Consider the following 72,089-nt stretch of genomic DNA (forward strand, 5'->3'; position numbering starts at 1 on the left):
ACAGGTCAATTGTTTCTAAGAGTTTTTAATAGAGTTTTTAGGTTTCTCTAGATATAGTATCATATCATCTGCGAATAGTGAGAGCTTGATTTCTTCCTTTCCTATCTGAATCCCCTTAATATCTTTTTCTTGCCTAATGGCTATTGCTAATACTTCCAGTACTATATTAAAGAGAAGTGGTGAGAGTGGGCATCCTTGTCTTGTCCCTGATCTTAGAGGAAAGGCCCTTAGTTTTTCCCCATTGATGATAAAGCTTGCCATAGGTTCGTGGTAGATGGCTTTGACTACCTTGAGGAAAGTTCCTCCAAAACCCATTTTGGTGAGAGTTTTTATCATGAACGGATGTTGGATCTTGTCAAATGCTTTCTCTGCATCTATTGATATGATCATATGGTTTTTATCTTTACTTTTGTTGATATGATGGATTATGTTGATTGATTTCCAAATGTTAAACCATCCTTGCATCCCCGGGATGAATCCCACTTGGTCGTGGTGTATGATCTTTTTGATGAGTTGTTGGATTCTAGTTGCTAGTATTTTGTTGAGGATCTTCACATCGGTGTTCATCAGGGATATTGGTCTATAGTTTTCTTTGTTAGTGGTGTCTTTGTTTGCTTTTGGTATTAGGGAGATATGTGCCTCATAGAAACTGTTCGGGAGGATTCCTGTCTTTTCAATTTCCTGGAAAAGCTTGAGGAGAACTGGCAACAAGTCTCCTTTAAATGTTTGGAAGAATTCGCCAGTGAATCCGTCTGGACCTGGGCTTTTGTTTTTGGGGAGACTTTTGATTACAGTTTCAATTTCCCTGATATTTATGGGCCTATTCAGGTATTTCAAGTCTTCTTGGTTCAGTCTTGTAGGAATCAAGGAATTCATCCATTTCTTTTAGGTTCTCTTGTTTTGTGGCATACAGACTTTCAAAGTAGTCTCTGATGATCTTTTGAATCTCCTTGGTTTCTGTTGTGATGTCCCCCTTTTCATTTTTGATTCGGTTTATTAGGGTTTTCTCTCTCTCTTTCTTTGTGAGTCTTGCTAGCGGTTTATCAATCTTATTTATTTTCTCGAAGAACCAGCTCTTGGTTTCATTGATCTTTCAGATTGTTTTTCGGGTTTCCATATTATTAATTTCTGCTCTAAGTTTTATTATTTCTTTCCTTCGATCTGGTTTGGGTTCCTTTTGCTGGTCCTCTTCTAAGATCTTGAGCTGTGAATGAAGTCAAGCTATCTATATAGGGCCTTTCTTCCTTTCTGAGGAATGCTTGGAGAGCTATAAATTTTACCTTCAACACAGCTTTAGCTGCGTCCCATAGGTTCTGGTAACTTGTGTCTTCATTCTCATTTGTTTCGAGGTATTTTTTTTTATTTATTCCTTGATTTCCTTCGTGACCCACTCATTGTTTAATAGTGAGTTGTTTAATTTCCAAGTGTTTGATTTGGTTCTCCGCATCTGTGTGTGATTAACTTCCATCTTCAGTGCATCATGGTCTGAGAAGATAGTTGATACAATTTCTATCTTCCTGATTCTATTAAGGTACAATTTGTGACCCAGAACGTGGTCTATTTTGGAAAATGTTCCATGGGCGCTGGAAAAGAATGTGTATTCTTTTTTTTGGGGGTGTATAGCTCTGTACAGGTCTATTAGCCCTGTCTCCTCCATTTCTTCCTTCAGAGCCATTGTTTCCTTGCTGAGTGTTGTTCTTGTCAATCTATCCAGAGTATATAAGGCAGTGTTGTCCTGTTGGGTCTTTATGGCTATAAGAACAGTTGCTCTCACAGGAGTCATGGGCCATGACAATTAGATTAAGAATAGATTGTTCCACCCAAGATTGCTGGAAAACAGCGTGCAGCTGGGAGGACACAGGAGGGATTAATCATTTCACTACAGGCTTCAGAAGAAAGCAGGTCTTGCCAATACTTTTATTTCATATTTCTAGGAGGTGAGATAAGTAATTTTTGCTGTTGTAAGCTACCTAGTTTATGGTGCTTTGCTATCATAGCGCTAGCAAACTAACATATTCTCTTGAGTTAGTTCTCAAACAGTTCCTAAACTGCTCATTTATTTTGTAAGCAGAAATCCTCCAGACTTCAGTATAAGCATGTTTTCTCTGCAAGGAAAAGCCTGGGAAGATCTTTTATGTCAGCCCCATAGATTTGATTTTATTATATCCAGCAAGATTATGCCTCTTATTCTCTTGTTTTTCTGCAGAAGGTTTTAAAATTTACTATTGCCCACGCACATTTATATATGAGCCTACAGCCTTGCATTCATCTGCTGAATACCTAATTTGTATTATTGCTCTAAATAATAGAGATAGCATTTTTTCCCTTTTTGGGTCACACCCGGCGATGCACAGAGGTTACTCCTGAGTCTGCACTCAGGAATTACTCCTGGTGGTGCTTGGGCACCATATGGGATGCTGGGAATCAAACTTGGGTTTGTTGCATGTAAGTCAAATGCTCTACCTGCTGTGCTATGGCTCCAGTTCCAATAGAGATAGAGTTTTAAGAATAATTCTGATTTTGAGGACTTGTAGAGACCCAGTAATGAGAGCTCCTCATTCAATTACTCATTCAATTTGTGCTCATTGAGTATCTTTGTGCCTAGGCTTTATGTGAAGGGGAAGAACAACACATGGAACAGACATGGGGCCTATTCTCATGAGGGTCACAGTTTATTCAATGAGACAGATAGGCACAAGGTGTTCAGGAAGCACATAAATAAGATTGGGAGTCAGGAAGGAAGAGGTAGTTGAGACAGAAGGTTTCCTCGAAGGAGGTAACATCTGGGTGAATTTTGAAGAATAAGAGGTGTCCATGCATAGACCAGTAAAAAAGAAGGCATTTCAGGCTGAATGAGGCTAACGGAAGCAGAGCAGCTTTGAAAATCTCAAAATCATTCATTTCATGTTCAAAACTAGGAAGAAAAATGGAATAAGACTAACTTAAATCTTAGGAAAAAAAGAAAGAATAGATTGTTCCGGGGCTGGAGTGATAGCACAGCGGGTAGGGCGTTTGCCTTGCACGAGGCCGACCTGGGTTCAATTCCCAGCATCCCATATGGTCCCCTGGGCACCACCAGGGGTGATTCCTGAGTGCATGAGCCAGGAGTGACCCCAGTGCATTGCTGGGTGTGACCCAAAAATAATAATAATACTAAAAAAAGAATAGATTGTTCCTGGGAGCTATAGTACAGTGGGAACGGTGTTTGCCTTGCAAATGGCCAACCTGGGTTTGATCCCTGACATCCCCTATATGGTCCCCTGAAGCCCAGCAGATTAATTCCTGAGCCCAGAGCCAGGAATAACCCCAAGCATCACAGGGTGCGGTCCAAAACCAAAAAAGTATAGACCGTTCCCTGGGAGAAGATAGAATAGCAAATAGGGCATTTGCCTTGCATGCAGCCATCTCAGGCTCAATCCCTGTCACTACATATGTTCCCCCACCCACACACCCCAATAGGATTTATCCCTGAGCACAGAGGCAGAAGTAATCCCTGAGTATCGCCAAATGTGGCCATAAACAGACAAACAAACAAAAAGATTGTTTCAGCAAGAAAATGCCTACAAACCAAAGAATCTCAATAATAATTCATGCTGAAAGTAGGTAAAGGAACAAACTCCATAACCTCTCAGTGTCTGTATTGCAAACCATAGTGCAGAAGGAAAGTGCCTGCCATAGAGGGAGTGGGTGGGGTAGGGTGGGTGGTGGGAGGGAAACGGGACATTGGTGGGGTGAGGGTGTTGGAACATTGTATGACTGAAACCCGATCATGAACAGCCTTTTAATCTCATAGTGATTAAACAAACAAACAAACAATCTCCAATATAAAGACTTCTCTTCTAAAGACTATGATAAATTGCAATCCCTTTCTCTTTCATCTCTCTCACCCTCTGTCCTGTCTGAACGGATTCCGGCATGCCCTCTCTCTCACCGTCAGATATGTGATTGAAGAGGGTACACTCTCTAACTGCTCATTCTGCCCAACAAACCAAGGGACAGTTCTTGAGATTCCCCTCTTAACTCTTTTCTTGATCATTGAAACCTTGTTGGTCAAGGGAACGAGAGTGATGAAAAGGGTGTCCCCCCTGGCTGGGCTTGCTAGGGACATAGTCCACTGGAGCTAATGCACTTGTCTTACTGGTGGGTTTGTGGGGATGGTGGTCTCCTACGTGGTTCCTGATGTTACATGCAACTACCCCAATGGTCTCTCTCTTTCTCTCACCCCTTCTCTCTTTCCCTCCCTCTTTCCCTCCCTCCCTCCCTCCCTCCTTCCCTCCCTGTATCCCTGCACAGAACAGGGTAGCCTGCCCACCCAATTCAGCATAAGCAGAGACCTGAGGCCACCTTTCTGTGGCTTGCCTGGGGGTGGGGGGTGAAGACTGGCCAACTCTGGAGAGAAGGAACTCCATGAAGGAGTCCTCACCTGCAGAGGGTTTCGTCCTGAATAAGGGATAAGGGGGTTCTTCCAGGGAGTCCCCGTAGAGAAAGCAAGAGTTAATGAGTGGGGTGAAAATGACTTGTCAAGGCAGTCTAGAAGGTCATAAATCAGTCTTCAAGAGCCCAGAATGGGGAATCTGAGCACTGACCCACCGAATGTGATGGGCATCAGAAGCAGGAGATGAGAATCAATTTTGGCCTAAGTCTTAGCCACCAAGAAAGAGAGATGAAAAGAAAATGCCAGCATACCAGAACTGTTGTGTTCTGCCTGCCTCCACAGCGTTAGAAGGGCAGCAGAGCGGAGGCTGGATTGCTGGACCGCCCGAGAGCCCGAGGGGCAGCTGTGCAGGAGATAAGCAATAAGGCTGGCATTGCCAGCTAGTTTCCATGGAAACCCCCTGTTCCCACTGCCATGGTTGCTGGTGTCTGGTGTGGCGCTGCTGGTTGCCAAGGAGACTGTTTAGTTCCCCCATATGCATGGCTACCATGGCAGTTGGGCCTCAGAGATGGCTGCTTTCCTGGGTACTGAGGTGGCCGCGGTGCTGGGCGCCCAGCTGTAGAGCCCGGTGGGGAGATGCTGCATCCCTGCATCCTCTGCCTGGGACCCCAGCAGATGCCAACAGTGCAGGGGGCGTAGACACTGATGCCCCCATTCCCTCCTTCCCAAGGACAGGTGCAGGTGCCTGTAGCCATCCTGGTGGTCCTGGAGAGCGGGTGGGCTCAGGGGAGGGACTCCCAGAGGGTGCTGAGGTGGGTGGGACTATCGACAGGGGCAGGGCTGCTTCTCTGTCTCCGCATGGTAGAGCAGTGAAAGCAGAGGGGGAGAGGGCCAGCACGTCCAGGAGGGCAGGAGGCCTTGCCTCCCTGAGCAACATGCCTGCCTGTCGCCTGTGCTTCTGGGCTTGCCCAGGAGTCAGCTGTGCCAAGCCTGAGTCAGACGACCCAGCGCTCCAGTGCAGGACCTACGGCTCTTACACAGCGGTCAGATGATGGGTGTTCTCGGGGGAAGGTCCCCAGTTATGCCACACGGAGTGCCATGCCATGGGGAAGGAGTGGAGAGGATATAGCAGTGTGGCAAGCAGGAGGAAGAGACAGACAGAGGGAACCAGAGCTCTGAGAATGCACCATGCGTGAACACATATTCTAATGGGGAGTACTACCGGGAATGGGAAAAGTGAGTGCTTATGACCTTGTTCCTTGCTGTCGAAGTTTTACGTGCTTCTAGTATAACCAAGGAAGGTCTATCTGTGGCTTACCTTCGGGTGGTCCTTACACTGCCTTCTGGGGGGGTGGGGGTAGGAGGGGGGTAGAGAGAGAGAAAAGAGAGAGAGAAGAGAGAGAGATGGGGAGACATAAAGGGAGGGAGAGAGAGAAGGAGAGAGAGAGGGAGAGAGAAAGGGAGAGAGAGAGATGGAGGGATAGAGATGGAGGGAGAGACAGAGGGAAGAGAGACAGAGATCTTTATCCCGCTGCTTCATCCAGCTGGGTTGTAGGTTTCTCATGAGTTGCTGCCAAGGTATTTTCAAAAAGTCTTGAGAAATGCCCCAAGCCCTCATCAGTTGTTTCCTGGGAACCTTCATTTTACTCTTCGAGACTCAGGAAACACATAAACAGAGTGGACACAGGGGCCAGAGACGAAGACAATCTAGGAAAGCAGAAGAAGATCAGTAAGTCAAACAATGGAGGAAGAAAAGCTCCTCTGTTCCTTGGGGGGGAGGGAAGTGAGTTGAAGGAGACCAAGAGGCCGAGAGGGAGAGGCAGAGATCGGGTCTCACCACCTCACCTTGCTGATGAAGACACTCGTGGCTGGTGTTCGCTAAGTAGATATGACCAAGTCCTGGTCACTGACGATAGGAAGCAAGAGATGATACAAAAACAGGCAAGCTCAAGCAGACTTACTGAGAGAAAAGGAAAATTCCCGTGCCAGAGGGAACCCTCCCGAGTGGGTTGCACTAGCCCACCTCCCCCTGCCGCCTTATGCTTTTGTAACCAGAAAGGTGAGCAGGCATGCTTTCTCTTGTTACGGCAATGGCATGCAGGATGTGAAAAAAGGACAAGCAGGATATTTAAGATGGCTATCACACTGGCTGTTTATCAGGTCTGGCTCTGTAACATTTCATTTACTTTCACTTTAGGAGGAATTTTTTTTCTTCCTATTTTGTCCTTACCTAGCTCGCCAGTCCCTATTTATTCCCTGTATCAGGATCATAGACCCTGTCCCATGCCTCAGGGTACCTCCTCTTTGATATTTGATATACTAGGGCTCGCTCGTGGTTAAATTTTATTCAAAAAAAGTCTCCAATACTTTTTTTTTACCCCCCCCCCCAAAAATCTTTACCACCCTGGGCCCTGACTTCAGAATAAATGACCATTAAAATGTGCTTCCGGTGGGGGAGGGGCACTCACGGTCCTCCCTGTTAGCTCCTTCAGAGCCTGCAATTGGGGGTTGGTCCCAGGCGGGAGGCTCTGAACAGAGAAACTCATGGGACTTCAGGAATGCTCATATGCTGCAGACTTTTGAGGTCTGCTCTGACACTCTTTTTGAGGGGCCCAGAGGTATCGGGGACTGAGCTATGACCCACTATCAGATTGTTAAAGTGTGGATCGAGAAGTTTCCAAAGATCCATGCAGAGAAATGGGTGCTTCCCTGAGGTATGAGGGGATTGGGTGGGCAGTGGGGTGGTGGGGAGGGCAGGAATATGAGGCTGAGCTCCCCTCCCCCCACCCCTGCAAACATATATTCCTTAAATTTTTTTTTTTTATTGAACCACCATGAGACGCACAGTCACAAAGTTGTTCATGCTTGGGTTTCAGACATACAGTGTTCCAACACCCGTCCCTCCGCCAGTATATACTTCCCACCACCAGTGTCCCCACAACCATGTGTTTCAGTGTAGCTCACTGGGGTTGATACTCAGAAAGGAAAGAACCCAACAGAGCAAGTCTCTCTGGTGTGCAGACATTGGGCGTTGAGTGGTGTTAGACACCTTCCCTCTTCTGCAGCCCCCCCTGACTCCTGAAGACTTCCGTCACAACATTCAAGTTGCTCTGGACATTCTCCATGCTGAGGTAAGAAAATTGGGCAGTGTTTCTGGGTCAAACAGAGAGCCCGAGGAAGTTGTGGCTTCTTGCTGAGACTCATCTACCAGGTCCTGGCAGCAGAAGGAGGGAGGCAGGAGAACTAAAGGCACTGCTTGGCCAGACAAAAGAAACCTAGGAGGGATGGAGTGGGGGTAGGGAATCAACTCTCTTGCCTCACGTGAGAGCTGTCGAGTATTGAACGTCTTGGCAACATCTCTTCCTTTGCTCAGGTTCCCAGGATGTTTGTGAATATGGTGTTACCACTGGATATCACCGGCCTGAGGGATGTGGGCACGAGGAGGACAACCAAGCCCTGTCCCTTACTCTACCAAAAGTGAGACCGAAACTCCTTCTTTTCCCCCCAAGTTGCTTGGGTCCCTTCACAGAAAGTGTCTGTGATTGGTTAAAAAGCTCAGGGGAAGAAGGATGAGTGCTTCTGAGATCACCCTATTTAGAACCGCGACAAGGCTGATGGGAGGAGAGTTCCGAGGGTTTTCTTGACTCCAGTGCAAAACTCAGTTGTCCTTGGAATCTGTATTTTATAGCCCAACTCTGCTTCTGTTGACGTGGAGGTTCGGGTCACCCCTTAGTACTTTAGAGGGAAAGGATTAACTCCCAAGGAATAGTTGGGCCAGCGTGGGCTGGGCTGTCACCGGGCTGCTGCTATGCCCAGTGTAACCTGGATTTCCTGCACTCATAGCCCCGACAGAGGGACCCTCATGCTTGCATCAGGTGCTCCCAACTGGGCGTTCACAAATGGTGGCCAATACCACGTGTGGGAGGGGAGAAGTGGCAGCGGGTGTGTGGTCAAATTTGAATCCCTGTGGGCCTAATGGGCAGAATCGGGGTTCTGGGAAAGCTTCTTCATTCTCTGCCTCCAGTGCCACCCAGAGGCGGCTCCCTCTAGCGGCTTCCCGTTCAGGACCCTCAGGAATAAGGTGCTCTTGTGACTCAAGCAACTTTCCCCCACAGCTGCCTTCCTGCAAGGCCTTCTCCTTACAGTTAGCCCTGTCCCAGTGGCTGTACCCTTATGCCCTACCTCCAGCTCTTTAGCGCCGTGCAGACCCCGCCACATTTCCCTGACCTCGTCACCCAGGAGTTCCTCATGGGTCTCTTCCCCAGAGGCCTGTGCTGCCCGCGTCACTAAAGGCGCAGTGTGGCTCAGCAGGGCTCACTGGAGGGCTGAATGGATATTTCATAAGAGGTAGATTTGCTCTTGAAAATTAAGGAGTCTTTTGATTGCTCTCCTACACCTCACGAGAGGCGGGGAGTCCTTCAGGTCTCATGAGAAGGTCCTGACGTTGCTAGTGACGCGTGGATGACACTTGTCTTTTATCGTGCCATGTTCAGTGATGCTGATTCTATCCCAGACTCCCACTCTCTCCAGTCACTGGATCTCCTGGGTGGGGGTGGGGCCAGCTAGCTATCGCTCCTTTCATTCTAAGGTGGCCCATTCAAAAGTCTCTTAATACTATAAGAGTCTTAATTCAAAAGTCTCTCTATTTTTTTCTGCTTTTGGGTCATACCCAGCAATGCTCAGGGGTTACTCCTGGCTCTGCACTCTGGAATTACTTCTGGCAGTGCCCGGGGACCATACGGGATGCCGGGGATCGAACCTGGGTCAACTGCATGCAAGGCAAATGCCTACCCACTGGACTATCGCTCCGGCCCTCAAAAGTCTCTTAATGCTGCATAATGCAGGGTTTGTAGGCAGGGAAAGGAAGGATTCACACCAGACATTTTCCAGGGCCATTCCTGATTTAAAATGGCCAAGTCGCTGACAGTAGGATAAAGGAGACTCAGGGTTCCCTTGTTCTCTCCCTTCTACACTGCTCAGACTCCCAGATTCTTTCCTACTTTGGCTTAATAGTTGTGCCTTCCTTGGGGATGCCAAATCTACAAGGAACCATTCCTGTTATGCTCACAACCCATAGACTGAAAACCTAGATTTTCAAGCTGCCCAGAGAGCTGAGAGCTGCAGACTGGACAGAATTTATTTTCGCAGGCATTCAGAGCTGAGATTTATTTATTTATTTATTTATTTATTTATTTATTTATTTATTTATTTATTTAATTGAATCACCTTGAGATGCAGTTACAAAGCTTTTGTGATTGATTTTTAGTCATTCAATGTTCCAGCACCCATCTCTCCACCAGTATACATTTTCCACCACGAATATTCCTTTATTCCTTCTGCCATTCCCCCCTCCACCCCGCCTGCCTCTGTTTCAGGCAGCTCTCTCTCTCCCTCTCTCTCTCTCTCTCTCTCTCTCTCTCTCTCTCTCTCTCCCCCTCCCTCCCTCCCTCCCTCCGCTTATGAGCATTATGGTTTGCAATACAGATACTGAGAGACCATCATGTTTGTTCTTTCACCCACTTTCAGCACACATTTCCCCCAGAGTAATCCCTCCAACCATCGTCGTTATTATAATGGTCTCCTCTCTATCCCAGCTGCCCTCTCCCTCAGTCCTTGATGCAGGTTTTCAACCATGGACCATTCATCTTGGCCTTTGTTTCTACTGTCCTTGGTGTACGTCTCATACTACATTTAAACATTTTTTTATTTTTCATATCTCACAAATGAGTACAATCATTCTATATATGTCTTCCTTCTGACTTATTTCACTCAGCCACTCAGCATGATACTCTCCATGTCCATCTACTTATAAGCAAATTTCATGAATTTGGAGCTAAAATGTAGGCCAGGGAAGTCCAGTCCTGGCTCCTTCTCTTAGTAGGTGAACCACCTGGACCCATACAGAGTATGTAAAGTGGGGAAAATTATAACACAACTTCTAGACTCAATGAGGACTAAACAGATGAATAACACTAAAACTTTTGCCCCAGTAAGCATTCTGTATATGTCCATTGTCATTTGTTGCTACTACAATTATGATTTAAAAGGAGGTGCCCCTCCCTAAGTTGCACTTTCCTTGGTTATCAGGTAATTAAGTTCCCTGAAAGTTACTCCTACAGATATCAAAAGCAGCTTCTATTGTGTTTTCATGTGTAAAGGCAGGTCTGGGAGATATTCTTTAGCTTCATCTGGTTCAGACAATACGTGCATCAACCAGATCCCTCAGCCTGGTTTCTAACACCTCCAAGTTAGGTGCATTCTGATTTTCTCTTTTTTCTTTTTTATTTTATTGAATCACCAAGACAAAAGTTACAAAGCTTTCAGGTTTAAGTCTCAGTCATATAATGATCAAACCCCCATCCCTTCATCAGTGCTCCTGTTTCCCCACCAACAATCCCAATATACCCCCCTCCCACCCCCCACACCCCCCGCACCTGAGTGGCCAATGATCTTCACTTTATTCTCTCTATACTTTGGATGCATTCAATATTTCAACAGAGAACTGATTATTATTATTATTATTTTGAATTTTCCCCCAACAATCAAACCTGCTGAAAAGGAATCATTTGATAGTTTGTTTTCCATTGCTGAGAATGAAGATTATAGGAGCTCAGTTTTGGATTTCTGTTGTTTTAGCTCAGTTTACAGTCTAGATGCATTTCTATAAGTCTCTGGGTACCAAAATGGGTTAGTAGACCTCCCAGATCATAGTCTTTAAGAAGCAGAGGGGCCGTGTCGTGTGTGGCTGCTCCGGATCTCATCTGGGCAGAGGGCATGCCGGTAACACCCCATCCTATGATTTCTTGTGCACCACATCACAGCAAGCTAGTACCACTGGGTTGTGAGTCTTAGAAAATGGCGGACACCACGTGGGTGCTGCTGCTGCTGCCGCTGCTATCTTCTCCGTAGAAAGAAAGCATTGGGAGAGAAAATCCTTCCCCTTCCCCGGGCAGCATGGGGTCGTAGCTCAGCTCACAGTCTAGAAGTGCATTCTGATTTACAAGTTGTGCATGTAACGGATGTTGGTGGACTGAGGACATCATTTGGTTTGGCCTGCAGGAAGACATGTCCCTGTGTCTTTCAAGTTGAGGAAGATTCGGAAGAATTTGGTCAAGTTGTTACAGAAAATAAGAAGTATCAAGTAAGTGGTGAAAGGGTCCCTTCTCCAAATCAGTCCTCCTAGAGGACAGTGGTAGTAGCCTTCTCTCCTTCTATAGTGAACCATAAACAGTATTCAGGCTAATTCTCTCGTTCAAGTTCATGGACTCCTTAGACTAGACACATCCCCCTACAGGCCCTTTTGAGTAGAATTGGCACCTGTAAAGGGTATAAGGTTTGGGGGAATGAACCTCTATTTATTATCCCTGGTTCCATCACCCAACCCTCTGGGTCCTCCCAAATGGTCATCAGGTCCGTGTGTCTTGGTGGCCCATAGCAGGAGAGGGAGGGGAGCTGAGGGGTTGAGCCTGGTAGCAGCCCTGAAACAAACAGCTCTACTTCATTTCTGCAAGATTCACAGTTTAAACAGAACGTCTGGAAGAGCTAGAGGGCAGGGGTTATAGGGTAAGGTGGTGACCCATCCATCAACATCAAAATCAAATCCAAGAGCTAGTCCAGTGGAGACGTCACAGAAACCAGAGTCATGTGTCTTCCAGGTTTCGGTTTCCACCTTACCAGGATAGAGTCTGTGCTATTCCTCCCTCTTTCTAACACTGCTTTCCAACCAAAACCCTGAGGCAGGAGCTTGGATAGACAGTGTGGGCAGGTGGCTAGACCTGAACTAGGAGGAACATTGCGAAAGCAAGCTTCTATCTTGTACACCTTCAGTGGGAGGCAGATTGCTCTTCAGAATGTGGAGTTCTTCAGACATAGGAATACTTCAGGTACTAGGTGACCCCAAAGAAGGAGAGTTACTGGTTGCAATTGCCTTCACTACCTCTCTGGAGCGATAGCACAGCGGGACGGGTGTTTGCCTTGCACGCGGCCAACCCAGGTTTGATTTCTCCGGCCCTCTCGGAGAGCTCGGCAAGATACAGACAGTATTATGCCGGCATGGCAGAGTCGGGCAAGCTACCTGTGTTGTATTCGATATGCTAAAAACAGTAACAACAAGTCTTAAAATGAAGACGTTACTGATGCCTGCTCGAGCAAATCGATGAAGAACAGGATGACAGTGCAACAGTGCTACTCTCTGGAGTGGCCAGCTATTCCCTGATGTGATCTTGGCTTACCAGAGCTCTGACCTAGCATCCTGGAGGTGCTCATAGGCTGGCTTTATGGAGCCTGCTGCCCTCTCCAGGAAAACTCCTACTTCCTACCGAGAGGATTACAAGTTGCAACTATCAAACTACACAGAGATGATCATACTTTTACCCACCATGTGCCAGGCACAATCCACACCATCTTCCCATGTCTCAAAAAGTGCCTATTCTGTGATCCCAGATAAGGGAGTAGCATTGGAATGAATTTTCAGGTTGGTCTAGACACTGCTGAACACCCTTCTTTACAGATGAAGAAACAGGGTCTGGGGAGAAGAACCAGTTTACTAAAAAACACTCATTGTGGTATCAGAACAAGCTCCCCTCTATTAAGAGGCCATTCACCACTGCTTCCTTGCTGCCTCAATTTTCCACAACAAGATTTCCCGAGAGGTTGAAGGTGACAGGTTTTCAGCATAGGGACTCACTCTCTGGCATTACCTCCAACCCAGGGTTGATTTGATTACACCCTAACAAGTGGTGAAATGACAGTCTGAAATGTGGAGCCAGAACTGAGGTTACTCCTCTGGCCACTTAGTCCAAGTGGTAGCTGAGGGAATAACAGCTCCATGACCCTGCAAGCTGGCTCTGTGACTCTTGCAGATGCACATACCACACACAAATGACTGAAGGAGGTGTTCACACCATTGCTCACTCACTTCAATTTTCTGAAGAACAGTGGGGTCAGAAGTAAATATCAGCATTATCCAGGGAAAAGTCATTGTATGATGTTTGCTTATCATTCTACCCCACCTCAGATCAGAATAATTTCTTCACAGTGGGTTTGCTGCCAGAATATGGGTGTCAAGAAAACGACAGCAAAACTTAAGCCAAAATGGGAGAGTAAAGGACTCAAGTCAACATCATTGGGATTTGGCTTGTCAATTCCTGCAAGTCTACCACTGCTGGTCATTTGATTTACAAATGTGGTAGGCTTGGCATAAGAATCATCCAGAAATTTGAGGAGGAGGATGCTGAGATGGGGAAAGGCTACTTCAATGACATCTGTATCTTGGGAAAACTAAAAAAAATGTGAGCATTATATCACTTATTTTGATAACTCCCTGTGGAAGTTTTAGGCCAGCAAGTACTAAGTGACTATCATTGATCTCTCAGAGAGACTTTTATAAAAATGTGGCACATCTAAGGCTTACCGTGATGTTCTGCTTGTTATGGATGGTGGAGTGAATTTAAAGCAGGTATATTCAAGAATGGAATGACCTTTGAGCATGTCCTTTTGGCTTACACCGTGGACATGAGACCACTAATTGTTGGTGTTGACAAAATATATCCCACTGAGTCACCTTACAGCCAGAAGAGATACAAGGATGTTATTTAGGAAGTCAGCACCTACATTAAGAAAGTTGGCTACAACCCTGACCTCTAGTAGCTTTTGTGCCAATTTCTGGTTGGAATTGGGACAATAGTCTGAAGTCAGGTGCTCACATGCCATTATCCAAGCAATGGAAAGTTACCTGTAATGATGGTTGTATCCCTAGAACACACTGATTTGAGTTCTGAATTACCTTCTGCCACCAATTTGTCCTAGTGACAAGTTCCCATGTTGTTGGTGCTGGTACTGTCCCAAAGGTCTGAGTTAAGACTGGCTGCTCTCAACTGACCTTGCTAAATGTTACTAGAGTAACACTTCTCTAGTCAATGTTGTACTGAACATTAAAGTCTTGTGAAATGAACCTGAAGTTCTGAGAGAAGATCTTTCTGGGAAAAATTGTGGGCTTCAGCGTTAAGAACATGTCTATCAGTAGTTTGTGTCATGGTAACATATATGGTAAATACAAAATTGATCCTCTAATTGGAGAAGCAGACTTCATAGCCCAGGAAATTATTCTGAACCACCTAGGCTGAATCAGTGCTGAGTGCTGGATTAGCACACCGTCCACACAGCTTGTAAGTTTTCTGAGCTAAAGAAGATTGGACATCACTCTGGGGAAAAAAAAGCTGGAAGATGAGCCCATATCCTTGAAATCTGAAAATGCTGCCATTGTTGATAACAATTCAAGGAAAGGCTATGAATGTGGAGAGTTCTTTGGGTGCCCTCCTCTGGGTTGTTTTGATGTTGACGGACATAAGGCAGAGTACTGATGTGGATGTCAGCAGTGGAGTGGACAAGAAGGCAGTTGGAGCTGCATCCTGGTCTTAATCAGTGGTCTCAGAATTGTTGGTTTCAATTTCTCATTCAAGCTTCATAGTAGAAGACTGGTTAATGATCCCAGTGCATGATAAACCTCCAGAGGGAAAGGAAAATGTTTTGTGGACTGTGTGTGTGTGGGGGGGGGGGAAGTGGGGGCATGTGCGTACACACATGCGCACACACACAACAGTTTTAAGTTATTAGTTTTAAGAATTAGCACTTTTTTATGGGAACTGACTAAAAATGATCCAGAATTTTGAGAACCATTAAAACATAGTTTAATGAAAAAATAAAACACAACTAGAATGATTTTAAAAGGGAATCCAAATCGTTTCACCTGGGTTTCCCTTCTATTCGGTCAGACCAAGTAGCTGAGGCTAGGATGAGAGTTGAGGTAGAGGTGAATCTAAAAGATGGCTGATTCCTGAGGAGCTAAAATTCTCTACAAATGAATTTTAGTTCAAGCTCAGACTGTTGAGTGGATTCTGAGGAAGAGATCACCCAGATGAGCAGAGATGGCTACCTTTCCCTGTGCATTTTCCTCCTGCAGGAGTTGATCAAAGAGTTGCTGGAAACCGGGCGCTACGACACGAGGGAAGACTTCACTGTGGTCCTGCAACCGTTCTTGGAGCGACTGCGAGTGCCGCTGGTTAGGGTAAAGAGAACCAAGGTCTTGGGTACATGTGAGTAACTTCCATGTCCTCTGGCATTTCCAACACAGTATTTCTCACTGTCTGTGCCCAGCCAGGGTTCATTGACGTAAGTTACCTTGCTCCTGACTGCTTCCTCTTCAGTTTGAAGAGTCATGGCCAAGCAGCCAGCGCCCTTTGGAGAAACATGGTAAGATGACAGGGCAAGGAATGGTAAGATGATGACTTGGGATTTTATTTTTCTTTTTGGGTCACACCTGGCGATGCACAGGGGTTACTCCTGGCTTTGCACTCAGGAATTACTCCTGGCAGTGCTCGGGACCATATGGGATGTTGGGAATCGAACCTGGGTCAGCTTCGTGCAATGCACATGCCCTACCCACTGTACTATCACTCCAGCCTGATGGGAAAGTTTGCAGGTGCCTTAGAGGTCCTTCACTCAGCTGAGATTGCCTGTCCAGCCATGATAAAAAACCTCCATGTCTTCTTTCTTTCATCCTTTCTCTAACCCTGACCTGCATCCAGACTATTTCTTTCCAACACCTTCTCACTCCCTGTCTTTAATTCTTCTTATTCAAGCTGGAACCTGTAGGCCAGAAGACAAAACAACATAGATTTGCACGCAAGATTGTTTATGCATGTCCCACCAAGGTAGGTTGAACAAATTCTTGCCAGAATTCCAGTGAAAGCTCCTCTTCCTGCCTTTGAAAGCCTCTCATTGAGGGTTTTGCATTCATATCTCCCTAAGTTCTCATTATTTCTCTGTCTGCTCAACTTCTGGACATTCCAGATTCAGGTTAGCCTCCCTAATATCTTGTCTGGTTGCACTTTGAGGCATGGCAGCTCCCTGTGACTAGGAAGTCTTAGGATATTTCAGCAATGTTTCATACCTCCCATCCCATCATAGTAAGTCCAACACAGACATGAGCTACACACGGCTCTTGGAAAGCAAGATGGGGGAAATGACTGCATACTCCAGCTCTCACTTGGAAGGCTAGTGATTGGGTAGAATGTCCAGGGTGGGAGGGACAGGGGGATGCCCTATCCTTTTGAAGACACTGCCCTCATGGCTTAACGTCTGCCAGGAATGGAAATGGGCATGATGTGATCACTACAAGCTGGAGCTGAGATGTTCATGAGAAAAGTGAAGGAAAATGAACCACATTCCATGTTTACTCTCAAATTATGAGAAAGACGGGGTCAGAGAAACAGTTCTGTGGGAAGGCACATGGTTTGCATGTTCAAAGCCCTGGCTTGGGTGTCTGAGAAAAAAGTTGTTGGAAAGATGCTCAGTGCCCTGCAGTGGTCTCCTAACATCTGTGAATCTCTTCTCTTCTCAGAGAGACCCTGGGTCAGAGAATCTCTGAGCTGGGCTGACTGAGGCAAGACTTTCAATTGCTGACTTGCTGCCTGGGAAGAAATAAACCCTGGTGTTGGAGGGCGGGCATGGCATGGGTGTTCAGCTGACTGAGGGAACAGGGCTCTTTATACCCTATTGGGAGTTCTGAGCAGAAAGAGGTCTTAGAGCCACTCTAGTCTTCTGGAGGGGAGACAGAAAACAGAAATGGTCATTCTTGAGACCCATGAGGGTTTATTCAGATTCTCCCTTTAAGTGACCCTGCAAGTTCTCAAGGGTTGGCTAAGGAGGGTGGTAGAGGAAACTCTGGAGATGATTGTTCAAGATCCTCTTCCTTCTTCCAGCTCCAACCTTTCCTGTCCACCAGTAAGAACAGCATAAAGGTACTTGGTTCTTGCTATTTTGGGGCTTGTTCGTTAATGCAGTAAGCAAACAGAGCAGGGGGCAGGGAAGCTGGGCAAGAGTCCCCACTGGGAATTGGTTGGGATTTACGCTGTTATAAATTCCACCCACATGCACTGTAGAGAGGACAGAGGAGGGGAAGCTCCATCAGGAACATCTAACAAGAGGGCAGGCTGTCAAACCCCAATCTCAATAGAGCCATATTAAAGATCAGATAGAGGTGGGTGGAGAGGGCCTCATTTTGTCTAAAACTCCAGTTCTTGCTTTGTACCATGGAGAAGTCTGAACTAAGTACTAGATCCCAGTCTGGCAGATTTTCCTGACTACCAGAAAGCCTTTTCACATGCTTCTCTTTGCTCTTCCTTGGGGTGGGGCCCAGAGATTTGTGCTGGTGTAAACTTTGGTGAGTCCAACCCCCTTCAATCCTGAGATCCTATTATAATTTCTCCACTATTAGAATTATGGGAGCACTATAACGTGTAAAGATATCGCTCCTTCATTCTTTACACCTAATACAGGTAAGCCCCAAGGTAAGCCCCAAGACTTACCAATATCGGGACATCCATAGTGAAGGGATCTCATAACACTTGTCAAGCTCTAACCAAGTGACGCATGCTTGCTTTTGTCTTGCTGGTCATTTAGATGGGTCGCTGTATTGTCCCCACTCCCCTGTGGTGATCTCCTTCTGCCCAGCAGATTTTGGGGTGGCCAGGAGAGAATCTGGGATATTTAAGGGAGCCCTACCTATTTAGAATATTTAAGGAGACTCAAGTGGAGAGTCCCTGTATTTTTCATGTCTGGGCTGGTTAAAGGCCTGGGGAAGGGCTGTCCCACAGGAGTCAGCTCCCCAGGCCCTGGGAGATGGTCCAGGCTCTGGAACCTCTGGCTTCTACCACTGAACTCGACTAAAGAGCTCCTTGAACTTCTCCGAAGAGAGTGGCCTGGCATGAGGATTCTTGCCCGAGATCCAGACTTGCCTGGAAAGGGCCACACATCAGGTCCTGCCCCTTACCTCCAGGGAGTCGTGCCCATCTGGTCACACACTCAAAGCACAGCTGCCATCCTACCTGACTGCTGGCACGACCGGGGTGAGATCCACTCTGCCCTCCCTCCAGCCCACCCATCCTCTTTCCCGCTCAGCACCTCTCCCCCAGAGGGCCAACATTTGTTTCTCTGCCTTTCAGAGGGAGACACTGACCTCCTATAAACTCTGCCTCTGTGAAGCACGGGCTCCTGTTCTGCCTGGCTCATCACATATCCAGGGCTTGTTCTGTCCCCCTAAGGCAAACAAAAACAATAGACTAACTGCAACTTCCTTTCCTCAGACTCAAGTGTACCTCTCTGTCTTTCCAGTGTACTCTCTGAAACCTGCAGACATCCAAGTTGTGGCTTCTTTGGGGGATTTCGTAATTGTAAGAATTCTTGGGCCCAGGGGTGAGGCGGGAAGGGTAGAGGATAAGCTCTGGGCCCCCACCCTTCTAACTTCAGGGTCTGCACTCCTGCGTCCCATTCTGCCCTGTCTCACTGCTCTGAGTATTGTGAGCATGGTAAAGGGGGAATTTTGCAGCTAAATTAATTACGGAAGAGAAATCTTTTCCAGGAAAGCACTAAATTAGTGCAGGGGGTGGAGATTTTGAAAACCTAAAGATACTTTTTTTTTTTTTTGCCTTTTGGGTCATACCCGGCAATGCACAGGGGTTAACTCCTGGCTCTGCACTGAGGAATAACTCCTGGCAGTGCTCGGGGGACCATGTGGGATGCTGGGAATCGAACCCGGGTCGGCCACATGCAAGGCAAACGCCCTACCCGTTGTGTTATCACTCAAGCCTCTAAAGACACTTTTTTTTTTTTTTTTGCTTTTTGGGTCATACCTGGCGATGCACAGGGGTTACTCCTGGCTCTCTACTCAGGAATTACTCCTGGCAGTGCTCAGGGGACCATATGAGATGCTGGGGATTGAACCCGGGTCGGCCGTGTGCAAGGCAAACGCCCTACCCGCTGTGCTATCGCTCCAGCCCCTAAAGACACTTTTTGACATATCATTTTCACTCAAGAACTCTGCTCCCTCCCTGAGTGTCCTTTCCCCTTGGGTTTAACGCTTTTATGAGCAGCCCAGACCTGCATACCTGTTTCCTTTTGGCTTCAGCATAGATGAGATGAAGACTCTCTATTGAGACTCATGATTCCTTCTTACTCCCATGTCTCAGAAATAGGGCTGGTTTATCTCCGCTTCCTGACAGCACTTCTGAGGCTGTGAGAGGGCCTCACACATGTTCCCCAGGGAAGGGGGAGGAATAGGAAAATGATAAGTCTGTCCAGGAAAGTGCCCTCAACTCCCTGGCTCTTCATGCTCAAAGGCAGTGATTTCAACCTTCTTACACCTGCGGGCCAAGGTGAACACCACACTTCTTCAGGTTATGTGTGTTTAGAAGCATCACTTGAACCAGTGTTTCATAGCCTTTTATTGACCATGACCTCATTTGCCTTTGTTTCTATCTTATGGTCCCCTGTCCTTATCAATTGATCTCCTAATCTTTTGCCATGGCCAACTCTCTTTTTTAAGTTTTCACTTGTGGCCACTTTGGAATATCTTGGGGAGTCCCCTAGGGGGTCATATGGCCCCTTATTGGGAAACACCTGTCTAAAGATTACAGCAGTGTCTCACATTTGTGAAACACTTTATGTATTTCTGAAAAATTTTCTTCTATCATCCATTTGGCCATTAATCCCCTGAGATGGCCAGGACACGGGTTTTGTTCAATGAGGAGTTAAGATTCAAGGAATTTGTGTCACAGAACACAAGCAGGACCTGTGACTTTCAGGCAAGCGCTCTGCTCAGACCACCGTGAGTTTGCTGGGAACTAGAAACTATTCACAGTCCCTGTTTTCTCTGATTTGCTGATTGACCTGTGGATTTTGGTATTTCTCAAAGGCTGGCACTGGAATTGGCGATGAACCAGGCAAAGTTCATAATCTCACCACAGAATATCGGGGACTGTCATTTAGGTAATGCTAACCCTCGACCTCCCTTACGTGCTGTGTAACTCTTGAAAGTTCATACATGGAGCAAAGACCACATCTGACAGGGGTTTTTAAGAGGAATATATACTTTTGTAAAATGTGATAACTTGGTGAATGAAGCATATATTTCACTGTGGATAACCTATTTGTGTCTAATAATGCAGGCATGATTCCATGTCTGAATCGTGACTCTGGGGATAGGAAATGTCACTGAAGTAGAAATCCCCAGGTGTCAAAATAGATGAGATATGAGATCTCATACATGAGCTCATGTGCACATCTCATATACATGAGCTCATGGATTTCTATTTACTGGCATTTACCCATGTCCTCCTGTGGTCCAACCTCTACCCTGCCATGCGTGAGCTGGTCTCAGCAGCGCACTTCAGAAGCACTTGGCAAGGCAGCCCCAAGCCCAGACACTGCTGAGCCCTGTCTGCACATTAGTAGTAAGGAGACTTGGAGGTGAGGGGGTGAATGAGAAGCACCAGCAAATGTTTGTGCTCCATGGGCAGAGGCTCCGTGAAATGAAAGTGAACGGAGTGCTACAGGAATCTAGAACGGGATAGCAGGCAGCAGGGGACAGAAGCCATCATGGAGAAGGTGCTGCCCTGTCATGGCTTGAGGGATCAGCAATTAGGTCGAGAGATTGATGCCTATCCGAGGGGTCCTGGTGGCTTATGCGGAGTGGGGAGGAGGGGGGCGGCAGCCCAGAGAGAGGAATCTGTTGGTTGGTCTTTTTTCCCCCTCTACCCACCTTGTTACCTGGGGACTGGGTGGGAAAATCTAGGACTGGTAAGAGTGTGTTGTGAGCCTGGTTCCTTGCAGGAAAGGAAAGTCAGCCCTAGACCTTACCTCGGCTTTTGGGTCCTTTGTCTTTTCCTTACAGAAAAAGAATTTTCAGTAGGAGACAAGCAGTGAAGTAAAAACAAGTTCTATTTGGAAGTTCTGGAGAGGGAGGAAGGGAGATGGGAAAGAAGGGAGGGAGGGAGAGAGAGAGAGAGATACAGAGACAGAGAAACAGAGACAGAGAGAGACAGAGAGGAGAGACAGAGAGAGAAGGAGAGATGGAGAGAGAGACAGAGACAGAGACAGAGGAGAGACAGAGAGAGAGAGAGACAGAGAGACAGAGACAGAGAGACACAGAGAGAGACACAGACAGAGACAGAGAAGAGAGACAGAGAGAGAGGGAGAGAGACACAGAGACAGAGAGACAGACGGAGAGGAGAGACAGAGAGAGAGGGAGAGAGAGAGAGGGAGAGGGAGGAAGAGAGAAAGGTGCTTAAGAGAGAACGCAGGCTTCCCCAAAGTGGGGAGTCCCAGTGCACATTCCATGTTTATGTTTGAAGGTACGAAAGTGCCCATCTCGAGAGGGACCATGTGGGTGACACATATTCTTTGGCAGCATATGTGCGTAGCAGCCACACATGGGCTTTCTACCTGGGCGAGAGTCTGTTAGGGTGGCTGCTAGGGAGAGGGGTTGGAGCAGTTGATGGGCTTCTTTGATGTTCCTTTCCTGGCCTTTGTTCCTGCTGTGGATTCCTTCTCTCAGAGGAGATGGGTCCAGCCTTCTCTGGGTCTGTTAGTCTCATCAGACCTTAATTCCTGTGTCCACAAGGTGGGGCTAGTTGGTTTTGTTAATTTCCAAGAATTCATTGTGTGTGTGTGTGTGTGTGTGTGTGTGTGTGTGTGTGTGTGTGCGCATGTGTGTACGTGCACGCGTGTGTTGTACACTAGTCTGTGCGTGTGCGTGTATGTATGTGCATGCGTGCGTGTGCGTGTGTGTGTGTGTGTGTGTGTGTGTGTGTGTGTGTTGGGGGGTGGGGGGGAATGGCCCCTTTTCCCTGTCTGCTCGCCTGCCTGCTTCAAGAGCACCCCAGCATGGGCGGTAGATGAGCTCCTGTGGTGACAGTTTCAGTTTCTCTCTTTCCTGACAGGCTGTCTGTCTCTCATGCTTCACCCAAACTGTGTTTCAAACTCAGAATTTGTTTTGGGGAAACCACAAGCATAAAGTCAGCCACGAGGGGGCGGTGTGTTAATGCCCAAGACTATTTCCTCCACTGGGGAAGTCAAAAATTTCTTCTGAGAAAGTGAGATTGCAGAGAGAACAGAGGAAAAGGATTAAGACTTGACCTTTCTTTCCCGCATCCTGAGGAAGAGAACCAGGGAGCATAAATTTGGAGTTAGAAGAGAGGGCCAGCTTCACTGGGGTGTAAGCCTGAGAGATGCAGAGATGAAGACATGGCTCAGCGTGTCACAGCACCCCCAGGCCTGGGGTGCTGCCTCCTGGCTCCACAAGGACCTCGAGGATCTCACCTCAGTTCAGAGGTGTCTCTGCCAAGCTGCCTGTCCTCAACACAGCCTGGCCTCCTGACCCTCCTGCCCTCTCCTCCTCTGGTTCTGAGAAAAAGAAAGATAGGGGCGGGGGGCTTGTGGGGGAGGGGGCAGGAGGAACAGGCTTGTGGTCCCTGTTCTCGGGCCCTGTTGAAACTTGTAGAAATTAGACTTATCAGGCAACAGATGTTAGGGAAGACACCCCTGATGATTTAGGTTGGGAGGAGAGGCAATGGTCCCATGGTGACACAGTATCAGCGGCACAATAGCTGATATTTACATACAACTGGGCAATGTTCTACAGAATGTTTCTTCACTACCACTGTCTCCCCCCACCCACCACCATCCCCCTGCAAGGTGTGGTGGGGAAGGTCAGATATTACTCTGTATCTTCGGAAAAGTGAGGCCAGTGAGGCTTAGAAAGAGCTGATGTTCTAATCTTCTGGCTCTAATGGCAAAGCCCCGATTCTTCAATGCCTCCTGTCCCTTTAGACCTGTTACCTGCTCTAGTTCAAACATCCATGCAAGACAGGCCTGTTATCAGGAAGGAAGCTCTGGGTCAGTCTGACAGCTAACACTGGTTAGATGGCACGGGGTAAAGGTGTCCAAGAGTACTCCGCCATGTTACCACGCAGAGTAGGAGGAATGAAGAACTTTCTGACAAATGATAGTTAAAGAAGTTCATTGCCATTGAGAAATACCTAAGGGGCTTCTATAAAAGAGAAATCTCACTTTGAAATAGTAAGATACCAAAGAGCATAAAATGTGGGAGAGAAGAATAATGGAGATTCTTTACCTTCAAGTTGACTGATTTATTCCTTCTCTCCATGTTACAAAGTTTAGAGAATTTAAAAAATTGAATACTGTAATTTTAATTCTATAATTTATAATTGGTAATTTTCAAATAGGTATTATTTCTCTGTTGAAAAAAAGCATTTTATACTGTCCAGGTCATCTATTTTATATTTGCAATGTTGAGTAACTTTTAGTTTTTAAGGAATAGGTCTACTTTATCTATATTTAAATTAATGTTCATAGTATTCCTTATGATCCTTTTAATATTTGGAGGATCCTATAGTGACAGATTCCATTTCATTTCTATATGAATGACTTGTCTCATTCTGTTGGTCTTTGTAGAGGTTTGTCAATTCCATTAACCATTCATTCAAGAACTCTTAGTTTTATTGATCCTACCAGTTTTCAGTTTTATTGTATTTAAATTTCCTATTTTGACTTTGTGCTTATATAGGGTATAAACCCTGTTGTGAACTTCCTTTTCTAAATTATTGAAGTGAAAACTTAGATTACTGAGTTGATGATGTCTTTTATAATTTTTATTAAGGCCCCATGATTTAAAATGTTATTCATAGTTGAGTTTCAGGAATCCAATATTTTAGCAACAATCTTACCACCAACGTCAACTTTCCTTCACTAATGCCCACAGGTTCCCGTCCACTTCCCATCCTGCCTCCTTGAAAGGCACATTTTTTTAATTTGGTTGTTATTATTTGATCTCCAGCTTTCACTGTTGCTGATCCTGTGGTTTAGATATATATGGTTAGGCCACAAGCCATGGACCTGCCTCCTGTCCCTGTTACTTCCTACCCCCTCTTCTCACTTCACCAGTTACTTTCTTTACTTACTGTCCTCATTCCCCTACACTAGGACCAAGGGTAACCCAAACTACCCGTCTCCCACTTGATTTCTTGTATTCCCTCATCTTGTTATTCTATATACTACGGATAAGTGAGATCATCCTGAGTTTGTCTTTCTTTTGACTTCACTTAACATTATATCCTCCAGTTCCATCCAAGTTGTGGTGACTGGTATTATTTCAATTGTTCCTTGACACTGTATAATATTCCATTGAGTATATGTACTACTCCTTCCCAAGCTCCTCATCTTTTGTTGGACCCCTATTTGATTCCATAGCCAGCTATTGTGCCGAGTGCTGCAGTAAATAACGGTGCACATAGGTCCTTATGAATAGTGTTTTTGTGTCCTGGAGGCAAATACATACAAGTGGTATTGCTGGGTCAATTCTCAAGTTTCTGAGAAATCTCCATACTGTTTTCCACAGCTGTTGAATCAGAAAACACGCCCACCATCAGTGAATAAGAATTCATTGTTTTGTTTTGTTTTGTTTTTCCACATCTTTGCCAACACAGATTGTTCCTAGGTTTTGTGGTTGTTGTTGTTTTGGTATGTACCATTCTCAGTGTTCTGAGATAATATCTCATTGTTACCTTTATTTGGATTTCTCTCATAATAAGTGATGATGAGCACTTTGTCCTGTGTCTATTGGTCATGAATGCGTCTTCAGAAAAGTATCTGTTCACCTCCTCTCCACAGTTTTGTATAGTATTTTTGATTTATTTTTTTTCTTTTTGGGTCACACCTGACAATGCATAGGGGTTACTCCTGGCTCTGCACTCAGGAATCATCCCTGGTGGTGCTCAGGGGACCATATGGGATGCTGGGGATTGAACCTGGGCCGGCTTCGTGCAAGGCAAATACCCTACTCACTGTGCTATTGCTCCAGCCCCTATTTTTGAATTTTTGATTGAACTTTGTGAGTACTTTATATATTTTATATATAAACCATTTACTTTATGTGTTAAGTGCAAATATTTTCTCCCACTCAACTGAGTGTCTTTTGAGAATCCACTTTTAAAAAATATATAGGCATTTCACTGTCACTGTCATCCTGTTGCTCATCGATTTGTTCGAGCAGACACCAGTAACGTCTCTCATTGAGAGACTTATTGTTATTGTTTTTGGCATATCCAATATGCACAGGTAGCTTGCCAGGCTCTGCCATGCGGGCTCGATATTCTCGGTAGCTTGCCGGGCTCTCCGAAAGGGGCAGAGGAATTGAACTCGGGTCGGCCGCGTGAAAGTCGAACGCCCAATCGCTGTGCTATCGATCCAGCCCATATAGGCATTTAATGCAATTAATTTATCTTAAAAACTGTTCATTCTGTATTGGTCCTTCTTCTGACTGATTTCTATTAGAATGATATCCTGTTGGTCTATCTGTATCTCAGTAAACTGATTTTTTTTTTTCTTACGGTGGAATAGTATTCCATTGTGTATGTCTATCCCACTAGACATCTGTTTTTGGACACGAGTTATTCCAGAGTTTGGCTGTTGTGAGTAGTGCTGCAATGAACACAGGAGAACAATTGTGTCTTCAAAATTGTTTTTGAGCCCTTCAGGTAGATGCCAAGAAGTGGAATTTGCTGAGTCATGCAGGATTGCAACTCTTTTATATATAAGGGATATAAAGAAACATAGTAAGGGGACATCAAATGGTCAAAAGCACACATAAGATCTGGCCTACAGAACTGATGCGGAATGAGGGAGCAGGAGGGGACTCTCAGTCAGTGGTGTGGGGAAGAGGCATTCAGGTGGAGGGTGTGTTTGAATCGCGTCTGTATGAAAGTCCATTACTGACAGGATCGTAAGTCACAGTGCAAAACAAAAGCAGCAAGGCTTCTCAAAATGTTTTCTCATGCTTCTTTGGAAATTTTTGTTTGTTTGTTTTTGGAACAATACCAGACATACCAGACAGGGCTTGGGGGCTCCTCCCAACTGGGTGTTCCTTCCCACAGTGCTCAGGACCCAGCCCAGGACTCCCGGAAGCAACGCATGAGCTCAGCCTGCTTAGCTATCTCTTTTGCTGTCCCTTTTAGCCCATTAAAGGAATAGAAGCATATTTTTTAACTTCCAATTATTTGAAGATTTGGAGGTATGTTTTGTTAACGATCTTTAGTGTAGTTATATTATAGTTTGAGGAAAGACTTAGCTTCTTTCTCACTACCACCTGGAGCTGCTGGCTGAGCCTTTGACATAAATCCTAACCCACCTGGTATAAAATAGACAGTTTTATCCCAAGCATTCCTGGAATGAAAAATAACTATATTCTTTGATTCATGGTCTTTTTTTTTTAAAGTTTCTACCTGTGTGCTTGATGATAATGCTGAGTTCTCAACATACATTTGCCTCAACTGTGATGTTCATGTTGAGGAGGCAGGTGCAAAGGAAAAAAACAACAACAGCAAACACAGTGCATCTGAACCTTGTCCTTTGTTAGAAGAGAATTGCTTCTTTCCTTGCTTCCCACACCACATTGTATTGAAATGCCTGAAAACAAGGAAATCTAAAGTGTGTTTGGAGGTTAGATTGAGGAACATAGAAAGATGAGTCTAAACGAAATTAGACTGGACTTGGGAGGCAATAAAAAAAACTACCCTCTGACCTTCCAGTGGAACCTAATGACCTCTAGGCTGAGAAGAGGCTGGCAACTCCGAAGGTCTCTAGCTCCAGCTAGTTTTCAGACATTTATGGTTTCTCATTTTCTTTAGAAAGCTAATTAACTGTGTGCACCTCAATTTCCTGCTCTGTAAAATAGAGAGAATTACATTGATACCACCAGCTTGTTGGGAGGAGAAATTTGGACATGGAATATCTATTAAGATAAGTGCTCTCCAAGCGAGCAAATGGGAATGCCCTGCCACAGAGGCAGGGTGGGGTGGTGAGAGGAATGCTGGGACCATTGGTGGTGGAAAATGGGCACTGGTGGAGGGATGGGTACTCGATCATTGTATGACTGAAACGTAAGCATGAAAACCTGTAAGTCTGTAACTTTGTCTCACGGTGATTCACTAATTTAAAAAAAGAGAAAAAAATAGTTAAAAAAAAAGATAAGTGCCCTCCAAAGGGCAGTTGGATAGTGAAGGGACAATAATAAAAATAATCACTCTGGACAAGAACTGAGTGTAGAAAGTAGATAAAAAAGGGGGGAGTGCTGGAGCGATAGCAGAGCGAGTAGGGTGTTTGCCTTGCACATGGCCCACCTGGGTTCGATTCCCAGCATCCCATAGCACCCCCGAGCTATGGACACTGCCCCCCCCAGCACCGCCAGGAGTAATTTCTGAGTTCATGAGCCAGGTGTAACCCCTGTGCATTGCCAGGTGTGACCCAAAAAGCAAAATAAATAAGTAAGTAAGTAAATAAATAAATAAATAAATAAATCACGGTCAGGATCACGAAATCCCGTTAATCGTCGATTTCTTGAGGATCAGGATCACGAAATCCCATTAATCGTCAATTTCTTGAGCGGGCTCAGTAACCTCTCAATTCGTCTTTTCCCTGAGATCTTAGAAGTCTCTCTTGACTTATAAATAAATAAATAAATAATAAATAAATAAAGTAGGTAAAGGGATATACATGATAACCTTTGAAAACCATAATACCCAAAAGTAGAGAGAGAGAGAGAGAGAGAGAGAGAGAGAGAGAGAGAGAGAGAGAGAATAAGACTACTTGCCGAAGAGGTAGGCGCAGTGGGAGAGCAACTGGGGACATTGGTGGTAGGAACTGTACACTGATGAAGGGATGGGTGTTGGAGCATTATGTAATTGAAACCCAATGTTGTAACTGTGTCTCACTGTGATTCAATAAAGACAGTGTTTTAAAAAGATAAGTACTCTTCTCCTGATATGGTGGAGAAAATACCACATCACTCCTTTTCAAATCTTTGATCTGAGGGTAAGCAACCATAGGAGAATTTAATTTTTTTTCTGTATTTAATGGGGATGTAACACAGTATTGGAGCACATGGTTCTTTCGTAAGAGGCCTGGTGCAAACTCCCCGTACTCCTCTATACAGATACTAATGGGTGGGTTTGCTACATCTTGTCAGTGGGGTGCCCACTAGAAGTCTAGGCATTGATTAAGTTTCTCACTGACTGCTCATTCCCTACAGTACCGGAGGGGATAAGAACCTGACGGAAGTGACCACATTACCGAGTAAGTGAGCACCAGGGGCCTGAGTGGGTTTACTTGTTCCCCTGCAGCCCTGATTCCTGAGACTGAATGCCTCAGAAAGGAGAAAATCATATATTCCATTGAACTTGGAGAGGGCAGGCCCAGGTAGGGGAAGAGGGAAATTTACACTCTGTTTGAAACCTAGAGACCTGGGTTCAAATTTTGACCCTTCTTTAGCTTACCTGAACACCTTGGAATATTAGAATATTACCAAACACTCTGACCCTCAGGTTACTCACTAGTGCTTAGAGGGGACTGAGATTATCAAATGATATTTGAAGCATTGAAAATTGTAACAGACAAACGCATACACACAGAGAGAGGAGAGAGAGAGAGAGAGAGAGAGAGAGAGAGAGAGAGAGAGAGAAGCTCTTTTAGCCACCCAGTCCCAGCTTATTAAGTCATTTTAGTTCAGACCCAAACAACTTGTACACATCTTATGTTTCTGGAACTCCTGAGGTCTGCCTGCCTGTCTCCCTCTCTGATACTCCCTTTCCAAGGGACTACAGACTTCCATAAAACAGTCTTCTTGGGGCGGGGGGGAGCCCAAGACAGAGGAGATATCCTAGAATGTCATTCTGAGCTCTGTTTTCTTCCAGATATTCTTCGCATTTTCAATAGAAATCTCACAGGCTTTGCTGTTTCCACTGGTGATGCCGAGAGCCAAAATGCAGGCCTCAACCAGGCTGTTTCTCGTGCCAAGGCTAAGTATGGCATTTGGGGAGCTGGTGCAGGAAGATGGGATGTGGGAGGCAAAAACTTCCCTTGAAGATTGTCTTGAGGCCTCTGTGTGCAAAGGGGCTATTATCCCACTGACTGTGATGTCTCCAGAGGCTCTTTGTTGTGGAGGGGCTGAGCGTGTACAGGGGCCCTGATCCTGGATGATATTTTGGCAATTTCATGTGCTGCACCTTCTAATCATTCCCACTAACAGGCCAGCCGTAGTCATTTCTGAAACAGCATAATATGGTGGTGTGAGAGAGTCTCTCTATCCAGAGCCTCACAAGGGGGGATTCTAGCCTAAAAAGGGGGGGCTAATGATTAAAGGGAAGAACAAACCAGACTCTGTGGCAGCAAATTAGCTTCTCTCCTTGGCTTGTGAAGGGGCCTATAGAAAATGCAGTTGAGAAGCCAGAGGTGGATCAACAGAACAGCTCAGCCTCTCAAGATTGTCTCCCAGGGAAGCCCACATCATGCCCTTCAAGGGTTCATGTGCTTGGGCCTCTTTACTCCATGAGTTTCTGGCCCAGATGTCTGGACTGCCTCTTGCTCAGGCACATGTGTCTTGGTAAGGATAGATCCTTCAGCCCTGCTTGTCTAGCATGGGAAAAACTTTCTTGATCATAAGCTGGGTGGTGGTCCCAAGAAAGGGTCTTGGGAGATCACTGTGCTAGGAACCCCTGTCACCAAGGCCTGTAACAGGGATATGAACCAGGAAGGATTTCGGGGTCCTGAGATCTAGTCTTTCCATGAGCTTAAACCCAGGTACATGCATAGTGTACATTTATGACCCCACCTCTTCTCTTCCCCTCTGTACTTCCCTTCCCTTGCTTCCCTTACTTCCCTACTCCTCCCATTCCCTCCCCTCTTCTTCCCTCCCCTTCTTTCTCTCTCTCTTTTTAATATTTGGCCCAAAATTGGTTATGTTCAGAGGTTAATACTGACTCTGCACTCAGGATTCACTCATGATGGTGTTCAGGGGACTATGTGGGATACCAGGGGTGGAAGCCAGGTGGACCGTATGCAAAGCAAGTGTCCAACATGCTGTACTATCGCTCTGGCACCCAAACACCTTTTTCTAGGGATAAATTTAGTTATTTTAACAGAAAGTAAGACAATATACAGAAAATAGGAAAATAATAGTCACAGTGGGGCATGATAGGATGGGGATAGAGGAAAAAACTGTATTGAAATGAACACTTTCATGCTACTGTATCTTAGTGTTAAACTTAGCTGCTTTGACCTCAAAGCATCCTAGGTATAATTCAGGGTCTATACCAGCCCCTCAAAGTAAATGGGTTGCTACCACTTCATCTTGAAGATAGTTTTCAAGTGGAGTCCTAGAAAGGAGACCATGAGCAACAAATAGAACTAGAAGTACTCTTACCTATACTTTAGAACATAAGCTATTGATATTTCCCAGGGTTATGTGTTGTGATAGCCGTAGTATTTAATGTCTTAGGAAGTTCAAGTTCTGGGTACTCTACAACAGGACTGTTTTTTTTTTTTTCATTCTCAGGGATTTAATAAAGCAAGCCCAGATTCTAGTGCAGAGAATGGAAAATGACCAGGTAGGTCAGATTTGTATCAATGAGGGGAAGTTTATGCTGGTCACAGTGACCTTGAAAATCCTTCATGATGCTAATATCCTGTGGTCTATCAATGATCCTTTCATAGTCTTTCAACTCTGAGATTATATTCCTATTATAACAGTGAACAAGAAAAATAATAGAGGGCTGGATGGTTTTCCTGGAACTGTGTTTTCTTTTTCTTTACTTTACTTTTTTTAAAAAATCTTTCTTGGTGGATATCATGTCTTTCCCTCTGTCTGTCTAGAAAATAGATTTCATCAATGACTGGAAGATCATCACAGTGATGATTGGAAACAATGACTTATGTGACTTCTGTCAGGATTTGGTAATGTGTTGGGTTTGACCTCTTCATGACTCCTGATTTCAGTCTTAGACCCTGGGGATTCTCTTTACTACATTCCCTAGAACTGACCCTTGGCTTGTCCATCTATCCCTGTGATGTGTGAGTGCATGATTCATACAAGGCACATAAACATACTTCTTGCCCTATGACCCCTGGGTTTCTGGCTCTACTTTTAGGTCCTAGGTGGGGCGAGGCAGCAGCAGCAGATAAAGATTCTATTCTCCTCTTACAGTTCCTTAAAATAGAGAAATAGAGGACGCGACGTCCAAGCAGTTGGAAGGGGGTTACTCTACTGTCTGCTACTGAAATAATGCTGTGGTAGAAGCCTCCAGTTGTATATATAGTTGGTTCTTCTTAGCAACAGTAGTGATTGCCCATCATCTTTGATTCTGATATGATGGATGGTCACAGCTGGATGCCAGAGGGACAAAAGGCCTTGAAGTCAGCAAGGATAAGAAGCTTAGAGCTGGGGCCAGAGTGATAGCACAGCGGGTAGGGCGTTTACCTTGCACGTGGCTGACCCGGGTTCAATCCCTGGCATCCATATGGTCCCCCAAGCACCGCCAGGAGTAATTCCTGAGTGTAAAGCCAGGAGTAACCCCTGAGCATCGCTGGGTATGACCCAAAAATAAAAAAAAAGAAGCTTAGAGCTGCCTACCACTTGTTGTCTGGACCAGTATTTTTCTCTCCCTTTTTGCCCTGCTCAGAACAAGCATTCTGGACAGCAGTTTTCGTATCATGTCCGTAATGGCTTGGACTACCTGCATACAGAGGTAGGTGGAGATCCCTATAAACTGGACACAGATTATTGCTGGTGGGGGGGAAATATGGTGATTTTCTCCTGAAAGAGAGAGTCAAGATACTGAACTTCTTCCCTTTAAAAAGATGGGTGTCTATCCCCCAAAGAAGCCCCATTCCATCTCGAATCAGCCCAGAAGCACCTAGTGTTGAAGAAGGAGAGGCAATATGATCAATAATTAACCCCCTTTGACTGATGGTCCTGGTGGTGGCAGCTGAGTGGTTCAGAGGGAACATGCCTTCTGAGTAGGATGTGTTGGAGTCACCCCATTTGACCCTACCCCCAGAACGTATCCTTCCCCACTCCTCTGGATGGAGTTTAGTCTCAGTGGGGAGAACTATGGGGAACGACTTCCTTAAAGGAAAGAGCCGATGAACTCTCCTTCTTCCATGTAATAGGTTGGGTTCACCCCCACAGATGCATCATTCCAACTGGAATCAGTACAGAGGCATATAAGATTAGAGAAGGAAATAAAATGTGATCATTGGTTGGCTTCCCTACTCATGACAGCCCTGAGGTGACAGCTGGGTGGCCTTAGCTGGACACTGCACTGTGAACAGGGCACGTCTGGAATCACCTGCTTTGACCCTGCCCCTAACAATGCATCTTTCCTCACCCCTCTGCAAGGGCTGAAGCTCTGTTGCCCAAGAGGGAGCATTCTGACTCCCAAGCACATCTCTGTGTGGCAGAGTCCCAGGCATGCTCAGCAGAGCTAGTCCAGACTGGACAAGGGAGAGATGGTCCTGGCACGTGGGGCATCTTCCTCTCCAGGACTAATGTCCAGGGGTAGAAAAAGTTCACTCAAGGGTGGTCAATGGGTGCTCAACTCTCACCTTCCCACACTGGCTGCCATCTTTTCTCATCCTGGATCCTCCAGGTACACAAGGGTTGTGTGGCCTGCCCAGCTTCGGGGGAGCTAATGGAGAGATCTCCCCAGAAACTAAGAACAGCAGCCCCAGAACTGGAGTCTTCCAGGACCCAAGAGCTGCTCACAGTCTTTGGGTTCTGAGGAAAAAGAGAGCACTGAGCCCCCATCTCCTGCAAACTTGCCTTTAGATACCCAGAGCCCTGGTCAACCTGGTGGATTTCATAGACCCCCGTATCCAGCGGCAGGTGTTCATGACGAACCCGGATGTGTGCTCATTGAACCAAGGCAGGTAGGCAGGTGCTGCTTGCCTGGAGACCCCTCGGGCTGCTTCCCCGCCGCCCCGCCCCATGCTCTCCCTTTCTGTTGTATCCCTGTTCTCACACCTGCTTTCCTTCCCACCTGCTGTGGGTGATCACCACCACTGGTTGAACTTCTTTTTTCCCCAGTGAAGCATACGTATTTAATTGTCTAAATTCATTGGCTCAGTGAGTCCTGGGTCTGATGACAGTAGGTAATGTACTCAGTGCCCCTGAACAGCCCCACAACTGGGCCTTGGCTCCCAGTAGGCCTGACTCATCCACCTCCACACACATGGCACCTAAGCCAGGGCCCAGGGCTCCCAACCTCCTTACCCCACACCCTTGCAACAAGATCAGTTCTTGACTAGAGCTTTGTTTTGCTTCCTCCTGCCTCCTTCATGCCGTTTTGTAAAGCGTGTCTTGTAACTGCATTCTCTCCCCAAATATGGACTTCTCGGAGCTACACAATGTGGAGAACATGGCCAGAACCTACAAGGTGAGACAACGAAGGACCCAATTCCTATGGCCCCCTTGTTTAACACACTAGCAAGGACACTCCAAGGCAGACAGACAGGAAAGGGAGCTGCCCTGGGCTTGAAGTGTCCCACACAACTCTCTGGGATACTTCCTATTCCATATGGGTGTGTCAGGTGCCCCAGCTGGAGGGGCCCCGAGGGAATCCATCAGCAAAGCCCTTAGTCAGAGCTGCCCTTGGGGGCTTTATCCTGGTGTTTGCCCAGATGAAGTCAGTATTCCTGGAACCTTAGGAAGCACCTTTCTTTCTCTGCACCCTGAAAATCCAGCGACCCCCATGAACTCCTACACAGACAGGCTAGGGGGTCCCCAACCTGGTGTCTCTGGAGTCGGCCTCCAGGTCTTGAGTCCCATGGGATTTGCTGCTGGACCCTTCAGAGCTGGCAGTGTCCAGACAACAGTGTGTTCCAGCCTGTGCCCAGGACTCTGGAAAGGCACCTGCTAGGGAGCTAGAATTCACCGTCTCTGGGCTCAGTCAGCCCCACAATCCAGGGAACAAACGGGGCTCCTTTCCCTGCCCTGCCGGGGCCGAGGCCGGACTCGAGGCCTGTGCTGAAGGACCTGGGGCCTGTGTTCCAGAACAACTTGTATAACCTGGTGGCATCAGGCCGCTACAACTCACGAGACGACTTCACTGTGGTGTTGCAGCCCTTCTTCAGCAACCTCCAGATCCCAGTCCTGCAGGTAACACACAGCCCTGGCGTGATTTGCCAAGCCCCTTTCTCTGCACCAAGACCCCCATGGAGCTGGCATGGAGCCTTTCCTGGCGCACCGGCCAAGAGTCCTCAAGGGTCTCTCACCACGACCACAACACGGGCCCGAAGGCATTCCATGGAGCTGAACATCAGGGCCATCTGGCATGCCCAATATATTCTGTCCCTCATAATACATTCTCTGACCCCAAGCACTTCTGGCTTCGATCTAGAGGACCCCATACTGGCGTTTAAAAATATATATATATATTATTTTTTATAAAGTTGTTCAAAATAGTTCATTGCAAGTAATATTCAAACACCAATCCCACCATCATGCACCTTCCTACCACCATAAAAGGAAAGTGGGTGAAGATTGTTGTATTTCATCCTGGAGCCATTTAAGCCCTTATATAAGATATTACAAGCATGTATATTAAAACCAAACAAGGGGGCTGGAGCGATAGCACAGTGGGTAGGGCGTTTGCCTTGCACGCGGCCAACCCGGGTTCGAATCCCAGCATCCCATATGGTCCCCTGAGCACCGCCAGGGGTAATTCCTGAGTGCAGAGCCAGGAGTGACCCCTGTGCATCGCCGGGTGTGACCCAAAAAGCCAAAAAAAAAAAAAACAAAACCAAAAAACAAATGTGTGCTACTTTTGTTACATCAGTGGGCATTTGCAGCTGCGTGCTCCAGGATATTCTGTGTTGCTCTCTTCTGGGAGCTTTATTTCATAGTCTCTGGATCTTGGCTGTTGATGAGATTATGTGGCATCGGGGGCAGTTTGTGGGTGTGACTGCCAAACTACTGGAAAACTGGGGAGCTGGGGGAAGAAGACCCAGTCCCGTTCCAAGTGAGCTTGGAGATCTCAGTCATGGATCTCGCATACCTGGGTTTTTCTGCAGGTTTCCTCATAGGTGAGGCTCATCTGAGTGTGTGGAGAGTAGCCTTGAGCATGGCTGCGGTTGGGTTCTGGAGGTTTTTGGCTGCCAGGGTTCTTCTTGGGGCACGGAGGGAAACTCAAACCGCCGCCCTCCGAAGATGGCTTGGTGAGGGGTCAGGATGTTCTCACACTGGCAGTTTTAAGCCGCCTGATATCAACAGTCAGCCCAGCAGCCCTGGGCTAAATGTCTCTGGAAGTGGCCCCTGCGACATTAATCACTGCAAAGGAGCCCCCTCCAATAATCTGAAATTTATATTTTCTTAAATTAGAGGAATTTGGGGCTAGAAAGGAGATCAGGAGTTTGAGGTCATCTGAGGCTGTTTATCTACCTGATCCCTGTCCTACAGGTAGGACTGTCACTCTCTTCTGGGAGCTTTATCCCAGTCCTACCTGCAGGTAGGACTGGGATCAGGTAGATGAGGTGAGGGAGACCAGGCCCTATAGGAGCCGCGACTCGAAACTCCTCAAGGGGAGGAGGATGTGGTGGGCAAACCTAGGGGTCAAGTCAATGAGCCTAGCTCTCGCTCCGCCCTCTGAGGGAGTCTGTCTCTTTCCTGCAGAATGGAAGCCTGGACACGTCCTTCTTCGCTCCAGACTGTTTCCACCCGAATCAGAAACTCCACACCCAGCTTGCCAGATCCCTGTGGTCTAATATGGTAAAATAAGTGCTCTGGGGGTTTGGTCTTGAGCAGAGCATCGGCCTCAACACAATGGAATGTGGGTTTTGGTCTCTAAATACAAGCAAGGTATAGAGGAGGCGAGATAGCCCATCTGCTGAAGTTTCTAGAATTGAGACTGTGGAGACACTAGGATTCCAGAATCCACTGCCCTTCTCCCCTCCGCTGAGACTGTGCTGTGAGGACACAGGACTGGACAGCTCCCTCCCCAGGGGTCAGCACTGCCCGTGGCAACACCTGGTGGCCGCTGGTTAGGACAGGCGTCTCCCCTGTGTCTCTGAGGGACCTTATAGAGAAGTATGATGAGTTCCAGCCACAGCTCAACCCTAGAAAACCAAAGGATCTTCCCTTTGTTCTAAGGCTGGCAAATGGCAGGACTAAGAGTTAAAGCTCGAGTCTAGAAAAGCAAAGGATTTGCCCTTTGTCCTACTGCTGGCAGATGGCAGAACGCGGAGTTCAAGCTCAAGCCTAGGAGAGCAAAAGATTTGTCCTTTGTTCTGTAGCTGGCAAATGGCAGGATGAGGAGCCATAGGTCGTTGGTGTGAATTCAAGTTCCAAGCTTCTAGACAGCAGGATGCAAGCCAGAAGGGTCACTCGAGTGAAAACCAACTGAAAGATAATGACTCCCTTTCCCTCCCCGTCAGCTTCAACCACTAGGGAAAAAAAAGAAATTCTTGAATGCGGGATACCCAGTAACTCTAGGCTGCACTGAAGATCATCAGGTAACAGGGGAGGATCCTGGGTTCTGCTTTACTCTTTTCCAGAACTTTGGGCTGGGCCACCCCACCGTCATTTCCACAGCTTCCTCCTGGACCCCTGAAATGGGAGCACTGGGCTTTGCAGGCTGGATAAGAGGGTGATAAGGAGAGAGGAGATGAACACGACGTCTTTGGGAGAGAAAGGCTTGGGACCCAGTAGAGGGTGAGGTTGTGTGGAGAGGTGACTGCAAAGTCAGGAATCCCAGGAGCCTGAAGAATGGCTGGAAAGTTCGTTTTAGCAGGGGCACTTGGGGCAGGTGGGAAGGGTCTGCAGGATGGAGGCTGTAATGGTGCCACCTGGTTCAGATGTGGTGGTGAGTGGGGGCAGGACCCAGACCTGGCAGTTCCCATCAGGCGCAGGCTCAGGGATGCTACTCCCAGTGGGAGAGTGAGCACTGTGAGGAGTAGGGATCAGCTGGCGGGTTGGATAAGTTAACTGAGGCTTGTTGTAGGACAGAACAATGTTAAGTGGTGTGCGGCAGTATTTCAGATCAGGTGTAGCAGCGCTTCAATCCCATCCACCTTGGTTCATCTCCCTCTGCTAAGCCCTGACTGGTGGCCTTGCAGACAAATCAGTCAGAGAACTTTTTTGCAGCAATACAAGCAGAAATCCCCCAGCCTGTAGGACACAGAATTTCCCTCCTGGGGACACTGAGTGGATCTGCTACTCCCTGCATGTCTGTGACTGTGGGTTTCCCTGCTCATCCAGTGGGTTTCCCTGCTCCCCACCTGCTCCCTCCCTCCCCAATCTGGGCCCCAGACTTGTTCTTGAAAACCACCAGCCCTAGGAGCGCTGGGACTCTGGGCTGTGGAAGGGGAGGCGGTGGGAGGGGGCTCAGCTGTGGGATCTGGTGCTGGGAACAAGGGGAGGGTCAGTGCGGGTGAGCCTGTGTCACAGGGACACCCCCAGCCTCATGGTCCTCAAGGCCTTGATTGTACCAATGGAAACTGCCTCACTGCTGGATCTGCAGCACGGGGAGGGGCCTGGCAACCTGGGAAGTGGGGCCCTTGGGGGCTCTGAGCTGCAACTCTAGTGCTCCTCTATGGAGGTCCATTTGAGTGCGTTTTAACCACTCATATGTCAGGCTGAACATCAGACCCAGAAACCCGCTCCCTTGCAGTTTCTGAAGAATAAGAAACCCACCTTCTTTCCAGCAACTAGAGTCCTCATGGTCCATCCCAGGAGCTGACCTGTATGCTTCCTGCCCACAAATGTTAAGAACTGGGTTGGAGCTATTGCACCAATCAGTGAGTGAGAACCTTGTCACATGGGTCATAAGCTGCCTGTGTCACCCTCTGCCCTGGATCAAGAAGAAGCCTGCAAGAATGTTACTCAGCCAGGCTCTTGAGCCACAGCCACTCTGAATAGATAAGGAAGGGACTGGCTAGAGAGATCAGTTCTCACTTCCTGACAGAGGACCCTGCTGGGAGAAACAGTTGCTAAGCAACCGCAGAGTCCATTTCCAAATGACCCATGTGCTGGGCTGCCCAGAAAAAAGGGAATATTCCCAGTTCAGCTTTCTTCTGCCCCTTCCCTGTGCCTTGGAGCTCTCTGAAAGCCCACTAGCATGTGAGTTGAGAGGGGAAGTCTTCACAAATCCCAGTCCCAGAAATGTCTACACACACAGATGAGCCAGTGAATCAGCTCAGTGTGGAAATGCTCATTCTCTGGGTAGGAGGAAATTATAGCACAGAATGTAGAAGATGAGTGAAATCTTTCTTGGGACTTTTATTGTATGACGTTTGTCACGATATTAAGAAAATGCTCCATAGAATGGATGTAATGTGTGTATGTATTGATTGTGATGAATGTAATGAATGAATGTAATGAAGGAACATATACATTTTATTAAGTGGGGGCCGAATCACATTAAATAAATCTATACCTTGGAATTGTGAGTTTGTAACTTTCTGAAGCAAACTTTGATGCTGTCAGCTAATATCTCCCTGTGGTTTTGTTTCCTTCTTAGGATTATAGCCCCTTCCTGAGAACCATACACAAGAGTAAATACAAATACCATCCTCTAGTCGAGCAGGTAACTGCCATGGATCACCTGTTTGTCTTTGGGATGGCCTGGGCATTGTGTTGGCTCCATGAGTTCACATACATAGAAACGGGTTCTTCTTACAAACTGGGAACAGGAATCACCAAAATTCCAGGGCTGTGCTGAGTCCCAGTGCTCACCTGATAGCAGCCCTCAACTTGAAGAAGTACCTGTGTGTGTTTTAGGGTGCGGTGATGTGCCCCCATATTCTTATAAGTTGGAAGCCAAGTTAAAAACCTCATGTCTAGTAGTACCTGGTTCTAATGGAAAGCTGACACAGAATCTGGGCCCCTTTCTTTAAGGAAAAAGAAAAGATTGATTTATGAAATTTTCCTGTGTTTTATGTATTTCTGCCCCTTCCCTCCTTTTGTCATTGTTGTGATGAGTCACTGGTTGTGATGTGTCAGGATTTGCACACTAGGAGAGGACCATCACACTGGCCGTGCTGCTGAGATCACACTTGGCAATGTGGGATGGTACCAGGCATTGAACTTGGGGCCTCTTGCCTACAAGTTCCACCACTGAGTCATATGCCTGGGTCTCTGATTCTTTGAAAACTTCCCCAATGAGTGTGGGAGTGGGTTGAGGAGCAGCAGGCATGGCAGAGGAAAGGCCTTTGATAAAGCGGCTGAAGATTTGAGACTAACACATAGGAACATCCTGAAAGATTGTGAGATGCTTATTCAAGGTCCCAGCACAGCAACTCAAAAACAATCATTTTATTGAATCACCACGAGATACACAGTTATGAAAGTTTCATGATTGAGTTTCAGTCATACAATGTTCCAACACCTATCCCTTCACCAGTGCACATTTCCTACCACCAATGTACCCAGTAACCCTCTCACCACCCTTACCTCACCACACTTCCTGCCTCTATGGCAACTTTTTTCTTTTACTTTCTACTTTTGGGCATTATGGTTTGCAATACAGGTACTGAGAGTCCATTATGAATGGTTCTTAACCTACTTTCAGCACATATTTCCCATTCAGAGCGATTCCCTCCAACCATCATTGCCTTATTGGTCCCTTCTCTATCCCAACTGCCCTCTCTCCTAGAACTTGAGGCAGGATTCCAACCATCAACCAATCCTTATGAGCCTGGTTTCTACTGTCTTTGGGTGTTAGTCTCATACTATGTTGCTTTACATTCCACAAATGAGTGCAGTCATTCTATGTCTCTCTCCTTCTGACTCATTTCACTTAGCATGATACTCTTCATGTCATCTATTTATAAATGAATTTCATTACTTGATTTTTTTTTCTAACAGCTGCATAGTATTCCATTGTACAGATGTACCATAGTTTCTTTAACCAGTCATTTATTCTTGGGCACTCAGGTTGTTCCCAGATTATGGCTATTGTGAATGGTGCTGCAATGAACATACAAGAGGAGATATCATTTCTACCGTGTTTTTTGGCACCCCGGGATATATTCCCAGAAGTGGTATTGTTGAGTCATATGGAAGCTCAATTTCTATGTTTTGTTTGTTTGTTTTTGAGGATTGTCCCTATTGTTTTCCAAAAATGCTGGACCAGTCGGCATTCCTACCAATAATAAGAGAGAGTTCCTTTCTCCCCATATCCATGCCAGCACTGGTTGTTATTGTCCTTTTGGAAGAACAAGACTGTGGAACAGTCTCTGTGGTATGTGATGATATCTCATTGTTGTTTTGATTTGCATCTCACTGATGATTAGTGATGTAGAGCATTAGTTCTTGTAACAATTGTTTTGATCTATGAAGTTCCTGAGTTGTATTTTTCTGTGAAGCTGTGTGTCGTTCCTTCAGATATGAATGAGAATCTAGCTGATTAAAGTATTCTTGGTGAGGCATTTATATCATTGAGCTTTTTCATTATATCTCACAACTGTCTTTGGGCCCTGAGGGTTTTATCAGATAAGTCTGTTGTAAATTTTAAGGATGTTCCTTTGTAAGCAATTTCCTTCTTTCATATTGTTGCTTTCAGTATTCTATCTCTACAGTTTTCGTCATTCTGATTAGGATGTGTTGTGAAGTATTTCTATTTGGATTTCTTTTATCTGGTACTTTTCAGGTCTCATGGATATGGGTGCATGTCCCTTTCAGCTCTGGGAACTGCTCAGCAATGATGGCTTTGACAGTTGCTTCTCCATCCTGGTTTTCTTCCTGTCCCCTTATGCCCCAATGACTCTTATGTTTTTCTTTTTGGGTTCATCCAAATGTTATCTTGTGATCTGTTGATTTAATTTGAGGCTCTTTTCTATCTTCTGCTGTTTTCAGAGATTCTCTGCACCTCATCTTCGAACTCACTGATTCTGTCCTCAGCAGCTGTTACTCTGCTGCTGAGGCCTTCCAGTGAGTTTTCATTTCATTAACCAGGTTTTTCAGATTTGTCATTTCTGTTTGTATTTTTATTTATTTTCCTCATGTCTGCTCTCATATCCTACTGTATTTTATTGAATGTATATTCCATTGTTTCTCTTAGATCCGAATGTGTCCTTAACAGCTCCATTCAAAATTCCTTTTCAGAGAGGTTATATAGCTCATTGTTACTGGTTGGGTCATCTGGGCTAGTGTCTTCACTCACTAAGACAGCACTGTAACTTCTGAGTTGGCAGGGGGCACACCCAGGCTCTCCATACTCTCTGGGGCTCAGATTCATCCAAAAGAAACCTGTGCCTAGTAAACCTTAGACTGAAGGCCTTAACAATGGAAAGGTTGTATCATAGATTGTGAATCATGCTTTCAAAAATATACTTAACGTTAATGGATTGATTGATTGATACCTGTTGGGAGCCAGTAATTTACTGAGTCCAGTGTATACTCAACACACAAAGGAGAGCAAGGAGGGGCTGGTCCTGATTTCTTGGATCTTAGAGTCTCGTGCAAATTTCTTCTACTACTTTAAAAAGTGAAAACCTCAGGACTAGTGGGCGCTGGGCTGATTTTGTCACACTTTGTTATTTCAAGTAGCTGCAAAAGCTGGAAATGCTCCCATTCCCTGGGAATTTTAGAAATGCAGAGTCCTGGGAACTTACCTCAAATTTCACTGTATCTGTATTTAACAAGACCCCAAGGACTGTGTGCCCAGTGTAGGATGCAGTACCTGGTACCTTTCTGACAGAAGAGCAGGTTCAGGTTCCAACCTGTGTCTCTTCATCTGCCTGACATGTGCTTCTCTGGGGTTCCCCGGTGTGCTTTGAGATCTCTCTAAAGGCTTCCTGGATGGACAGTTTTGCTTAGCTGATTTTTGTTTGGATTCTTCTCAGTGCACACAAATATGTAGGCACTTCCACAGGGAAAGAGAAACCCATCTACATGATGAATTGAGAACTCCCTTGGTATTAACAAAATAACTTTGGGTTAAGAAATACTAATTCAAAGAAATTTATTTTTGTTCCCTTCGAAGAAGGCTGTTTCATAAAGCTCATCACTGCAATATTTTGGCCAAACACACAAGATGAGATTTCTAAAGACTCTGCCAATCACTACTGTAGAATCAATACCAGTTTTGGTGTCCTCTTGGCAAAGGGTTTTTCCCTTAACTCTCTTGGGGTCATGAATATATTTGGAACTTGGGGGGAGACTTTCCTTCCCCTTTCTCCCCCACATGCTAGTTCTGGTTATTTCTGAGCCCTCTGCTTCCCCACCAACAACCCCTCACCTGGCTTTCAGAAAATGTATCCTCTGTCCCACAGACAGTGGACTTAAACTCAAGGTGTCCAGGTTCATAGGTATTTACGTATACAGACATCATTCCTGAGTCAAGCATGTAAAAGGTTATATACACATGTCCACAAAATCAATGTTAGACTAGGAACATTGCAAAAATGTTCAAGTGACTTTCTTAAAAACACTTGAATTGTTTTATCCCTTGCATTATATTGTTGCTAACTTTTAGACTAATTATAAAGAACAAAACCCAACTTGAGTCTCTAGTTATTCATCCATATATGTGCTATTTGGCAATATGTATATAATTTATGTATTTATAATTTTTATGGTGCTGGGGATGGAGCCTAAGACCTATACAAAATGTGTGGTCTCCCTTTGGGTCATATTTCCATCCTTGCAAACCTGTGTTTCTTTGGGAAGGTACTACAGTGTGGGCTCAATGTTATTGCCCTGCTTTGGTGAGCCTGAAGTTCTATATATGGGGGCAGAGAAGTTGGGGTGGGGCACACTGTATATGAGTGCATGTGGAGCCACATATGTCTTCCTTCATGTATAAGGGCCAGAAGACATCCATTTTGTCCTCTCTGACTTTCCTCTCATCTCACAGAGCCCCTAAAGTAAAAGAATCAAGCCTTTGGCCAATGTTTCTTAGCCAGCTGGCCTTGGACTTGGTGAAGCTTCCTGCACAGAATACTGGGTACTCTCTCTCCTTTTTCCTGTTCATGTAGGACTGGGGTAGTGACTTCTCTTGTCCATATACGAAGCCTTCCCCAAATATTCCCAGCTCAGGTGAGTGAAAACATCATAATTTCCTTTTCTCTGAGGCTCTAAGTATCATGAGGGTAGTAGTTTCTAAAAAATATACTGGAAGGAGCTGGAGAGATAATACAGCAGAAAGGGCATTTGCCTCGCATGTGGCTGACTTGGGTTGGATCTCTGGCATTACATATGGCCCACAAGCACCTCCAGGAGTAATTCCTGTTCACAAAAACAGGAATAATCCTGATGATTTCTGGGTATGGCTTCTCCCCCAAGACCATCCCCTCAATTACTGGCATCCCCAGGGGCCCTTAATATTCCCTAGAGAATCAGATCTAGCCCCTGGGTCTTCCAACCCAATGGGCTGCAGTCGCATGGATTTCTGTGGGAGACTAAAGGCTCCCTGCTAAGCTCTCATATCAGCTGTAGACTCAGATACAGTCCCCAAGTCTCTGGCCAATGATTAGGTACAATGACAGAAGGGGTCTTGGTCCCTCTGCTCAGGATCATGCAGCTGGACCTCTACACTTGGAACTGTCTCCTCTCAGGATGGATAGTAGCCAGGAGTCTGTGCACATCTGTAACTTGGTTGCTCTAAGTGGATAGAAAAGGCATGTAGACGCTGAACCTAAAACTAGGAAGAAGTGCACTGGGAGCTTGTGGAACTTGAGCCAAGTCTCAGATTTCTGGCAAGTTCTGTTCACAGATTTCCCCTGATCCCCCATCTTTTTTGCATTTCCCTTAGTCCATAAACTTCGACCAGGAGACATCAGAGTAGTTGCTGCCCTGGGTGACTGGATCACGGTAAGTACTGGTCAGTCTGAGAGGCTGGCTAAGTACCAGCCAGCCCTATGCATAGTCATCTCTTGCTCTACACCGGCTCTGAGTTTTTTTTTATTTTAAAATTTTATAAGTTACTTCACAATATTTGATTACATTTAATATTCAAACACCCATCCCACCACCATTACACCTTCCCACCACCAAATTCGGGATGCTTCCATCCCAAGCCCCCATCCCTGCCCCAAAACACAAACGAAAGAATATATTTTGTATTGTCTGTTATGAAGAACTGCTGAACATTCTTACAAAATAGTGTTCATATAGAAAACAGCGTGAAAATTGTACTATTTTGGCAGGAGCCATTAATACATTCTATAGGATATCACTAACATATTGTTAAAGTTTCGGGGATGTGAGCTTTGATATTTATGTCTGAAAATATGTATATATGCACATATATTTCCACCTATGATTTGTTGCCTACTGTCTGAACCCCATCAAATATGGTGTGTCAATTATGAAAAATGTGTAGTGTCTTATGATGTGTCGCGTGGCCGCTTTTGTGGCCGCGTGGTCCAGGAATATGTTCACTCATTTGTGAAGCACGGCCTGAGCATGTGGAAAGCAGCCTGGAATGTGGTTGTGGTTGTGTTGTGGAGGTTGGCTGCTGGGGCTGGGTCCCTTGGGGCGGGGAGGGCTCTCACCTGCCCCGCTCAGGGGCACCCCAAGTGAAAACAGCCTGGCATGGAGTCCGGTGGCATGGTTATGGGGGCCTCATTTTATGCTCCCTTCCAGGAGAAGCAGCCGTGAGTTCTGGAGGGTGGCAGATGAGGAGATTATCTGGTGCCAGCAGGAGGTGGCTGATCGGTGTGACCCCTAGGTCACCGGAGACTGGGGGAAATGGGCAGAAGATCTCCACCCCCTGGTCTCGTCGCAGCTCTAAATTTTAAGGGGCTGACAGTGTCGGACACTGGATCATAGCCAAGCAACCATTAATATCGCCAGGCAGCCTAGAAACACACCTCCTTTGCCAGGTCCCTCAGACTTCAATGATTCCATAAATTCCTCCATTCCTGAGAGAAGTGGTCCCCTGTCCCCCTGTTGACTCCAGGTACTTCCTTGTTGTGTGAATATTCTTTTGGTTGGAGGCACAAAGACAAGACACGTGAGAGCAATGTAGAGAGTAAGGAGGGCCAAGACATCGATCTTGCTTGAGGCAAAGAGTGACAGCCAGAGGCCTCATTTTATTTTATTTTTTATCAGTTACATCCTAATGATTTTATCACAGAGAAAGACTCACTAGCTAGAATACAAACAGTTATAGGATGAGCATTTGTCAAAAGAACATCAGGGTGTACATTGTTTTGCCAAAGTTATGTTGTCAAAGCTATGTTGCAATGATTAAAAATATCAGCGCTGGACACGTAGGCTCTACAGATTATGTCCCCCACATTCTTGTGGTCAGTTACACATAGGGCAAAGAGATACTTGAAGGTCAAACCATACTAAGGATGTGTAAGAGAGGGGGAAACTGCTGCCTTGTACTGCCAAGATAATGTATGACCAGGCAGGCATCTGAGAGCATGCTGTACTTCTCCAGACCATTGGACTCACAAGTTTTATCTTGCCCACTTAATGTAAAAGTGGGGCCTCGGTTCTGCTTCCTGCTTGCAGGGCAGCATCCAGAGGCTCATCCTAATGTCCTGGCTTAGCACCAACACTTCCTCCCTGCACACCTCTCATCCAAGTCTGCCCCACCTTTGTCTGGGAATGCTCCTCCTTCCCATGACCCTGACCAGAGTGGCAGGTCTGCCTAACCTGCTGCCCAGTGCCCCATCACCCCAGTGAACATTGGCTCCTTAGGTCAGGGGAAGCCCCCTCCCTTCACCAAGCACAGTTTCACTATGTGAATGACATAACCTGATAATGTAGATATTGCTGTGGGCAAGATACTCAACAATTCTGAGGGAGGAGAACAAGATACTATCATAACCATCGAGGAGGTTCAGTCTGACTGGAAAAATAGGACACTTAGAGGGAAGGAGTCACACAATCATAAAGGTAACATAGGACTGTGAACATTTAATTCATTTCTGTAAAAAAAAGTGACCTGGTCTGTGTTTGCATGTGAACTTGGAGAAGGCTAGATGAATGTTCACCAGGTTCTTAACTATTAATTGATTCTGTCTGGGGTGTGCCGATGTTGGTGTGGGCAAGGTACAACTGGGATGGAGGGAGATTATTAACATAGAAGTATAGTCTTTAAAGATCTGCACAGTTTCACGGGGTTATGGTGGACATGTTACTCTCAAAAATGTGGGAGAGGAGTTTTTATTAAATTTATTTTTGTATTCAGATGAAGATTTTCTTTTTTAAAAAATTTATTGAATCACCGTGAGATATTTACAAGCTTTCATGCTTGGGTTACAATCACACGATAATCAAACACCCATCCCTCCACCAGTGCACATTCCCCACCACCAATATCCCCGGCATACCCCCCTTTTCCCACCCTCCCTCTGCCTCCGTGGCAGACAATATTCCCCATACTCTCTACTTTTGGGCATTATGGCTTGCAACACAGGCACTGATAGGTCATCATGCTTGGTCCATCATCTACTTTTGGCACACATCTCCTATCCCGACTGATTCCCCCAGCTATCATTTTCTTAGTGATCCCTTCTCTATTCTATCTGCCTTCTCCCCTCCGCTCATGAAGGAGGCTTCCAGCTATGGGGTAATCCTCCTAGCCCTTGTATCTACTGTCCTTGGATGTCAGCCTCCTGTGATGTTCTTCTATACTCCACAAATGAGTACAGTCCTTCTATGTCTGTCCCTCTCTTTCTGACTCATTTCACTTAGCATGATACTCTCCATGTCTATCCATTTATAAGCAAATTTCATGACAAATGAAGGTTTTCTTTAAAGAAGAGAAAAGGGCTGGAAGACCACCCCACCCCCCATAGTGGGGAATGAATCACTTAAAAAGGATTTCTAGGAATTTCTTTAAAAAATTTTTTTTGACATTTAGAACAATTGTTGTAGAGGTGGTGAAAGCTGACAAGGGTCTTGGAGAAGGCATTATAGATTCTTACATCTGGTCTGAAAGGAGAGCATTCAAAGCCTTTGAATGGGGGAAACGAGTTGTAAAAGATTGTGTGTGTGTGTGTGTGTGTGTGTGTGTGTTTTGGGCACACCCAGTAATGTTCATGGGTAACTCCGAACTCAGGAATGACTTCTGATGGTGTTCAGGTGACCATATAGAATGCTGGGGGCTCACACCGGGTCAGTGACTGCAAGTCAAGCAAGAGTCCTACCTGTTATACCATTGCTCTGCCACCCCCAGGGATTTATTTGCTAATCCCCAAAGACTTTTGTGTACAGAAAGGAGTGAGTGGACCAGGGATGGACAGTGGTGACTGTAGTGAGCTCAAAATATTGGTATAGGGCTTTGGCTTTGACTCCGTATATAAGGAAGACCCACTGAGAGGGCAGGATGAAGCAGGGGGTGTTAAACAGAAGGATTCTAGGTAATCTAGGGTGGACAAGGAAACACATGCTACAGACTGGGGGTGTCAGTGAAGAGGCTAGAGCATCACTGTGTGGAGGTGAGAGATGCAACCAGGAAGCTGGCAAAGGGCAGAACAAATAGGAGTTTGGGAAGCAAGCATCTTTGCTCTTGTAGGACGGGTGTCCATGCGTAGGAGAAATGAGTCAGTACAGCTCCAATTATTGAGGTAGCATCAGAAAAGGCAGATTCGGATCCTGGCTGTTACACTAGGGAAGTGGAAGTATTTCTTCAATGCTTTGGAGTAAAGATCTAGAAATTTCTTTTGCCTTTACAGACAGCATTGGGAGCCAGACCTGACAACCAAAGACAGCTTATATCCTGGCACGGACTCTCCTGGAGGTGAGGCTAGTCACAAAATGTTTGTTATCAATCTTACCTCAAAGAAGTAGAAGTGGTGGGCTTGCCTTGTCAGATAGGATTTGCTCCTCAGAGTTCACTGAGGTTGAGGCTGGTCCTAACAGTTGCAAAAATGACCAGATAAAAAGGAAACTCTGGTTCAGAACTAGGGAATGTGGCAGCAGAAAGAGAAGCGAGTTGAGGGTATTTTAACAGACTCTCTCTTCCCCAGCATCGGAGGAGACAAGACTCTGGATAGGCAGACCACGCTGCCCAGTGAGTAGGCTCAAGGAGATGCCCCATTCCGAAGGCCATGTCGTCCCCTCACTGTGGCAGTGTCTTCCCCAGGGAGGAAGCGAAGGTCATCTGCGGGAGGGGTGTCACCACCATTGGGGAAGTCCAGATTTTTCCTGGTCCTACGCAAGCCCCATTGGCCACCACCCATTTCCCTCTCATTTGTGTTCTCATCTTTTTTCTCTCAAAAGACATTCTGCGCAAATTCAACCCTGAGATCGTGGGGTTCTCTGGTGGTACGTGGAGAGAGTTGGCAGGGCTGAATGTTGCACAGGAGGAAGCCAGAGCTCGGTGAGTCCACATGGAGAAGGAACGCAGGGACCAGAAGGTGGTACTGGAGGGGAGCGGGATGGGGGAGATTGAGTTCAGGATAGACTAGTAGAAGGGGAGGCCCCCAGGAGCATGGCCCTAGGTTTGGTGCATAAGTACTTCCGGTGTGCCTGCCCCTGAGCTGATTCTCCTGTGAATTAACTCAAGCTACTCTCGCCCCCTTGGGGGCAATAACTAGAGGATAGGGTTTAGAAAGTTCGCTGAACATCACCAAGATGTCAGAAGACCCAGGATCACAAGGCTGAGTCTCAGTCATCACTCTGGCCCTGGTGCTTTATCCCACCTCTCCAAGGAAGTGTGAGGGGGCACTCTAGGGAGCAAGATGGGGCAGGCATGCCTTTCCAGGCCTGGGGGGCCAAAGGGGCTGTCTTGCTGAGGCTTAGTCCTAGGTTAATGGCCACTCCAAGGACGAGGGGATCATCATGCATGACCATGTCTGCCTTTGGGTTTGATCTTACCTGACCACTCCAGGCCTTTAAATCTTCTGTATTTGACTCAGAAAAAAAACTATATATATATATATATATATATATATATATCTGACACCAAGGAGTTATGTTGTCACCACTCAAGATAGAACAGCGATGGTTTATTTTCACTCTGATTTCTGTTATTGACAAATGGCTGAGTCTGTTGGTATGCACAGTGGGCTGGGCAGCTGCTGCTCTGTGGAAGGCCTGTGGGATCCTCAAGCACTGCTCAGGGGAATGGCACTGGCATGACACATCCTATGTCTGGGGTCACAGGCTTACTCGCTGAGAGCCTCTGAGCCACACCACAGGGAGTCATAATAGTTCCTTAATGTCATAAGCAGGAAGAAATTACTCTACTGCAAGAAAACTGGGGCCTTCAGGGGCCAGGGAAACCACATTTCTTCATTGTTATTACTGCAGCTGCTATTTTAACCATTATTTATTATCATACAGTTGTCATACACTTCGAGCTGACTCCTCAGTCCACTGACATTCAGATCTCAGTTCCTTTCCCAAGGGGTCCCCCTCTTCCCGTCCTCGCCAGCACTGAGATCTGTCACTTGGTGGCTGTCCTCACAGGTGTGAGGTTTGGGTTTCAAGTTGCATTTCCCTGATAAATGTCTTTTTAATAAACCTGTTGACCATTCCTATATCACCCCTGAAGAAAAGTTTATTCAGTCCATTTGCCCAAATTTCAGTTGAATTGGGTTTTACTGTTCAGTTGCTGTTTATATCTTAGATATTAACTCCTTATTAGAAATACAGTTTGCAAATATTGTCCCTTTTCTACAGGTTCTCTTGCTAGATCCTTTTAATTTGCTGTCCCACTTGTAAATTTTTTGGATCTGTTTCTGTGATTTAGGCACTATATTCCTTTTGTTGCTGAGCACCATTCCACAAAAATTCATTTCTGTTTCCCAGAGGCACCCACTGCCTGATTTACGGCAGATGTCTGGCAGAGGAGGGAGAGCTGCCGTGCCTGTAATTTGCATCCTCTGTCTTGTTTTACTGGGATTGGGGGAAAGATATGGGGAATAGTGTGAAAATCACAAATAACAGCAGAGGAGAAAAACCTAAGGGCTAAAGGAAGAGAGCCCACATAGAAATAGAGGAAGGAATCGGCAAATACGGAAAAAAAAGTGTTAAGTGATAACTGGACCCTTTCTTCAAATACATAGAAGATTTATTTTTTAATTTAATTTAATTTTAGGCATCATGGTTTACAATACTGTTAATGGTAGGGTTTCATGCATAAGGCATTCCACACAGAGCCACCCTTTCTGCCAGAGTTCTGCTTCTTTCCACCACTGTCCCAGTGCCCCCTATTTTATCCCCCTTTGGTTCAACCCCCATAATAGTAAGCCATCTACTGAAGACAAGCTTGTTTCTGTTGCTTTTGGGCACAGAAGGTTATTTAAAAACATGCAGCAGATAAGCACTGAACACTTTCAGCTTGCAGTGCAGAAACTTCCATTATGGGAAGGTCCTACAGACCTTACTCAAGGGCTGAAGAAAGGGGTGCTTAAAATAAACATTGGGTGCCCATTCCAGATGGAATCCCGGCAACCAAAAGCTTCCACAAGCAAGGCCCAGGTATGCAGGTTCCAGGAATAAATCTCCATGCCGCATGGTGGCAGAGGCGCTGGGCTGCCCCTCCCCAGCTCCCCATCCACTAGTCGGCCTGGCTGTCATCCCCACAATGTACCTTGGGGTGCCATCTTAGCGGACCAACAGCCCTGATCCAGAGACGCCTAATTGAATCCCAAAATGGATTAGTGCCCTGCAGAAATGTCTCTGGGACCCAACCACTTGCAATTTAGGATTCCAGAAGTGCACGGCCGCGGCCCCCAAGATATTCAAAATGAACAATGGACAATAAATGATCTAGCATCTGCTCCTGGCAGGCAGGCTTGAATGGTGGTGGAAAAATTCGAGCAAAACATTATGCTCAAAAGTAGAGAGACAGTACTGGGGAAGTTGTCTGCCATGGAGGCAGGGTGAGGACTGGGATGGGGGTGGTGGTGGATATACTGGGGACACTGGTAGTGGAAAGTGTGCACTGGTGGAGGGATGGGTGTTCGATCATTTTGCTGCTGAATCTCGGACATGGAAGCTTTATAACTCTATCTCACAGTGATTCAATTAAAAAAAAAAAGTAATGTGGAGTTCATGTCCAATTCAATCAATTTAATCGAGCTGAATAAATAGCAGTACTCCTACATTAAAAAAAGAGATAAACATTGGGTATCTGCATCAATGGGACCCCAAGTTTCTGAAAGGGCTTTGATTAGGACTAGGTCAAAACTTCTTGGGAAACTGAGAGCCTTTTCATAAACCTTGGAGGTATTTCTGAACTTTTTCTTCTACAGTTCTCCTTGCTAGGTACATATCCTCCTTTTTGGCCACTTGCTTCTGAGGTACTCTAATATTTTTTTCTTTTGCCCCTACACAGGCATCTGCCCACCCAGGCCATGAATTTGATAAAACAAATGAGAAACAATCCCGTGAGTACAGGGCTCCTGGCTGCCCCTGAAAAGCTCCAGGTCTCCAGGTGCTGGGCCCCTCAAGAGGGTCCCTCAACACCTCTGAAATTCCTACTATGTTTAGCATCTATGACTCAAAACAAAGATGGAGGCAAGCCTTAGCTTGCTCTTAGCTAGTTCAGAGTCCTCTTGTCTGTGTCCTGATCAGGCTCTAAACAAGGTCTACTTTGTGAGGCACAAAGGAGCAGAGAGGGCTGGAGTGATAATACAGTGCGGAGGGCATTTGCCTTAGATGTGCCTGACTCAAGCTCAATCTCCAGCACCCCATATGGTCCCCTAAACACTGCCTTGAGTGATTCCTGAGTGTAGGGTCAAGAGTAACACTATGGGACTGGAAGGATAACACAGCGGGCAGGGTGTTTGCCTTGCATGCAGCCGACCTGAGTTCGATTCTCAGCATCCTATATGGTCCCTTGAGTAACACCAGGAGTAATTCCTGAGTGCATGAGCCAGGAGTAACCCCTGTGCATCGCTGGGTGTGACCCCCCCCCGAAAAAAATAGAGTAACCCCTGAGCATGACCAGACATGATCCAAAAACCATTAAGAAAATACACAAAAAACAAACAAACAAACAAAAAGAGTAGTAGAGAGGTGGCAAGATCACTGGCCTTGGTATCTGCCAATTTGTCACTTTCCCTTAGAACTGTTCCAGAGTCCTATTATGTAAGTTCCTGCTGCTCAACTTAGCTTCCCCCGTCCCAGTAGGGGGAAGCTCTTTCCTACTCTTTCCTACTCACTGGTTCCCTCTAAACTTTTCACCAGCATTACTCAGGCTCTCTGTTTACAAAACCTTCAGAATACAGCTTCTGGCAGTGTTCCAGTTGGCTGGTATGAGAACAGAGTACTCCGAGGGCCTCAGTAAGCCCCTTCGGTCCATGCAGGGATCTCCTGTCAGTCTCCTGCATGACTCAGATCCAAAGGACTCCAGACAGCTCCAGCTTGGGTGACTTTGCTTCTAGATGAATTTTTGACCCCTGGCTCCTCTTTAGATCTTTATATTTCAAAGTGAAAAAACAACCCTACACTACAGTGAGCAGTGGCAAACGCACATATACATACACATACACTCACTTATATGCACTTATTTTCCTGTGGAACTTCTTGTCTTGAGTACCAGGGTGAAGGTATTCCCATAGGATTATTCCCTCCAGCTTTGTACAAGGGATAAACACTCTTTGGGAAGTGTCTGACGTACATGTGTCCCCCACCACCAAGACTAAAGTTAGGTTCTTTTGTCCCTCAGAAAATCAACATGACTTCTGACTGGAAGCTGATCACAATTTTTATTGGGATCAATGATTTGTGTGACTTCTGTACAAATCAGGTAGGCCCTTGAGTATATCCCTTGTGAGTGACTCAGAAGGGAATGCTGTCCTCTAACATTACTGTGCCAAATCTCTGGCCTTCCAGGGAGGAGTCTCACCACAGGGGTTCCAGTATCAGATCCACCTTGTCTCAGCTCTACTGAAGCTCCTTTCGTAAAAAAAAAATATTGTTCTTTTATATACAGTGGGTGTGAGTGACCTCAATGTCCTTGTACATGAAGGGGTGTTTTTTGATGGGAATGGTCAGGAAAAGGCCAAAAACCTGGTCATCAACAGGTTGGATAAATTTCAAATGGTCATCAAGGTATAATTTAGGGACATCCAGAATTAATCTTAGCCTTATGACTTGGAAGCCTGTTTCTAATGCTATTTCTCAGGGAAAATATGTCCAGCTTTGAAAACTATGGCAAATTGTGTCTTGGGACACATCTCTTGAGTTGGAGACGTACTGTTTCTTATTAGCCAGAGGAAGACAGCTGCCTTGACTCAGGGCTAGGAGGAAAGTTTGACAGTCAGCTACGGGAAGAAGGTATTTCTCAGTCTTAGTTCTGAGAGAAATGGTACCCAACAACCTGAGAGTTTTCCCTCCACTCAGGGTTTCTCTCCTCCACGCTTCTCTCCTCTGTTCCCTTCTCATTATTCAAACCCTAGAGGCATAAATGTCACAGCTCCACAGAGATTTGAATGCCATTATGTGCCATATGCAGAAGGGTCTTCTTTTGGGAAGACACTTCTTTAAAAAAATTCTGCCCTTCTTTCGTGTGGCTCACTTTATGAGAGCATCTTCTTGTGGAAAGTACATGGATGCCATTGCTAAGATTATCGTAAGCTGCAAGTGAATTATTTTATTTTATTTTTTATTGAATCAATATGAGATACACAATTACAAAGCTGCTCGTGATTGGGTTTCAGTCATGCAATATTCCAACACCCATTCCTCCACCAATGCACATTTTCCACCACAATGTTTTCCTTCTGCAACCTGCACAAACACAGCCTCCCCCACTGTCTCTATAGCAGGCACTTTCCTTCTTTCTCTCTTTCTGTGAACCTGTCTCCTTTTGTGGTTTGCAATACACACACTGAGAAGTTATCATGTTTGTTTCTTTACCTATTTTTAGCATGCAGTTATAGATGAGCTGTTCATAAATAGGTGTGAGGGAAGCCTCTTCAAATAGTGCTGAGAAAACTGAATAATCACATGACAAAAAAAACTAAGAAAGGAAAAGAGAAAAAAAGGAAGGAAGGAATTAGAAAGAAAGAGAAAAGAAAGAAAGAAAGAAAGAAAGAAAGAAAGAAAGAAAGAAAGAAAGAAAGAAAGAAAGAAAGAAAGAAAGGGAGGAAGGAAGGGAGGAAGGAAGAAAACTGGAGCTGTATCTCACACTACAAAAGTTATTTCTCCAGATTAGATGAGTATCTATCAAACATATAGAGAAAAATGTAGGCAGACTATTCCAGGATATGGACTTAAGTGTCTTCACAGGAGAGCTCATGGAACTGCACATTTTCAGCCATCTTGCTTCCCCTTGGACCACATTTTAGGAAATGACCAATTCAGTCTCTGCTTGGGCACTAGGTGAGAGGAGAAGACCCTGGAAATGAGTGACCAGGGATAAAAGTCAGGGGAATGTGGGAGGGACAGAGGTGAAGGGTGTTGGGGCCAGTACAGGCAAACAAGCCCAGGGGAAGAGGAGTAAGGTCACTAGGGCTTAGAGAGAGGTGACAAAATCAGTGGCTGAGACTTAAAGGTGGGTAAACCAAGCTCTGCCTTTGACTGTGAGCTACCAGGTCCAGTTCTGCCTTTGGCTGTGAGGTACCAGGAGCAGGAATGTTTAAGAGGGATCACAAGGGGATCTATGTACAACAGAGCCTGTATCCAGCAGCAGCAACTCTTCCTAAACCCTCCCCCACCTCCAACACCACGCTGCCCATTCTCTCAGTCCTTCCTTTCCTGAACACTGGACCACTCTTGTTCTCATCTCAGAGGGGAGTGTTTGAAGAACACTTACTTGCTTTACAGGATCCAAACATAACTGAGAACATCATCCATCACATTACTAAGACCCTGGACATCCTCTTCAAAGAGGTAGGAAAGAGCAAAGGCACATTCCCAGGTCACATGTTCCAGAAACCAGCTCGCTCTCTCTGGTTTGCTTCCCTAGGGTCCTCTAGGCAAGTAGGGATCAGTGAGAGACACTCGGAGCCCAAGCCCCACTATGAGCTACCACCTAGGGGGTGGGTGGGAAGCAGCTATGGTCTATCACTAAGTGGCGGAGTCCCACTTTGGGGTGGGGGTGCCAATTACAACTTTATCAGGCTGCATTGCTGGGTGATAAAGAGCTGGTCTTTGGAATCACACACTGCTCTGTGGGCTGGGGCTCACAGGTACTGAGACTCAGCAAGGCAATTGTTTGATAGATTTCCAACTATCTCAGGGTAAGGGGAACTGCATTGTGAACGAGTCCCGGGCTCTTCCCAGTTGCCAATAGAACCCCTTACACAGTTGCCCAGGGACTAAGGAAGCCTTTCTCTGCTTCCCACAGCTTTCAAGGGTTTTCATAAACCTGGTGGAGATCATGCAATTACTTCCAATGTACCTGAACCAAGGTGGGAATTGTGCCAACTCCACAGTACAGAGGTAAGTAGATGAATCACGTAGGTCAGGCCAAACTCAAAGTTGCAAGATTCAGTCAGGCAATCCTGTTTAGAAGAAGGGTGTTGGCCATCAGTCAAGGGCTTGCCTTTTCCTCTGTCTTATTCATGACTACAAATTACTTCATTTCTCTGGAGACCCAGATTGGTTTATTAAAATGTGAGCCAGAAAACAAATCTCCTAAAGAAATTGCTCTTCCACTGTTCATGTTTCCAAATGTGCCACAGAAGTTGGGGTATTTGAGAAAGAACACAAGCTGGGACTGTTCTGATAGCAGCATCTGGCCATGGATCCTGCCCCCTATGTTTAGGAGCTGTGACACCTTGCCCCTAGCACAAAATATCTCTGGACATCTTATTGCTCAAGCTCAAGGGGAGGTAGGTGCCCAGGAAGCATGTGTAAATGGGAAGGCTCTGCATTAACACTAACAGAGCCTGCATTAACACTAACTTTTATTGTAGGGGAAGGACAGTCCTAGGAAAGCTGTCTCAGAAGGACCATCCTGGGAAGATGGGTCCTGATTGGGCAGGAAAAAAAGGCCTTTGGCATCCATAACACTTAGGTTCAGAGTGAGTTTTGGCAAGAAGCTGCCAACTTCCAAGGCAACAAGTTCTCCCAGAGTTCTTGGCACTGTTGTATCTGGGGTTCAGCAGATTTGGGGGGGGAGCAGCCATGGTTTCCATACTTCCTGGGAAATGCCCCCACCCCCACCCCATGGTATGATAATGATGAAAGGATGTGAATGACTTCTCTAGAGTCTACAGGATTTACTCCTACCTTGGAGATACCTCAAGCTTCATCATAACATTCTCATCTCCCAAGAGACTCCCAACTTTGGAGTTCTGAGGATTAGTCCTATGGAAGTGGAGCTGAGAGGCCTGGAAATTTAAGAAAGAAGGCAGAGCCTTATAATTCTCTTTCCCCAAATTAATTCCCTTCCTCCAGTCCTTCCCGGGAAGAGTCTTGGCATCAGATTCCAACACTTCCACCAATGCCAGGTATCCACTGGACCCTGTGGCCCTTACTTGTGGTTCCCTGGCCTGGCTCCAGGACTCAGTTAGATTGGTTATGTCAGTTACCTTGGGATATGGAGGCATTCTCACCTAGAAATCTCTCCACATTCTCCTTTCTTAGGATTCACTGCCCTTGCTTTACTGTCTTCAACGAGAGCTCTCAGAACCATAAACTGGAAAACTTGAACATGGACTTACAGGTGAAAGTGGAGTGAATTCTGGAACCTGAATTGGGGGCTCCCCTTTGCCCACTGATAGGGATTCTGAAACCCTGTGTGTAGCTTGGTTTGCTGATCATGATGTGGCTCCTAACATCAGATGACAGTCCTGATATTGACTGAAGGAAACAAACACTAAGGCTGGGAGAAGAGAAGAGGAGACATCTCAGAGGGAATTCTGGGAATCCACATCTGCATGTTCATGGATTAGGGGAGCATCCCTACCCAATCTGCCCTGAGGATCTCTTTTTCTCTAGAAGATTCTGCGGCTCCAACCTGACCTTTTAGCTTCATCCCCAGCTCTTCTTAGCTCTTATCTTCCTCCCTGACTACCCTCCTCATCCTGTCCTTCTCTGCAAACTTTCTAGTTCATGAACAGGGCCTGAATTTCCAGGCATAATTTTCCTGACTCACTTTTCCCACTATGCCTTCTCCCATCTTCTCCCATCTGAAAAACATCAGCTCAGATCCCTGGGTACGTCTCACAGTTCAGACCCGTTCCTACTCTCCCAAGGAGGTGCATACTCCTTGAGGATGAACACAACCAATTATCTCTTTTACATTCCCTGTAACAGCACATAATAAATAAGATGTACATGGCCGTGCTACCAACTCACGGGGATATGGGCAGCTGGTTATGAGATTCCCCCAGTAAACTGGGCACCCTACTCTAAGTCCAGGTCTTGACTTTGTGAGTAGGGGAGACCTTGGTTCTGACTTTCTGAGACATGGGAATGGAACTGGGTGGGTCTGTAACTACTAATGCATGGGAGTATTTGTGAAGTCTCTCACCTAAAGGGAGTTGGAATGTCACAGCCCACCCCATGGAGCTAGGCTGGAAGCTATCCACGGAGTTTTGTCAGCAGGGCTGAGCTGTCTCTCTCTCCATCCCCAGAGAGCGATCTTCAGTTTGTCCTTCAAGGCACAGTACCAAACCCGGAATGACTTTGCTGTAGTCACGCAGCCTTTCTTCAGAAATTCTGTTTTCCCTCGGAATAAAGTACGTTGTGGGCGTTTCAGGGAGGACTTGTGTAGACCCCTATAGAGCATGTCTTTCCTGCTCCACACGGGGTTTGGGGGCCTTTTGTGAGTTCATGTTACTCTGAGGTCACTCCCAATGGTGTGTTGGCTTGCTCTATTTCCTCTTTCCTCTTCTGTTGTGGGTATGATTGGCATTTCAGTTGCTTAGGAAACAAAAGGAAGAAATCAGCAGTGACCAAGCTTCTGAGATCTGGCTTATCGTTGGCTGGATGGATTGGAAGAGACTAGAAAACACCCCGAAAACATAATTTTTTTAAAGCTGACTTCATGGGCCAGAACACCAAAGGAAAAATGGTAGCCCTGCCTGTTTAAAAAGAAAATCCAAAATTGGGGATTCTCTTCACCTATATTCCAGACAGTTAGCAACAAAGTTCAAAGAATGAAAGAGGATCTGCTCAGCACACCTGCAGGAAGAGGGGAGGGGGCCCTTCTCAGGAAGATGTAACCCCCTTATCTCTGCTCACAGAAAGGGGAGATTGACTCGACCTTCTTCTCCGAGGACTGTTTCCACTTCTCGTCACGTGGTCATGACGAGATGGCCATCGCGCTCTGGAACAACATGGTGAGTGCTGGGTCAGAGGGCGTTGCTTCCTACAGGGACAATTCTGCCGGGTGACAGAGCTCCTTTGACATATACACTTTATCTCACCTGATATCCATGTTCACTCAGTGATGGTCCAATAGGTGGGGATAACTGAAATCAGACTGATCAGATAAAAATATGAGTTTCACTCCATACTGAATAACCATGAGCAAGTGATCTCTCTCTGTAGCAAAAAGTATGAACACCTACAAAATCAACAAAAGCGACAGAACTCAAAAACAAGCAGAATAGGGAGGTTGCTGCACAACAATTAGCATCAGGCAATGTCGCCTCTTAGTCTTGTCATTTCCCATCATGATTTTTTAATTAAAATATCTTAATTGAGGTTTTGTAGTTTATAATACTGCTTTTGGTGGTTTCTCATGCAAACATTCCAATGCCACATCTATTACCAGTGCTTACTATGGTTTCTTTAAATCTCATCAAGAGAATAACCACACTGCCTGCTTCCTAGGACTTCCACTTATACAGTCCCTTCTGAGGTGAAAAGGGTACCTATTGAAATGAAAATATCCCCCAGGCTACCTGGCCTGTGCCTCATCTCTGCCCTTCATAGCCAGTACTGAACAATTAGCCATATCCTTACAAAGGTTAACCAATAATCCCAAAGACTATATTCTCAGCACTGAGTCATTAAAACGTTCTCCAATCTATTGGCTTCTTTTGATCTGTGCTTGGTAGATAATCCAAGCCCCACTCCTAGATCCATGGTCCGTCTTTCCTCCACTCAATAATCTTGCCCTTGCTTATTGCAGCTTAAGGATCACTGCATCTCTGCCAACTGCCACTGTGTAAATCTACTCATGACTTATCTCAGCCAGTGCACCCAGGGTTGCACTTGGCTGACTCACAATACCGACATTTTTTTTATCCCCGACTCACACCCTTTGTTCTGAAAACCCCTTCTTATGTCAGATCAGCATGTCAGCTGGTTCTTTCCTGGCACATTAGACTCAGCCTCCCTTTACTTTTGTTTGCCGGGTATTTTCTTACGACGGACATTGCATCCTGCCCACTTCCCTGGCTCTCCTCACACTCTATCTCATCAGGGCTCTGAATTGTAGTCCAAAGATTTGTGTCCCCTTCTTCCCAGGCTTCATAAGTATTTTCCATCAACATTTGCAAAACAATCCGGAGAGCCAGCCTGCTACTTCAGCAGATTCTTTTTATGTATGTATGTATGTATGTATGTATGTATTTGCTTTTTGGATCACACCTGGCGATGCACAGGGGTTACTCCTGGCTCTGCATTATGGAATTACTCCTGGTGGTGCTCAGGGGACCATATGGGATGCTGGGAATTGAAGCCAGACCAGCCACATGCAAGGCAAACGCCCTACCCACTGTGCTATCACTCTAGCCCCTACTTTAGCAGGTTCTTATTTGGAGGTTTGGTGTCTTTCATTGCTTCACTGGGCTTCATTGCTCTTTAACCAATCCTTCCAAATCCCCTGAGAAAAAACTGGTATCTATTTAGAGTCCCATTTAGGTCTGGCATTTCAGGGAAATCTATAGGTTCCCAGAATCCCAGAATATAAAACCCTCATATAACTGACCTGATGTGCTCATCACATAAGTCCCCCCCGTGAGGATCACCAAGTATGATCCCTGAGTGAAGAGCCAAGAGTAAGTCCCAAGCAATGCCAACTATGACTCCAAAACAATAGTAACAACAAATAACAAAACCAGGGAATGGTCATCGGCTAGCAGAGTGTCCCACCCATCCTGCACCCTCTGGCAGAAGGCGGGATAAAGAGTAGAGGCCAAGACAGGCAGGGGAGAAAAGCAGATTCCAGGTTCTGTACAGGTTTTGTACAGGTGAGATGTAGAACAGAGTCTTCAACCAGCATCAGGTGGTTTCTCTCTTGGCTGTGATGTGCCAAGGGCAGTTTTGAGCTAAGATGCTGGGGAGGGGATTGGGACAGCTTCTAGCTCATTCTCAGAGGCGTCCAGGATCAAAAGTGTTAGGAATCTGAGAGATAGCACAGGAGTTAAAGCACTTGCGTGGCGTGCAGCTGACCCCACTTTGATCACTGGCACCACATATGGTTCCCTGAGCACAGCCAGGAATAATCCCCGTGCACAGAGCCAGGAATAAGAATTACTAAGTGTGCCCCCAGCCCCAAATAAAGAAATGAATGAAAAATGTATTAAGCAAAGCTTCTCTGAGTCCTAAATTCTCCCAGGAAGGTTTCAATTAAATCATTTAATTGAAATAATATGGAGAAGGGTCAGGGAAATAGCAAAATGGGTAGCATTGTATGCCTTACACCACTGAGTATGGCTCCAGCGCTCTGAACACCGCTGGGGAGGGCACTTTAAAAAGGTAAGAAAAACATATGAAATAGATTAGGGAAAAGTTTCCATGTCTTAAGGTTGATAAACCAAGTATAATACTCATATCATGGTAATGGCGGTGTTACCACGGCCGTATTACTAAACAAAACAAAAACAATCGTTTTTCTTTTGAAATTTACTATTTGCCACTCCCACACACTTCAAGGATCTGGTGAACAAAATGATTCCCACCTAATAAAATTCAAAATTCAGTGTCTGTCTGGCATTTTGCTCAGGATAGAAGGCAGGGCATGGAATTTTATGGTTCCACACTTCTACACAGTTGCCTAGTCCCCTGGAGATTTCATCTCATTCTGCCCTTGTCCTCAGAGTCCGCCTGGATGGACCCATGGTAGCCTCTGGGCCCTACTTGGTTCCTGCCCAATGGCTCTCCTGTCCCTCTGCGAGGGAGAAGTTAGGTCCAGCTGCTGTCTGAGTGGCTAGTATCTGCTCTGACGCTGGCCTCTCCGCTAGTTTCTCCCTGCCCTACAGAGTGAGAATGGACTTTGGCCCCTCCTAGGAGCAGGCCTCTCAGCTTTGGGGTAATCAATGGTCCTTTTTCTCCCTCTAGCTGGAACCTGTGGGCGGCAAGTCCACCACCCATGATTTCGAGAAAAATAGGAAGAAACTCAGGTGCCCCTCTTATGTGAGTAAATGTTCTGCCTTGCTGGGGAGACACATGTCTGGGGGGGAGGGGCTTAGGGGGGTGGTTCTTAGCCTCTGGAGGCACAAAGACACCCCCTGGAGAATTTGAACGAATCCTGTCATTGCTCCTTCAGTCACCACCAGCTCTGCCTTCCTCATTCCCCCTGGCTCTTCTCAGCTACTGGGGGCTGGTCTTGTAGGAGCTAGAGAGGGAGGAAGCAGCAGACCCCAGGGACGTGATGAGAGGCCGGCTGGTATAGCTCTGGCCAGTACCAGGCACCAGCACCCCGAGGGGCCCAGGCATCTGCCCTATGTGCCTATGAAAAGCTGACTCAGGCCAAGGAGCCCACGAGGCTGGGGAAGGGAGGAAATAAGACACAGGCTCTGTTCTGGGCTCTGGTCTTCTCCCACCCGCCACTGCCTGCTCCAGGCTCTGTCCCTCCTATCCCAGAGTGGCCGTCAGACCACGTGGCACAGCTTACCTGCAAGATGCTCCAGTCTGGACAAGGCTGCTTGAAACGGTTCCCTGATCCCTAGTCCCTGTAGCCTAACTTGGAGTCCCGAGGGAGGCCCACCTTCCTCTGTCATGAGCCAGACCCTGTGCTCCTGTCAGTGGATCTGGGCCTCATATGAGCCCATGACGGGTCCTGTGTGTGCGGACACTTCTCCCCTCTCCTCTGTCTGGGGATCAACCCCTGTGTCTGGATCCACTCTCAGAACGTATTCTCAGCTTTCCAAACACGGCGTCACCATCTTCAGACAAGGGTTCCCGCTCCAGACACACACTGGTTTGGTTCCCTCTTGTTTGTCCCCTTCCTTCCTCAACCCTAACTCAGTTTCCCTCTTTGTCATGTGATTACTTCTGAGCATGGCTTTGATGAAAATAAGAGTAGAGTGAGGCCCTCTCAGCTCCTTGCAGGAGGATCCCACAGCAGGAAATCCCACTGTTCCCAGAGCAAGGAAAGCAGAGAAGTTGGGGTATGGGAAGAAGAAATCTAGGGAGGTAGGCTCCTGTGCACCCTCTCCAGGGCCTTACCCTTTAGGGTTGTAACCTACACCTCCCATCCTGCTCCTTAAGGACCCCGGGGGTAGAGGACAGAGAATCCCCTGGGCTTAAATTTGCTTAGTTGGGTAAGAGCCATGGACATATCCAGGGGATTGTGCCATCTCTGGGTGGGGGCCGAGACAGCCATAGGTAGGCAGATGGGTGGTTTTCAGTGGCCCTAACCACTGACCTTTCCTCCTCCACAGGTTAATCTCTATCTCTTCACTCATGCGAACAGTTATCTTGGAGTCAAAGCACAACTCTTGTTCAAGGTTGCACTGGCATTATTTTTCCTCCCTTTAATATTCTTCTTGGTTATAAAGATACTTAGGTGTCTAGGCTCAAAAAAGGTGCAGGCTGAGAATTTTGAAGAGTCAGAGTCTTCGATAAACTCAGAGGTAAAGGAAGAAGAGACCAAGGTGTCAGGGGCAGAAGCAGAAGCAGAAGCTTAAGGACACTTGGGCCTCTGGGCCTGCTCTGGAGGTGCTTCTTCCTAATCCCCCAACCTCATACCTCACCAGCCCCTACCTTATCTGCCCCTGTCCACCACAGAAGATCTGTGATTCCACAACTCGTAACAATGTCAGCCCAAGAAATAGTCAAAATGCAAACCTGTGGCCTACCCTGTGGATTTGGAAATTTTATTTATTTTTTTTTTTTGGAAATTTTAAATAAAGAACCATGCCTTTCTAGTTCTGGGTGGCTCTGCTTGAAGCTCTCATCTTCCGTTGTTCAACCTAGGTGTGGGAGCTGGAGGCTTTCTTGTCTTGTCTTAGACTTGACTACAGGAGGAATGGTTAATGAAGCCCATACCAGCCCCTGAAGGATTCAGGCCAGCCCCAAAGTCCCAACTTCAAAGGTGTGGTGGTGGGCCAGATCATTTGATGGCTGGAATCAGTTCAATAAATAATTTCTTTTTTTTTAGACTTTTGGGTCGCACCTGGCTATACACAGGGGTTACTCCTGACTCTGCACTCAGGAATTACTCCTGGCGGTGTTTGGGGGGCCATATGGGACACTGGGAATTGAACCTGGGTTGGCCGCATGCAAAGCAAACGCTGTACCCGCTGTGCTATCGCTCCAGCCCCCAGTGAATAATTTCAAGCATGGTTCTGTCTTGTACTCAGGGAAATGTAGAGCATCCCGCTGCCTCCAAGGCTGGGAGTAGGAATGAAGGAAAACCAACAAGGCAGGCTTTTTTGAAAAGCAAACTGCTCCAGGACTGTGTGAAACTGAATCCAGGGCATTGGTTGTCGGTATCTCTGAATGTATTAATCCCCGGGACTTCAGTAATGCCACCCAGCAAGTGCTTGGGGAGATGACTCGTGGGAGAGTGGACTATTCCTTTGAGTGCATTGATAATTTGAAGGTCATGAGAGCAGCACTCGAGGCCTGCCACAAGGGCTGGGGTGTCAGCACGGTGGAGTTACTGGTTTTGGGGAATAAAGAGCCACTCATCCATTCAGCTGATTACAGGTCACTCACGGAGAAGGCACTGCTTTTGGAGGATGGAATGCCTGTTTCACACAGCGGAGTCAGAGAAGTTCCTTGGGGGAAAGTGTTGAAAGCAGCATTGAAATATACTGCTTTTAAAAGAAACAGAGAGACAGAGAGATCTACCTTTAAAAAATGACATAGGTTCTCAGCAGTCCCATCTCCACAACTAATTGTTCCTCTAAGCCCCCCGATGAGGTTAAACTCTCAGCTGACAGCTCTATTATAACACCTCCCTACACGGTTATCCTCCCATCATTGGGTGAAGACCAACAGGAAAGGAAAAGAGCAACACCCAACCTAATTCTTCAGAGACTCCCAGAGGACTAACTACAAAGGCTCACCCTCAGCATAGCAGAAGATCTGTAGTCTACCAAGCAAAATGCATGAAAATAGCACGGAACGCTCTAACAGTACCAACCAGTTCTGCAAACTCTTAGAGAATAATTTTAGTGACATCATACTGAGAATGTTTTCTTTTTTTTTTCTTTTGGTTTTTGGGTCACACCTGGCAATGCACAGGGGTTACTCCTGGCTCTGCACTCAGGAATCACCCCCGGCGGTGCTCAGGGGACCATATGGGATGCTGGGATTTGAACTCGGGTCGGCCGCGTGCAAGGCAAACGCCCTACCCGCTGTGCTATCGCTCTGGCCCCATACTGAGAATGTTTTGATGAGCTCAAAGAAAGAATGGCGCAGGTAGTCAGCAGAAATGAGAAAACTACAGTCAGAGGTGACATAAGTGAAGAATATGGCAGGTGATATAAAGATGCTGTAGAAGGTCTAAGCAGCAGAGTAACAGACGCATAGGAAAAGATTGAGGAGCTCCAAGATAATATGCGCAATACCATTAGAAAACAACAAAATATGGGGAAAACATCTGAAAAGAAATGAATAGCATGCCCGAGGACAATGGAATGAGTTCAAGAGGAACAATATAAGACTCATGGAAGCCACTGAAGAACAAAGAGATAAAATCTCCAAAAATCACTAGTTTTCTTATTTTTTTTTAATTGAATCACTGTGAGATACAGTTACAAAGCTTTCGTGTTTGAGTTTCAGTCATACAATGATCGAACACCCATCCCTCCATCAGTACACATTTTCTACCACCAATGTCCCCGGTATCTCCCCCCTCCACTTCCCAACCCTTCACCTGCCTCTATGGCAGACAACTTCCCACATACACTCTCTCTACTCTTGGGCATTATGGCTTGCAGTACAGATACTGAGAAGCTAGCATGTTTGGTCCTTTATCTACTTTCAGCACTCATCTCCCATCCTGAATGATCCTTCCATCATTGATTTAGTAATCCCTTCTCTATTCCAGCTGCCTTCTCCCCCAGCTCATGAGGCAGGCTTCCAACTATGGACCAGTATTCTTATCCTTTGTCTCTACTGTCCTTAGGTGTCAGTCTCATGTTATGTTGTTTTATATTTCACAAATGAGTACAGTCCTCCTATGTCTGTCCCTCTCTTTCTGACTCATTTCGCTTAGCATGATACTCTCCATGACCATCCACTTATAAGTAAATTTCATGACTTCATCTTACCTAACAGCTGCATAATATTCCATTGTGTAGATGTACCAAAGTTTCCTTAACCAGTCATCTGTTCTCAGGCTCTCGGTTTGTTTCCAGATTCTGGCTATTGTGAACAGTGCTGCAATGAACATACAAGTGCAGATGTCATTTCTACTGTGCTTTTTTGCACCCTCAGGATATATTCTTAGAAGTGATATTGCAAGGTCATATGGAAGCTCAATTTCTAGTTTTTGAAGGAATGCCCAGATTGTTTTCAAAAAAGGCTGGACCAGCCAGCATTCCCACCAACAATGAAAGAGAATCCCCTTTCTCTCAACATCCACACCAGCACTGGTTGTTCTTGTTCTTTTTGATGTGTACCAATCTCTGTGGTATGAGATGATATCTCTTTGTTGTTTTGATTTGCATATCCCTAACGATTAATGATGTAGAGCATTTTTTCCTGTGCCTTTTGGCCATTTGTATTGTATTTCTGTTCATTTCTTCTCCCCATTTTGTGATGAGGTTGGAGAGTTTTTTCTTGTACAATTCTACTAATGTCTTATATATCCTGGATATTAACTCCTTATCAAATGGGTATTGGGTAAATATTCTTTCACATTCCATGGGCTCTCTCTGTAATTTGATTACTGTTTTTTTTAAGGTGCAAAAGCTTATTAGTTTAGTCCTATTTGTTTATGTTTGTTTCCACTTACTTGGTCATCCTTAAAGATGCTTTTAGCTTCAGTGTCATGGAGGGTTCTGCCTACATTTTCCTCCATGTTCCTTGTGGATTCAGGTCTGATATTGAGGCCTTTAATCCACATTGACATGACTTTTGTGCTTGGCATTAGATAGACAGAAACCACTAGTTAAAGAAATCATAGATAAGAATTTCCCAGAGTTGAGGAATGCAAGCAGCCAGATCCAAGAGGCCCAAAGTGTTCCAGCAAAGATAGACCCAAATAGAAAAACTCAATGTCACATTACTTTTTTTATTCAGAATGTTAACTTTATTATTCCCCCCCTTTTTATTGATTCACCGTGAGATGCAGTTACAAAGCGTTCTTGTTTGAGCTTGTCATACAAACACCCATCCCTTCACCAGTGCACACTTTCCACCACCAAAATCCCCAACTTATACTTTTATTTTAGCAAGTACGCATTACTCGGCAACTTTCCATTATCCATACAACACATTATTTTTGGCCTGCAATACCCAGCCCACATCCTGACAATTATAATCCAGAGACCATAATCTTATCCCAGGGACCTAATCTTTGACAACTATCTGGTTTTTCCGCTCTAACAGTCTGTAACTCTCCCCCTCCCCCACCCCCACCGTGTCTACCAGAAATGAGCTAGTTTCTTGTTCCTGGAAGAGGCCTAAGTCACTTCAGAGCCTGTCATGGCAGTTCTTCAGCTAAGAGGGTCCTAACACTCCCCCGGTTTAGTTACTCATAACGAGGAATCTTCCCCATTCTGACCACTCAGGTGCAGGCGCCCCCGGCCTACTGCCACCAACTGCACCGTGTTTATCCTACCTTTAGAAAAAGACACCAACTTATTCAGGCCTAGCTCCCTTCCTATACAATACTCCTGTGGCACAATCTTTATCCTGAAACACAATTCAGGGGGACTGGGGTTGGCAAAGTAGGAAGGGGAGAAGCAAGGGATTACTTGGGGATGACAAGCAAGGGATGACAAGCAAGGGATTACAAACAAGGTCCCTGAACAAACACACGCCCCAGCTTGGGTCATAACCGGCACTGATCAAGGCTAATTCTACTTGTCTCGGTATCAAAGAGCACTCAGTGCCAAAACGGGGGTCAGGTAAGGAGCTCGCTTTGCAGCTGTCACTACGAGCATGCAGAAACAGAGAATAACCCATGCCCTTTCCCTAGTTCCTTTGAGCCACCTTCTTCCGTCTTATCCGGATTGGGGTCGTCTCCTGTTGTCCAGGTATGCCAAAAGGGGAGGCAGCTTTTACATGTGAACGTGGACCCAGGTCTTGACCCCATCCACCATCAGAGCCACTGGTCTGGGCAGGATCCTGGTGTAAGGACCTCGCGGGTGGCCAGTCTCACGTTGCCTAATTCAGGCCAGACCTCCCTCTGTGTCTGGATGAGTTCACTGTGGTAGTGTGGCTTGTAGCCACACACGGAGCTGGGCCTTCACACCTGTAGGGCCAATGATGACTGGAGAAGAGAGAGAGGTCATACACTCTAGCCTACACTTCCTTCTTCAAGGCCGAGTTGGAGTAGTGGCAGTCGAACCAAAATAATTTTCTTTTGCTTTTCTAGTCACACCTGGCGATGCACAGGAGTTACTCCTGGCTCTGCACTCAGGAATTACTTCTGGTGGTGCTCAGGGGACCCTATGGGGTGCTGGGATTTGAACCCAGGTCGGCTTCGTGCAAGGCAAACGCCCTACCTGCTCAATGTCACATAATAATCATAATATTAAATGCCAAAGAAAGAGACAGAATCTTTAAAATGCCCATTGATTTGCTCGAGTGGGCACCAGTGACATCTCCATTGAGAGACTTGTTACTGTTTTTGGCATATAGAATACACAACGGGTAGCTTGTTAGGCTCTGCCATGCAGGCGGGATACTCTCGGTAGCTTGCTGGGCTCTCCGAGAGGGAATTAAAAAATATTTAAATATTTATTTAAAAAGCTAAATAAATGTAAATAAAGCCAGAATTTAAAATGTTGCAGTGATTCCTAATGAAAAATAATGAAATTAAATTAGTGAATGTTTGTGAATAGGAGAGATTTTGTAGACTCATACATTGGCAACATTCCTAACAATTACTTTCTAAATTAACCCTGCCCCAGCTTTGCAATTAAATGATGCCTTCCCACACCAAACTATGTAAGTTATTTTAATTTTTTATTTATTTTTATTTTTTTATTGAGTCACCATGTGGAAAGTTACAAAGTTTTCAGGTTTAAGTCTCAGTTATACAATGCTCGAACACCCATCCCTTCACCAGTGCACATATTCCACCACCAAGAATCCCAGACATGGGCAAATGAATGGAATTAGACCACTAACACACTCACAAAAATGAATTCAAGATGAGCTGAATGAAAATGCTGACTATTTTTATAAACAATATGGGTTGGAGTGATAGCACAGCAGGTAGGGCGTTTGCCTTGCATGCGGCCAACCCGGGTTCAAGTCCTTCACCTCTCTCAGAGAGCCCGGCAATCTACCGAGAGTATTTCACTCACATGGCAATTCCTCAAAAAATCCTAGAAATTGAGCTTCCATCTGACCCAACAAATCTGCTCCTGGGAATTTACCCTAATGGTTCCCAAACACAATACACTTCTATGTTCATTGCAGCACTATTCACAATAACCAGAATCTGGAACAACTTGAGTGCCCAAGAATAGATGCATGGATAAAGAAACTATGGTACATCTATACCGTGGAATACTATGCAGATGCCTGGAAAAAATGAAGTCATGAAATTTGCTCAGACATGGATGAACATGGAGAGTATCATGCTGCGTCAGAGGGAGAGGGACAAACAAGACAAAACGGCTGTTTCATTTGCGGGCATAAAAAAAAATTGTATGAGGTTAATACTCAAAGACAGTAGAAATGAGGGCCATGAGGACTGGTCCATGGTTGAAAACTTGCCATGGAAAAAAGTGGTGGGGAAGTGCAGTTAGGACAGAGAAAGGACCACCCTGACAATGGTAGTTGAAAATGTGGAAATGATCACTCTGAACAAGAACTGAGCGCTGAAAGGAAATACAGTGATATCAATGACAACTTTTATTCAGTACCTATATTGCAAACCACAGTACCTAAAAGGAAAGAGAGAGAGACAGAGACAGAGACAGAGACAGACAGAGAGAGAGAGAGGGAGTCTGCTATAGAGTGGCATTTTCCAGCATCCCAGGGAGGATGGCCGGAAGCTGTCCATGCAGTCTTTTCACCAGGACTGAACTCTGTCTCTCCTCACCCACAGAGAGCAATCCACAGCTTGTCCATCAAGGAAAAGTACAGAGTGCAGGAAGATTTTGCACTGGTCTTGCAGCCTTTTCTCTGGGATCCTCTTCCCCCACAGGATGCTGTACATTGTGGGTAGCCCTTGGAGAACCAATGGCAACCCCTCTAGGGAATATGCACTTCCTTCTCCATGAAGGTTCTGGATAGTCTTTTGCAATTTGTTATTCCAAGGGACCTCCCAAGAGTTCGCGCTTTGCTCTCCCCCTTCTCTCCTATTTTGGGTGCTATTGGTGCTTTGACAGCCTGGGAAAGCAAAGGAGAGAATCATCAGTAACCAAGCTCCAGAGACTTGGTGTTACTGTTTGCTGGATGGACTGAAAAAAGACTGGAAAATGCCACTCAAATTTGGTTCTTTTCAAGTTGTCAGGGCAGGCCAGAGTGCTTAAGGAGATGAGGTGAGTGCAGGAGGGCTTGTAGGTCTGGACTAGTCCAATCAGTTTAGCAAAAAATTAAGGGGGAGTGGGGAGGTAGTTTCTTCACGAATATCTGATCCATTTGGCAGCAGAATTCAAAGGGAAAACACTCAGGGCACCCATAGGGAGACATGAGGGGCCCCTCCTCCCAGGAAGATATAAACCCTTGCCTTTGCTCTCAGAAATGGGAGATAGACCCGACTTTCTGCTCTGAGGACTGTTTCCAATTCTCATCATGTGGTCAGAATGAGATGGCTATTGTGCTCTGGAACAATATGGTGAGTGACCTGATAGACCCTCATAGATAGGGGTGCTTCCCCCCCCCACACACAAGGACCTGGATAAAAGAACTCCTTCCTCCCTGCAGCTCAAAATGACACAGGACTTAGCTGGCCTAACATTCCTTTCACTCGGTGATGTCTCATTATGGTTAGGGATAACTGTAATTAGATCAACTGGATGAAAACATCAGCAAATGAACTCTCGCTGGCATTTGTAGCAATAAGTCTGAACATCTACAGAATGAATAAAGAATGGCAGAACTCAGAAAACTGGCATAATATGGAAATAGCACCCTGCATAATAATTAGGAGGATGAGTAAAGAGAGGCTTCTAAAATCTCAAGGCTAGGACGAATGGAGACGTTACTGAGACCGCTCGAGAAAATCGACAATCAACAGGATGATGATGATGATGATGATGATGATGATGATGATGATGATGAATATATTTCCCACTATGATTTCTTTAAGCCTCACAAAGAGCCATACAGCCTACTTCTCAGAGCTGCCACCTAATCTAGTCCTTTTTGATAGAGGGGATGGGGACCTAGTGAAATGATCATATCTGCAGGGGTCCAAGGATACCTGAACTGTGTTTCATCTCTGCCTTCTGTGGCTGATCACTCACTCCAGTCAGTCATGTCCTGGCAAAGTTTAGCTGGTATCCCTACAGGTTATATCCTTGGCACCAAGCCACTAACATGCTTTCCAATGTTTTCTTCAGTGCTCAGTGAGGAACCCAATTCCAACCACTGCCTGTGTGCTCCCTTTTTCCTGCCATGGTGACCAAAGAGTCAACACTCCTCTTCTTAATGTAGTTTTAGAATCACTGTGTTTCCTTCCATCGACTAACACTGTGCAAATATTCCCGCAAGAATCATCACAGCCAGTGTATAGAGCAGCGTTTCATCTGACTGACTCACAATGCTGACTTTTTCCTCAGCTCATTCCCTCCACTCGAGCAACCTCTACTTATGTCAGAACAGCACATCAACTGGCTCATTAAATTTGGCCTTCCCCGACTATTGTTTTCAGGTGTTTTCTTCCACTGGACATCATTTTCTGCCCACTTCTGCTTCTCTTCTTATTCTCTGTCAGACCAGGGCTTTGCGTTCCAACCCAGATATCCACATCCCCGTCCATCCAGGCTCCACAGTTTACTTGTCCATCCTCTTTTGAAAAGTGGAAAGTTCAGTCAATTCTTGTTTGGGAGTCTGGAGTCCATCAATGGCTAAGTCATAGGGGTTCATTCCATTTAGCATCCTCACTGACCAAGATTGGGGGTCTATGTCTCATCTCACTCATCTCTGAAATCTCAGGGGAAAACTATAGTTTCCAAGAACACAGAATACCTCTCCCACATAACATTCCTAGTAATTTCCATTTCTCTCTGGTGGCATTTGACACTGCCAAATGCCAGGACCTTCCAGGGGCTTGCTGGTTCGAGGAGGACTCAGCCATGACAGAGCCCACTGGTCCCTTCTCTATGAATATGTTGTGTAATTCTGGTCTTCTCTTCCAAAACATCTCAGAAGGACCGTCCATTCCTCCTGTGCTTTATTTCATAAAAACGAATGGGAGGATGGTGTGGAACTGAACACTACAGGGGAACGCCACATGGAGCCACATACGTAATATAGACTGCCCATGACCCCATTACTCTTTTCCAAATGCAAAAAAAAAAAAAAAGAAAGAAAGAGTACTAAAGTGTTACTTATCCTGCGCTATATAATTTGGGAAAAGTAAACATCCCCATGTTTTTTTTTTCCCTACAAACCTGCAGAAAGACTAATCTCACCCCTGGGACAACATAAAATAAAAAGGCCCTTAGCAATGTCATTGAGCAGAGAGGTCATCTAGCCAGAATGCCCAATAGCTCAAAGGCAGAGACATGAAGCACTTTACCCTGGACCATACAATCAGATGGTGGCAGAACAGGGATGAGAACCTGGGTCCAATGCCAGTAACAATGCCCCACGTCCTCATCTGCCTTTCTGCACCTAGCCAGATAATCACAGAGCTAAACAGTGAATTCACGTCTCAGAGTTTTAGGTCTATGAGGTACTGTCTGA

This window comes from Sorex araneus, chromosome X, assembly GCF_027595985.1.
Source record: "Sorex araneus isolate mSorAra2 chromosome X, mSorAra2.pri, whole genome shotgun sequence".
NCBI lineage: Eukaryota > Metazoa > Chordata > Mammalia > Eulipotyphla > Soricidae > Sorex > Sorex araneus.